At 39.8% G+C, this 72,089-nt stretch overlaps 1 protein-coding gene and 2 non-coding genes across 14 annotated transcripts; all 3 read left to right on the plus strand.

The window, feature by feature from the left end:
* Positions 1–3,277: 3,277 nt before the first annotated feature.
* LOC131251452 (gamma-tubulin complex component 2-like) lies at positions 3,278–54,870 on the plus strand. 12 transcript variants are annotated; one of them, XM_058252154.1, is made up of 24 exons: positions 3,278–3,424; positions 3,533–3,600; positions 4,386–4,434; positions 4,888–5,022; positions 5,097–5,228; positions 9,021–9,104; positions 9,193–9,291; positions 27,611–27,702; positions 27,859–27,927; positions 28,299–28,371; positions 28,450–28,602; positions 28,875–28,994; positions 29,122–29,175; positions 38,004–38,087; positions 38,219–38,293; positions 38,750–38,914; positions 39,006–39,137; positions 40,231–40,338; positions 40,440–40,502; positions 40,822–40,896; positions 43,065–43,261; positions 43,418–43,540; positions 54,134–54,256; positions 54,350–54,682. In XM_058252154.1, exons 1-23 carry the CDS (start codon positions 3,350–3,352, stop codon positions 54,144–54,146), a joined length of 2,238 nt encoding a protein of 745 aa, XP_058108137.1. In that variant the 5' UTR covers positions 3,278–3,349; the 3' UTR covers positions 54,147–54,256; positions 54,350–54,682. The 12 variants fall into 12 exon arrangements, with proteins under 12 accessions (XP_058108137.1, XP_058108154.1, XP_058108163.1 ...); XM_058252171.1 differs by having other exon boundaries at positions 39,006–39,131; XM_058252180.1 differs by lacking the exon at positions 54,350–54,682 and adding an exon at positions 43,764–43,898 and having other exon boundaries at positions 54,134–54,312.
* LOC131223180 (small nucleolar RNA R71) lies at positions 21,161–21,267 on the plus strand. The gene has a single exon (XR_009160321.1). It is a non-coding gene; the product is annotated as a small nucleolar RNA R71 (small nucleolar RNA).
* Positions 54,871–69,984: 15,114 nt separating the features above from the next.
* LOC131222775 (small nucleolar RNA R71) lies at positions 69,985–70,091 on the plus strand. The gene has a single exon (XR_009160183.1). It is a non-coding gene; the product is annotated as a small nucleolar RNA R71 (small nucleolar RNA).
* The last annotated feature ends 1,998 nt before the right edge of the window (positions 70,092–72,089 follow it).

Genomic DNA, 72,089 nt, shown 5'->3' on the forward strand with positions numbered 1-72,089 from the left:
TCCTTGGATCATTTTAGGCGTTGAGCCGAAAAATGAAGTTGATCTGAGCATCTGGTGGGCCATAGCATAGGAAATCGTGGTGGTTACCGTTGAAAAATTGCCTATGGTTTCTATTCACCAAAGTATATTCAATATTAGGCTCGTTTAGTTTGTATTAAGCCATGAGACCCGACGGTTGGGTCGGATTCATCTGATACAGGCCCCACTGAGGAAAAACCTTAGAAATCCCAAAAAAAAATAAAAAATTCATAAGCAGCAGTTGCTGCTGTTTACTGCGTGCGACGGGCAGGCGGATGGGCACCGCCCACGGCTCTTCATGTGGGCCCCACCTTGATGTTTATTTGTCATCCAACCCGTTCACGAGGTGGGCCACTCCCAGCATTGGGCCCCCTCCAAATTTCAGCTCCATCCACAACTAAGGCGGCCCACACTGTAGGAAACAGTAATATTAAATTTCTGCCATTGAAACTGTTTTGTGGGCCACAGAAGTTTTGGATCAAGATGAAATTTGTGTTTTTCCTTTCACTCAGGTCTGTGTGACCTTATCAACAAGTTGGATGGTGGGAAAACATTATGGTGGGCCACACACGTGGAACCCACCATTGTTGTATGTGTTACCACACCGTCCACGGCTGTGGATGGTGGAACCCACCATGATGTATACGTTTTATTCACATCGTCCAGCGGACGGTGGAGCCCACGGTGATGCAGTGTTTTATTCACACTGTCCAAGGACAGTGGGACCCACCATGGTACATGTGTTGCATCCAAACCGTTCAGCTATTTTGAAAGCTCATTTCATGGTATGAGCTAAAGAATGAGCCAGATCCATAGTCCAAGTGGACCCCACCTTGGCATGTTGTGAGGCCATTAGATGTATTTATGGCCCATGGGTTGAGGCCCATTTGAGGTATTAGGGGCCCATGAGTTAAGGCCCATTAAGATGTATTGGGGCCTATGGGTTGAGGCCCATTTGATGTACATATGGGGCCCAATTGGTGTGGCCCATTTGATACACGTAAGACCCATGAGATTATGCCCATTTGATGCATTCTAAGGCCCATGGGCTATGGCCCATTGCAATGTACATAAGGCCCATTGGTGAGGCCCATTAATGCGGCCCATTTGGTGAATATAAGGCTCATGTGATATGACCCATTTGATGTATTGAAGGCCCAATGGGATGTACCTAAGGCCCATTGTAATGTGTGATCCCAACATGGTTTATGTAATGATGTTTACGACGGGCTATGCCTTGGGAGCAATGGTGGTTTGACGTCCACATTGCAAGTATAGTGTTGATTAAATGTCCGCATTATGACTTTCCCTAGGGCCCATTGTTAGGCTCGTACGTGTAATGTGTAGGGCGTCTAGGCCCATCTTCATTATGAACATCATCCATCCCATATAACATGCTTAGTTCCATGATTCATGATCATATGCATTATACGTATGCTTGATATGAGAAATGACTGATCATAGCATATGTCTTCGGGCACATTCTTTAGGGGCTCCCGGATAAGGGGTGTTGCTCTACATGAGCGCACGATACGCGCATGATTGCTGTATGACTGGATAGTGTGATTCATGCCTTCGCATTGTGTGACATAGTTACCGTACGCTCTAGTGACATCAGGGCGGTAGCCTCCACAGGCGTATCGTGGTTGGCAGGATTGGATATCGAAAATCTTGTTCTACATGGGGTGCTATATATATCCCTGGGTGAAAGTTCCTAAACCCTTATGGTACCAAGAGGTTGCTCCAACGTCTAGACCGAGTGGGTGCATGAGCGCCAAGTGCCGATTACCAGACGGTTGCGCTTTCTACTGTGTCGTGGTCGGTTGGAAGGGGGTGCGGCCTTACCCGCCCGAGAGGAGGGGGCAAAGCTAGGTTGAGTCTGACCAGCTCGAGGAATGGATCCGCTATTGATGAGCCGAACTTGATATTGGCAGGCGGATAGTGAGGTCTTTTTCACTCACCTTATTGCGCGCGATGGGGCGGCAATCTGATTTGGAGTGTACTAGACCCCGGTGATATTCCAGATTTGAGCTGTATTGATATGTGGACTTAGATGATGATATTTGTATGCTTGAGTTACATTTCACATTACATGGTCTTGGTATGACCGACATCATTCATGCTTTGCACCGCATGGCCTTGGTACGGCTAATGGCATTCTTGGCTTTCATCAGTATGTTCCGCATTGCTCCGATACTGCATAACCACAGTACCACCTTGAGCATATACTTTCACCACCCTCTAAGCTTTCTATAAGCTTATGCACGACTGTTGCGTGCAGGTGATGTTGGATCGCAGCAGCGCTGAGGCTTGAGCACGTAGCAGATTATTTTGGAGTTTTATTCATCATCATTGTATTTCCTTTTATGCTCATTGTACTTGTAAAGTTTTTGATCATAGTAGAAAGGTGATGGAGTTTTTGGTTGTTGTTTGTGGGTTATGCCTCTAGTTATGCTTAATACGAATCAAACTGGTGTTGAAAATCCTTCTCGTAGCATCCCAGAATCGGAACCTGGCGAATGGGCGCTGGGAGCCGAGAATGGGGTTCTACGGAGGCTGTCGGCGCCGGATTCGGCGATCGAAAATTTTGTGAGCCCGGTTTCCAAGTTTGGGGCGTGACAGAAGTAGGCCATACCACACAAACAATAGATATAGAACATAGGAGGCTTAGATCAAGCTGATATTTGTGTTTTCCTTTCGTACAGTTTTATGTGACCTTATGAAGAGGTTAAATGTCAAATAAATCTTACGGTGGACCCTAGGAAAGTTTCAATGTTAGTCATTTAATTGCAGTTGCTTTTTGTGGTATGGTCCACTTGGACATTGAATGTGCCTCAATTTTGGCCATGCTCCAAAATTTTTATAAACTAATGTAATAACGAAAATGTTAGAATGGGAACCTTGCGTTGAAAATTTTATTTGCGAGATTGGATTGTGTGTACTGGACTGCGTTGGGCTAGGGTTGAACACCAACCCGACCCAATCCGCCCGCCGGACTTTTAGCCCTAATTGATATGCCATCCAAACCTAGCCTGATTAACAAATTCTTTGGATGGACGGTTCGGATCATCACTTGGTTTGCCTATTTTATAGTAGATACCATGTACTCAAAAAGTACAAAAGTGAACCCGCCATACTCCCATCCGAACCCGGGGAGCACTTCGGTGTGAGTTCGCCACGGGCCGTGTACACATCTGGTTCAGCTCATTTGAATCACCCCAGTTAGCTTAAAACAACGTTCTCTTCAAGACCTTCAGTTTCTTTTTGTTTTTTTGGCTAGAGAACTCTCCCTCTCTCTCTCTCTCGCTCTCTCTCTCTCTCCGGCATTTCAATGGAATCGGCTCCATGCCCCACAACTCCAAGATGGAACGTGGATCGTCCATTTCTGACGGGCAGATTCCATCAGGTGTCACCCCCGATCTCTTCAAAAACAGTTTCTCATACCCAAAAGAATTTTCCAATATTATCCATCATAATTTAGCTTACTTCCTATTTTGTCCCTCGTCGGTTTCAGGAGATCAGGCCTTCTTCCAACACTCAAACAGCAGGTGGCGTGAAAGGAATCGCTTCCGATTCCTTCAGGTAAATATCTAACCTTCTTGAATTTCAATTGCTCTTCCTCTTCTTTGATTTTTTTTTTTCCTGGAATTATGTTTTTTGAGAAAATGTGCCATGCTCGGCCCCAATTATAGGCATTTTTATGTTTGGGACCAGCATTTGTACAGGCGGCGGACGTCTGTCAGTGATTCAGACCGTTCATGGGGTGGATCCCACTGTGGATGGATGATCAGACTAGAAATTACCAACTCCATGAACAGTGCCCACTTCCAATTAGTTGATCTTTCTCTGTTGCATATGGACGGTTGGATATAATGTCTTTTTAACTGTCCATTTTCAGGCTGTGAGAGTGTAAAATTGGGGTTTTATTTGGGGAGCATTGCGGTTCCTCAGTTGAATTGTTTTGATAAGACCGGCTCCCATCTGTATAAAGTGCTGTCCTAGATGGATAATCTGGCAATTGCAGCCACGGATTGTGTATTTTGTCTCTTTTATTTCTAATTATTTTGTAGAGACAATAGAGAATGCTCGGATTCAGGCTTTATTTCAGTACAGGTGGGTCCCATGTATTTAGTGATTCATACTGTTAATCTTGTGGGACCCATCCAAGAAATCATCTGGATTGCTGGAAGGTGCGGTGGCTCCTTTTGTATGCAATACTATCCCAAACAAAAAGATGGCGGTAATTTCTGAAGAGCGTTGTCCTTTCCTCATTGTTATAATGGCTATTGGCAAGTATATTGCATATTTGGATTGAATCTTGAGTGAGAGTTCATGAGATTTTTTTTTTTTTTGTTTATTCTTTTCAGAAATCGGGGCTCACAAAATTCAGTTGGTTATTATCATAACTCTGTTCAGGTATGCTTTTCTTCTGAATAATAGGTGAATGCTATCATTCAATTTTTTTTTGTATGTCTGCTTATTTAGCTCGTTTTAGTTGGGTGTTGCCACTTTATGTTACTACTTTGTTGAATATTCAAAAAGGGGACATGCTGGTCATTGTTGATAGTTTGCTGCATATAGAAGATTGAATTATTATTGTTTCATGCAACATTTCTGTTTGTAATTCTCATTCATGGATGTTCAGGTGTTCTTTTCTTCAGTTCACAATTTCAGAGTACCATTAGTTTGTATATATTTTATGCTAATTTAGCTTCTTTTACTTTGCCAGACTGCTTCCTTAATATTAAATTCTTCAGTATTCAAGAACTAGTGCGTTTGTTATAGTTGATGGTCGTTGCTAGTGTTTCATGGCAGTTTTCTGGCTTTGTACTCCTGTGATTTGGGTGTGAGGTTTCTATGATATTTCAGGAGCTGTTAGTAATTGAGGATCTGCTTTCTGCTATGGTTGGAATTGAGGGGCGGTACATTTCAATCAAAAGAGTTCGTGGGAAGGACTGTCAAGTTGCCTTTCAGGTTGATGCATCCATGGACTTGGCGCTGCAGGTGAGTCAGCAAAGCCACTGATATCTGGTGTATTTGGTGATATAAACTGATTTGGATTTATTTAATGCATGCAGGAAATGGCAAAAAGGATATTTCCTCTTTGTGAGAACTTTCTGGCAATTAGTCAGTTCGTTGAATTGAGATCCCAATTCAAAAATGGCTTGGTCAATCATGCCTTTGCTGCTGCACTAAGGGCTCTCCTTCTAGTAGGTGTTTCTGTTATCTGGATTATTGGATTCATGTAAATTAGGTAACAGTTTGTTGGTTGGTTGTGTTCGTTTCCTCGTAAGAGGTGGGGAAGCTTTTATATGGTTTGGGCGTTTCTCTATGAATATACCGTTCTTCTCGTGCATTGTCGTGCGTAAGCATTTGTTTCTTGAAGCACCATTGACCTTCTAATTCATGTGCATAAACAATTTATATAAAAACCACAAAACTTAAGATCTTTTATTTGGGATTTTAGATATTTTCATCAATGGAAACTCCCATTGGAAGTGATGCACCTGCTTCTCCCAGGCCTAGGTAAAGCAGAAGGGTTGATGTCAGGTCGATAGCTGGTCATAGAAGTAGGTCCATCAACAGGTATCCTGATCTACAGGTACTCGACCTGATTCAAAAGCATTTGGATCTGTTTAAAAATCGTGTCAAGTTTGGGTCTACTGTATTAGACCTGCTTATAAGTTGGGCTAGGTTGGTTACCTAATTGGATAGTTGATGGGTACATGGTTAACATCAATATTACATCTCTACCATATATAACGTGAGTAGCGGGGGACAATTTTGTCCATGCAATTAGTTTTTCTAGGGCTGACAACCTTGGATGTTCAATGGACATGGAAGAAATTTCAAATGAAGGTAGGGGCATTTTGGGCACTGAAAAATGTGGCTGTTATTGTCAGTCCTACACTTCAGATTTCACCTGCTAAAAGCTTGCAACAGCTTAGTTAAAAGCAGTGTTTGGACAATTTTACAATTTTACTCTTACAATTAGTTAGGGAAGAGCCTTTTTCATGGGCAATTTTGTCGTTTCTCTCTTCTTGCTGCAAATAGCCATCCCAACCACTCTCCTTCTTTCTGTAAGTAGCTAGCACGTAAGGTGTGTTGTAAGAAGCCTGTGCGACAGTGGTTCCGTGGGCCCACTGTGGTGATTGTGTTAAAGACACTCTGTACATTTGTTGTGCCGGTTCATTTTAGAGTGTCACACCAAAATTTAGGTGGATCGAACACTCAAATGGGGCACAAAGTTGGGAACAGTTTCTATGGGCTGTCCATGTTGTTCAATGCTTTTCTCTTTCTCTCCATGCGTGTATATGCAACTCAGTGTAGCCTCATCCCTTCTCTATGCGAGTATATGCAAAAATTGCCCATTCAATGATCAAGATTGTTGATATGATGGTTCCTGTTGTGGAACGAGTTCTAAAAAGTATAGACCATCTAATGTGGACCATGGGGCCATTAATAAATGATCAGGATCACTAGACCATGGACATCACTTGGAGATGGAGCTTACCCATCTCCAGCTTCAGCCATCACATGAAGGGGCTACAACACCAAAATCACAGTGATTTCTTGTATCTGTCATATTACCATCTTGAAAAATGGACATTAAAAAAATTTGAACCAAAGAGAGCAATGTTCCGCATTCAATGGGTAGAATTGCAGCCATATCAAATGGATATTATTTTACAATCAACATGATATTTGGGTTATGCTGCACTCTTTTGTTGCCCTAGATTTGATGGGTGCCCGAAGGCCCCAAACCCAATTGGATTTAGTTATAATAACTCAAGTATGGTACTTGACCCAAAACACAACAGGACTTGGATCCGATTCCCTTAGGCCAATTTGGACTTGGGTACGTACCCGACCTGAACCCAACCCATTGATCCATTTCAATTCCTTATTTGAACATGATTGGTAGAACATGATTCTTAGGACCAACCCCAAATAGTTGTGACAAGGCGGCTATTATCATAATGATGATCTTTCAGTGTTTCTTCATGCTAGGGCTGATGATTAGGAGCCACAATTATATGAAACAAAATACTACTATGATGAGGACATCACGTCATGTACAATCTTATGTACGTATCAGAGGAGGATGCGGGTTGGATCGGAGGGACGTGACGATCGGGCCATTGGATCGCATGAATCACATGATCGGGCCATTGATTGTTGATCGTCCACATTAGTTTTAGACTTTATTATATTTTAGGATTTAATTTTTGATTATTTTATATTTAGACACATTATGAGTGTTTTAGTTGATTTTATTTAGACTAGGGCTATTTTCGTTAAAGTTCACAAGACGGGGATTTTTGTAATTTTTGAAACTTCTTGGATTTATAAAAAGAGGAGGGCGTGTGACCTCTCCCTCATTGAGTTTTGTGATAAAAAAAGAGAAAAGCTCTTGCTTTCTGCTCCCATCTTCATGCGAGTTGAAGATACTTCCATGCAATTTGGAAGGAAGATTGGTGCGAGGCTAATCTTCATCAACGGAGGTGCGAGGTCTCCATCTATCCCCACACCATCTTATCTTTTCTTCCCCATTCAGGTATTTTCTTCAGATTCTTTATTATTTCCATCATAGATCTTCGTCTTCTCCCAAACCCAACCTTCCCATACCCATCCACAATCCAAACCCTAACCCTAAACCTAAAATTCCCAATTTTCCTACTTTCCAAAATTACCCAAACCCTAATTTTTACCTCGAGTTGTATTAGGTTTCCTATTTTGAAATAGAGTATACCTTATGCTAATTGGATGTCCGTACATCCATTAGATCTTAGTTTCTTTTTATTTAATGTTCGTATGTTACGATGTTGGTAGCTTAGGTGAGGATTATGCATGATTTTCTTTTGATTTTTATGATATTTGTGATGAATATAGCGATGTTTGTGTTTTGTTGTTAAATATCTTAATTCGGTTATTTGATCTTACATGTTACTTAGTTCATGCATCGGTCCTGCATCATATTATCTTTAAGCACCGATACACCCACCCTGTATCGGTTCCGGGCTGGTACGCATACAAGAGGCCATTTTTTATTTTTTTCCTTTTTTCCTTGTCATTTCATTATGAGAGGTAGCTTAGAAACTCATCTCAACTAGATCTAGGCCTATTTGAAGATCAAAACATAGTATTTGAGTGGGATGCAATGAATCAAAGAATATTCTGTTTTGGCAAAAATTAGAAAAAGTGGCAAACCATCACGCATTTTTGTTTTTTCTTCTTGGATTAGTTGGGAATCTACATATAATTCATTGTAGTTCATTTAAGATATTTGTGATTGTTATCTAATCATGGATATTTTCTTTCCAGATAACCTGTGGTGATTCCTGTTATGTTCAATTCAAAACTTAAAAGAATTCATTACAATAAGGATTGACAATCAACCAAAGAACTTCTATATACCAAATGGTTTAACACCAAATTTAGAAGTCAAAGATTCAATGACTCAACTTTCAATATGTCAGGTCAACAAATGTGTTCTAAAAAGCAAATGGTCCAATACACCATTTAATACATCCAAAACTTGAAAAGAAAAGAAAAGAAAAGAAAGGAAATGATAGATTGTTTTGTTTACGTTATTTCCTTGTTTTCATCATCATATACATATAGCTAATGCACACAATGCTCGACTTACACAGATTTAGGATTTGAACATATTTATATTTTCAACCCAAATGCAGCCATACACTGGTAGTCTCCTGCAAGTGATAATGTATTACTTATAATATGCTGTCCATGAACACATGGAAGGGAGGATACAAGGGCAGGAGGGAGGATCTACTTCAACTGATCCTCTTGCTGCTCCCTCTTTAGCAAGGGTATTGGTAGTCTCATTCATTTCCCTAAGAAACGGTTAAAGGAGTTCCAATTTTGGTACAAGACCAGCCTGCATGAGTTATAGCTGTATTCCATCTCAAACAAAAGTTCTTTTTTCATGCTGAGTTTGGGGGAATTGGATCTCTTTTGATAATTTGTTCATATATCAGGATTACCAGGCCATGGTGGCACAACTAGAGCACCAATTCCGACTTGGAAGACTTTCCATTCAAGGATTATGGTTTTTCTGTCAGGTTAAAGTTGTCACCTATCTCCTTTGTCGATGTCAACGGTTCCCTTTATATCCACTCAACCATAAGCATGGTTTTTACTGTCTCCCAGCCTATGATGGGATCAATGCATGCTTTGTCGATTGTGATAGAGAAGGCTTCTGCAAATGATCTTTCAGGTTCAGCAGTTCTTAATCTCTTGCAGAGCCAGGTAAAATGGCATCTCTCATTAATCTAATTATTCTTGGCAGAAATTCTTCCTCGATGTGCTTTTTTATTTTTATTTTTTTTTCTTTTTTCTTTTTTCCTTTGATGTTGCATCTGTTCATATTATTTGCTGCTAAAATATTTAGTTTTGTTTGGAAAATCATTAATTAATATATCTGTTTGTCTGAATGATGTTTCCACTGTTTCTCTTCTGACATCATCAATAATGAACTAGCGGAGATTTCCCAATGTATATTCTCAACATATACCATCATTGTAGATCATCCACCAGCTCACTTGCTTCTGAAGAACAACAGGAAACAGTTGCAGGATCCTTCTAACTAGGTGCCGCTCCCACTTCAAATCATGGTTAAGACTCTCATGCCAGCTCCCGCTCCCACTCCTGCTTCCTACCCATTAATACTTGTTTATATTTTGAAACGGATTCTTCCCCATCATGAACCCGAATCTATTGCCACTTTGCTTCATGCAACCAGTGTTCGAAATATCGGTATCGCACAATGTATCGCACCCTTGGGATACAGATGCGTATCGGTTATCGCATGGGATATATCGTTTGTATCGCATAGTTTATTGCACTTTTTGGGAAACATGGGGAAACATTGGGAAAATGGCTGAATTTTTTAATGAAACTTTGGGGATTGTTAAAAAGGCCCTTAATACACACTTTTAAATCATAACATCTCAAAAAAAAGATGCAAATAATAAATTTCCTTTGTATAGGGTCCTAAGCTATGCGATGTTTAACTGAACTAACGCAACTATATTTAAATTTCCTTTGTATAGGGCCCACCATGATGTGTGTGTTGTATCCACACCGTCCATCCATTTACAGATATCATTTTAGGCCATGAGAAAAAGAATGAGTCAGATCCAAAGCTCGAGTGGACCCCACCATAGAAAATAGTGGAGAGAGTGACGCCCACCATTAAAAATTCGTAAGGGCCACGAAAGTTTTCGATCAAGCTGAAATTTGTTTTTTCCTTTCTTTCATGTCTGTCTCAACTTATAAACTATAAACAGGTTGGATCTCAGATAAACATCATAGTGGACCTTAGGAAGGTTTCAACGGTGGGCGTCCCTCTTCCCACTGTATTCTGTGGTGGGGTCCACTCCACATTTGGATTCGACTCATTCTTTGTCTCATGCCTTAAAATGATATACCCAAATGTATGGACAGTTTAGATACAACACATACATCATGGTGGGCCCCACAGAACTTGGTGCGTCACTTCTGTAGCCAGTCTGGCTACGCAACCCGTCAGTATCTTCCGCGCATGGACGCGGATTGCGTCCTACCCTTGCCCGGACGAATTACCGTCCGGGCAGGCCTTTGTGGGGTCCACTGTGATGTAAGTATTTTATCCACACCTTTCTTCACTTTTCTCAGATCATTTTAAGGTACTACACAAAAAATGAAGTAGATAAATAGCTCCAGTGGACCGCATCAAAGGAAGCTGCGGTGATAATGACACCCACCGTTGAAACCTTTCTAAGGGCCATCGTGATGTTTTTTTTACCACTCAACCTATTAATAAGGTCATTCAGACTTGGATGAAGTGAAAACACAAATTTTAGCTTGATCTGACACTTCTCCAGCTCTTAAGAAGTTTTTAATGGTGTAGGTTCAATCCCCACTTTGTGGTCCATTTAAGCCCTGAAACTACCTCAATTTTTAGTTCATAGCTTAAAATAATCATATAAAAATTATTAACGGTATGGATAAAATACTTACATCATGGTGGGCCCCATAGAGGCGTGCCCGGACGGTACCGTCCAGGCGGGGGTAGGACGCAATACGCGTCCCTTCTGCGCGCGGGGAGACGGATTGGCTACTCCCCCTGACACCGGCCTCATGGCTAGTGGTCGGTGCTCTGTGGGCCCCACCATAATGTATTTGTTTCATCCATTCCGTTCATCCATTTCTACGGATCATTTTATGGATTGATATAAAAAATCATAGGGATATAAATTGCAGGTGGACCACACTAAAGGAAAACAATAATGATTGGATATCCACCATTAAAATCCTCCTAAGGCCCACTGTACTGTTTATTTGACATCCAATCTGTTGATTGGGTCCTAAAGACCTAGATGAAGGGAAAAAATAAATATCAGGTTGATCCAAAGCTTTTATGTCTCCCAAAACATTCTTAATGGTCAACGTTCATTCAACATTGTTTCCTGTAATGTGGTCCACTTGAGTTGTGGATGTGGTTCAATTTTGGGCTCAACACCTAAAATGATCAGTAAAAACGGATGGACGGCGTGGATAAACCACGTGTAATCACGGTGGACCCAACAGAGTTTACTCAGTAAGATAAGAGCGTAACTCAGTATGCATCTATCATATGAACGCTGGTCACTGACGGGGCACAACATGTCACCAAGTTACGTTGGTCCCACCATGATGTATTTTTTCTATCTACACCGTCCGTACATTTGAAGAGATCATTTTATAATATGAGCCAAAAAATGGGTCAGATCCAGAGCTCTGGTGGACCCCACCATATAAAACAATGGACAAAGGTTTCAATGGTGGAAATCAGTATCACCACTGTTTCCTGTGGTATGATCTTAGATTTTTCTAAAATTTGGGATCAACCCTTAAATTAGATGGGAAAACGGATGGACGGCGTGGATGGACCACATACATTAAAGGTGGGCCCAAGTGAGTTTACTGAGTACGATAAGAGCGTACTGAGTAACGCACCATGTCAGTGGTCTTTACCCCATCCGCGGAAGCGGATTGCGCATTGTGTACTGAGTAAACTTTGTGGGGCCTATTGTCATTCATGCATTTTATCAAATCCGTCCATCCGTTTTATCATATAATTTCAGGGCTTTAAACGAAAAATTAATCATATCCAAAGCTCAAGTGGACCACACCACCTGAAACAGTTTGAATTGAAGTCTACCGTTGAAAAGTTCTTGGGGGCCCACAGAAGTTTTAGATCAAGATGATATTTGTTTTTTCCATTCATCCATGTCTTTGTGATATTATGAACAGTTTGGATGACAAATAAACATCATTAGGGACCTTATAAATATTTCAACGGTGGAAATCAATACTTCCACTGTTTCTTTTGGTATGGTCTACTTGAGATTTTGATATACTTTAGTTTTGGGCTCAACACCTAAAATGATTTGGAAAAATGGATGGACGACGTGGATGAACTATATAATGTCACAATGGGCCCTACAGAGTTTACTCAGTATGATAAGAGCGTACTGAGTGACTCAGTATGCAATCCGATTTCCCATCCGCGCCCCTCTTTCACTTTCCCTCTCCTTTTTTACCCCCATCCACGCAGTTCGATCCGTCTTTCATGCAATTCGATTTCCCATCCGTGCCCCTCAAATCTCGTTTCGGAATGAACGTAATTGTCGATCCGACCTGATTCCTCGCCAAAATCTCCGAGAAAGAGAGAAGAAGAAAATGGCAAGAAAATCGCTCTTACCTGTCGAATGGCCCACCTCCGATCAACGCTACAGCCAGGTACTCTCCGATTTTTTTATTTTTTTATTTTTTTCTAATTCAATTTTTTTTTTGATTCTCCACAACCCGGATCCGATTTTTATGGTGTTTGTAGGTGGTTAGGTATAGTGGGACTAGTGAGTCCCTTGCAATCCACCCGTGACTGTCCGTGCGTTTGTCGATGTCCGACAATAATGGAGGAAATCGCGCGATATCGTCGATATATTGTGCGATATCGACGATATATCAGTTGATATCTGGATTTTGGATTTTTTGGTATCTTCCGGGGGTTATCGCGAGTGTATCGTCTCGCAGTGGTGCGATAACGATAATATCGGCCAATAGTATCAATATTTCAATCACTGCATGCAATTATAGGAAATATGGCTTCAATTGGAGAGGTGAAGTTCATAATTTCATTGATAATGGAAGCAGCACCCAATGGCCCAAGAGCCCTTAAGTCCTTGCAGGTGCGTTGGAAGATCTCTCAATTATCAATGGTGCATTCAGGATCTAATAGACCACTTTAAACCTTCCACGAGGGTTCTTAACTCCCCCTAACCGACCAAATTAGGCTGGAGCAAATGTGAATGGTTTCGTTCATGTTGTTCCTAAAGGCACCGCTGTTGCTTGCTGGACTCTATAGAGGGGCATTCCATCTTGGTTTGATTCTTTCCTATTAGAATACCACCCTCCATGACCTCTTTCCTGTTAGCATGGTTTCTATTAAAAAAACATACCTAAAAATCTTTATAGAAAGAGCTGAATGAGTAATGGAAATCGATATTCTCTCCATCATTTGGGTATGCACACCTTTAGAATACAGTTTTTTCTGTTAAGCCATACATCGTAAAGAGCAGCGTGAGGAAGACTTCACCAAAGAATTCTCCCCCTTGCATGGAATGGCCTAGAGCTCCAGCTAAAGAACTGACCTTCCAACATTCATTGGAACACTGAATGAATCCTCAATAGATTGAGACAAAAATCCCATTTATGTCTTTTCAGTGAATGATGAATCCTTTGCACTGCAATTCTAATCTAATGGATTATCGGCGGAATAAAAGAGCAAACATTAGTCTCTCAAGTTCATTTTCCAAAGGAAAGTGCATGAATTGTGGCATCAAAGATTGCAAGCCATTTGGCTTGTAGTGGGTGACAAAAATACCAAGTTTTTTCATGGTATTGCCAATGCTAGTAGAAAAAAATAATCCATAGCTTATAGGTGAATATGAGAATGGAAGAGTGAAAGCAAGAATTTTGTAATGCTGGGGTGGAATTCTATTATGATCTCCTTTCAGTTGATGGTTGGGCATATGTTGGTCTTAACAATTTGGAATTTGATCAAGTTAATGAGGAGAAATGATTTAAATATCAATATTAATGCATGTATCACCCCCTTGGGATATGGTAACATATCAGTATCACATGGAAAATATTGCGAGTATTGAGGCATATATGCTGTTTGAGAAAAATATTTTGAAATGATGGATTTTTTCAATAAAATTTCAGGATATGTTGAAAGAGACATGGTTACTCTCCTAGAACTCAAAAGATCACAAAACAAGTTTCTACGACAAGTTTCCTTTGTGTAGGGTCCTAAACTATGCAGTCTGACAGAAGTGATGTAATTATATAAAAAATGAGTTCATATAATTCATAGATAACACAAAACAAGTATGAAAACATATTCCCCTAAACAAATTGGAGTAAAAATAGATTTTTGTGAGGTTTTTTTTTTTTTAAAATTATTTTATTTATTTTTATTTATTTATTTTAATGATTTTGTTTTTCAAATTTCTATTGGGGGAATGTATCGCTGATATGTATCGCAGTGTGATAATGATGCAAAGGAATTTTATGAAAGTTATGAAAGCAAAAAATTCCATTTGGTCAAGTCAAAAGGGGTTTGCTGTCTGTAGGAATTAGGGGTAATTGGAATCAACTTATCAAGGTTGCAAATCTATGAACTGGGCTCTATTGGGTAAGTGTGGAGGTTTGGTACCGAGAATGATCGTCTTTGGAAACAAATTATCTCTTGGAATTATGGTACATATTGGAGAGGGTGGTTTACTCTTGGGTCTTCCTTGCTTCTTCCCTCGGGTATTTGGAAGACTGTGATGGCACGATTCAATTCACAGAAGGGTTGTCTTAAGATATTAGTGGCAACATACGTGTAGATTCTGAGAGGATACATGGTGCGGCGATAGATCTCTCTCCTGTTTTTGGGAGACTATAGGATCTCTGCCAAGCAGGGTGGTTCGATATCCCAATGCTTCAATTTGGTGGGGAATGTGGCCATCTCTATGCCTCCGTAGAAATCTCACGGATGATGAGATTTGGGATTTTATTAGGTTACTGTTTACACCCCAAGTATAGGGTTGTGATGTAGTAATAATCTCGGTAAGACCGAGGTCGAATCCACATGGACTGAACCTTGTACGTAATCTGTAAATAACTCGCACTAGAACTAGAAGAAGATGTAAACTAATATCAGGAGAATCTAGGAGAATAATGGTGAATTGTTATCTAAAACTTGTAAAATTCAAAGGTGGGAAACTAGGGTTTCCAAGGATCCACTTGTAGCAATTAGGGAGATCTATGCTTGATTCAAGAACACAACTGGAATCAGAGTCCTATCTTCATCCAGTAGGAAGATAATTCATTAAAAGCAACTATGAACTTCCTTTGATCTAGTTATCAATGGATAAGATGTATGAGAATTAGAATTGATTCCATCACAAGGCCATGCCCATGAGACAAAGCAAACAACAAAATTTAACCAATCCACAACCAATCTGAGAGAGTTATGAACGTTAGGAAGGATTCCATCATGCAGCCATGTCCATGAGACAATGGTGAACAACAGGGTTCCTACGACCATAACCTTTATACATGCATGGAAAATACTAAAAGATATCGCAGATCCATTGTAATTTAAGTCACAACAAACCATTAAAAACTACGAATATTCCATATAATCGAACTATAATCAAAGAGAGTTCAACATAGTATGAATCAAAGCCGTAGAAAACACCCCATCACGCTACAAGCTTCACCTCTTAGCCTTAGCTAAGAGGTTTAGCTTGACATGATCATGCGAAAACTAGGAAAAACATGAAAGGAAAAGAAGAAAAAAACAAAGATGAAGGAAGGAAGAAGGAAGAAGCCGACGTCTCCACACTCTCTCTCTCCTTTGCTCCCACGTCCCCACGATGTCTTCTCTCTCTTCTCCTTTATATAGGCACCAGGGGTGGTTTAGAGTGCTGGAAGTCGATGCTGGATCGTGCTTACACAGCACATGCATGTTGCGCAGTGAAAAGGCAACTCAACTTGCGTTTGGAGTGACTTTTCGGCCGGATTTTGGCTCCATGGTCGGGGTAAAGACCCCATTCCCGAGCTGTTGGACGGTTCAGATCAAAGATCCGACCATCATTTGGGCCATACAACGTCCCGCAATGTCCGGGAAAACCAGACGTGTGTATGGTGCGAAAGAACCTATGCCGAGATGCTCGATGGGATCTACAGTGATGTTTTCAGAGAAATCCACCCCGTTCATTGGATTCCTGGCGAAATTTCGGTCGGAAAGGAGTGGTTTTGGTCGAGTTTTGGTATAGTCCACTGTATCAAATCACCTCGCTGTTCATCCTGCGTTTTCCAGCGATCCACGTGTGTACATGTGCATGGGGCCGAAAGGAAACGTTGGCGAGGGTCGTGGCCACCCCCTGGAGTTAATGGACGGTCTGGATCACTGAAATACTCCACGGTGGTGGCCTACTACGGATCACGGCATTCGCAACTTGCGGACTCTATGCGTGAAGACGATGCTGGTCGGGTCTTCGGTCAACAACATTCCTTAGTAGTCCGGTGTAGCTCACGTGCGGACGTGCTGTGTACAAGTACGTCACACGTGGGGTCCACTGTGATGTGTGTGAGAAATACGCTCCGTCCATTCATTTTTCCACCTCATTTAAGGGGTTGAGACCAAAGTTGAAGTATATCCAGATATCAGGTGGGCCCCAGATCAGTGTTTTATGGGCTGATTTGTTCGTTGGGCCGACGTGTACGGTTAATTTAGGGTCCTCAGGCCATATATAACATTTCGAGCCAAACGGATGGTGTGAACCCTGTGATCTTGCATTCAGGACACTTTTCAAGCCTTTTTAACTTCAAACACTTGGTTTTCTTGGATTTTTGGTGTGCGAATTCTTCGATTTTGCTCTCCTAAGATCCGTCCCTTGCCTTGGTGACTCTCGAGTATCAAATCCATGCCTTTAGCACCCTTTTTCAGTCCAAGCTCTTAAATTCACCTTGCAATAAAAACACGATTAAAATAGGACGTTTAAATAGTATCATGTTCGTAAAATCAAGCAAAAGCTGGGGTCTAATATGCAATATTTGACCCTCAACACAATCCCCAACCAGCATTTTGCTAGTCCCGAGCAAAGTATGCGAAAAATATTTTAAGAATTATGGGATAATTTCTATAAACTCGAGTGATTTTTGAAAAGCAATCCATTCAATAGAATTCTAAGGTTCATGAATGTTGGACATTACTTTCTCCTAGACTCGGGTGCACAGTAAATTTCATAGTCAAGTTCAAAGTATTAATCCATCAATTAGAATAATTCTAAACATTGAGTTCGATGGGTGTATAGTATAACCTCGGCTTATTATCATTAAGAGTCCAATCGTCAATTTTTATGATAACATTGATAATTAAATAGAGCATTCTTGGATAACCCAACCTAAACTGAAACTTGCCTTATAGATCAGCCTTTTTATTCTTCTAGCTTTTGATTTTTTCCTTCGATGGCTTCACGCTGTGTCAACCTTTTTAAAGATCTTTAACAGGTAATCGTTTTTGAACACAACTGTTTTTTAGCTGGGTATACTCTCTCTCTGTTTTTTTTTTTTTTTTTTTCAATGAACATGATAGACAAATTCCCCAGGTTGGTTCCTTCCATGCTTAGTGATTACCAGGTTATTAATTCAATATCGAACTGAAACCTTCATGTGTAAGCTAGGTGTGACATATGAAATGATGACTCAATCAATGTTGAAAACTTCTAATCATGGATTACAAATTCGAACTTAACTGGGAAATCTAACAAGCAACTGAATCCAAGAGTCATAAATCACCAACATTAAGTATCTTATACTTCTGAAATCAAGATGACCCTCAAAATCACTTCGAATTCACAAGAATTTTCAGAAAAAATTTCAAAATTTTTTCACAATTTTTGCTCAAGACTAAGAAAACACTGATCAGGTAACCTAATCTCCCATCCCCAACCTAAAATCTACATTATCTTCAATGTAAAAGATATATGCATGCAATGCACATGAGACAACGAAAGTAAAGGAGAAGTGATGTAAAGGTAGTACCTGAGGAAGGACTCAAGAGGCTTTTCCAAAAGATATCGGCGTGAAGGTGGGTCAGCACAAGAGTGAAACTAACAAAAAGCAAACTATCTTAACGGCATAAAGCCGACTATCCTAGAATAACAAAAAGCAAACTACCCTAGTCCTATGAAAGCAGTAAACCTACCTATACCTTCGTTAAACTAGGAGATCAAGGGAAAATCTACTCAGTCATGCCGCAAGGTTCCTCCTCCGGCTAATATTTTGATAAATTTCTTAGAAGGTTTCTCAACAAGATCATCCAAAAGCCATAATAGGCTTGGATGCTCTGGAGCATGAATTTCCAGAGAAATTGATGGACCTCAGCAAAAAATTGTCGTTGAATCGCTTGAGGTATCCAAAGTATATATGATTCACCTGTGATAGAAAAAAATTTCAAAGTTAGTATCCCATGGTGAATCAGAGACTATAAGTAGATAACATTTAGGGTCTGAGGAAGGAGGGGCTTCAGAATAAGGGTTCTCTCGGTCCATGACAACTACCGAGATATTGGCTTGCGAGGCATTCACTATGTCTTTTATCATGGGATCATTTGAATTTGCAAAGTGTGCCAAGCAATCGTCCAAAGAGTTGAAAAATTCAGCTGAGAGTGACTCATTTTCCTCATTGAAACTTGTGATGATCTGCCCAAGGATTCCATCGTCTCTGAAAGTGGATGGACGTATGCTCTCTTGCTCTTGCCTTGGAAGAGATTCTTCCTCCACATTTAAATCAAACATGTCATATGAGTGGAGTAGAGCTTCCTGTGCCTCGTGATCACCTTCCTGGACCAGAATTGAAGTTGATTCTAGTGAATCTTGGGTTGTGCTCTCATGAATCTCACCCCAATACTTATCATCATCTAATTCAGTACAACACACGCGTGGAATGACATCGCTTTCCTCACATTCTGTTTTTAGATTGGGTTGAGGATCAAATAAACTAACCTCTTCCTCATCATTGGAACCAAGGGTGTCATGTGATTGAAGTGTGTCAGTATCATTATATTTGAAAGACACCCACGTCTCTTGATCAAGGTGAGAAGAAATCACCACCGGGTATGTCTCATCTTGACTTAAATAGACATATTTCAAATTAGAGGACAAAGGTTTTAGGTCAAGCTTCGGTGCTTTGAGGTTAGACGGTAGAGACACTACATCAGTTTGGGGCAATTCTTTAAATTGTGGCTTCTACTGGTTAACTTCAAGTACCGGCGCAGTATCAAACATGACACCCGTTTCCCTAATCATATTATCATCAAAGTCATGGGAGTGGGTCAGACACGTCTTTTGAAGGTCAGAGGATAAGGTCATCAAAGTACTATCTTCCACGAAAGAGTCAATCATGTTAATGTCGTGGAAATCGTCATCATCTTCTAACCGTCTGCCTATATTGAAAACGATGTTTAACTCCAATGTCATATTTCCAAAAGACATACTCATGACTTCATTCCTGCAATTAATGATTGCGTTTGAAGTGGCAAAGAATGGGCGACCAAGGATGACAGGAATTTGAGTGCTCATGTTACTGATGGGTTCCGTATCCAGGACGATAAAATCTACAGGGTAGTAGAATCTGTCAACCTGAACCAACACATCCTCAATTATCCCTCTCGATACATGAACTGAGCGATCAACAAGTTGTAATGTGGTTAGGGTGGGTTTTAATTCACCAAAACCTAATTGTTTGTACACCGAGTAGGGAATCAGATTTACGCTCGCTCCTAAATCAAGAAGTGTGTGCTTAATGCGGTAATTCCCAATTACACAAGCGATGGTTGGGCTACCAGGATCTTTGAATTTCTACAGCACATCTTGCTTTAGGATGATACTCACTTTTTCAGTTAAAAAGATTTTTTTTGAATGTTTTGCCGTCTTTTGGTCGTATACAAGTCTTTCAGAAATTTGGCATATGAAGGTATTTGTTTTACGACATCAAGTAGATGAATACTGACCTTCACTTGTTTCAACACCTCTAGAATGTCCTGAGAGTTAGAGAGGTTTTGGTGCAACCAACCATTGGGGGAATGGAGCAATCGGCTTGCCCTGAAGTTCCGGTTCCAACTCTTGTGGAGCAGTGCTAGGTCTATCATCGTTGTCCTCTTCCGGGTCCTTAGACTTTTTCAGCCCTAACCGGAATGGTTTTGTCAATGGTCTTCCTACTCCTAAGAGTGGTGATAGATTTAGCTTGCTCCATCTGATTTGAAGAGTTGGGGTCACTTATTTCATATTGTGGTTTGAGATTGGGGATAGGTTGAGCAGGAAGCATCCCCTTTCCCACAATTGCTAATTGTGACTCCATCCTTTGGACAGACGACGCAAGCGTTCCAATTGCTGATCTGATTTCCTGGATTACTTGTGCCGTATTCTGATTAAGTAGCTCTTGGTCTTGAACGTGTTTTAGAACCGGATCCTCTTGAGGTTTCACTTGATTTGGAATTTGATTAAAGAAACCTTGAGGAGTAGCAGTTTGTTCATTCCTCCAACTGAAGTTTGGATGATTTCTCCAACTAGGATTATATGTATTGGAGGTAGGTCCATTGAAAGGTCTTTGGTAATTGTTTACGGCATTGGATTGCTCATTCAACACCTCTTGAAAGGCAGGTACTGTTGGACAATTTTCAGTTGTGTGAATGTTGCTAGCACAAATACTGTAAACCGTTTCCGTAATCTTATCCTTCTTTAATTCCATGGCCTCGAATTTCCTTATGAGATTAGACACTTTAGTATTGATGTCATCATCCTCTTTCAGAAGGTATACTTTGCCCCTCTCCTTTGATTGAGTGGGCCTAGAAGTGGTACTTGATTTTGGGTATGTGTCTCATGATTGTGCGTTTTTAGCAAGTCTGTCCAAGTAATCCCACACATTATCGACATTTTTGTTCATGAATTCTCCATTATACATTGTCTCAACTAATTGGCGCATGGAAGATGTTAGTCCATCATAGAAAAAGTGTGTAATGCGCCACGTTTCAAAACCGTGTTGTGGGCATGAACTGACAAGATCCTTGAACCTTTCCCAACATTGGAAGAATGTTTCATCCTCCTTTTGGGTGAAGTTCATGATTGACTTTCTAAGGGTGTTCGTTTTATGATGTGGAAAAAATTTCTTTATGAACTCACTTATCATGTCATTCTATGTGCCAATAGATCCGAGACGTAGTGAATGCAACCACGTCTTAGCTTTCTCTTTCAAAGAAAAGGGAAAGAGTTTCAGCCTGACTGTGTCCTCAGACACGTTTGGAAAATATAAAGTGGATATGATCTCATCAAACTTTTTCAAGTGTAAATATGAATTTTCAGATTCAAGCCCATGAAATTTTGGAAGGAGTTGGATCACCCCTGGCTTAATATTCATGTGTCCCGTATTTTCTGGAAAAACTATGCACGAGGGCGTACTCACCCCCGCCGGTTGTAAATAATCTCGTAAAGTATGAGGTGGGGGTGCTTGATGCACCTCATTCTCATCCTGGACTTCCTCAACCCGAAGTTGAGGTTGTATCCCTTGTTGATTTGCAGCCATCACTTCAATTAATTCTGAGGATCTCGAGTAGTGTCTAATCCTATAATGGATAGATAACCCCTCAACCAATCCTCCTTCACTCAAAAGACGTTGAGTGTTGTCACAGACCCACTTGGGCATGAAACACTCTCAGCCCTCAATCTCAGATTCTAACCTAAACCCAAAGAAGAAAAGAAATAAAAATCTAGAAATAAAGAGAAAGAAGAGTTGGAAAGAGGTTACCAAATCAGAAGTTCCTAAATTAAGATCCTGCAAAACAAAACAAAACAAGTCAGTTTCTAAAAATAGAAAGCCTAAAATTAGAAAATTCCTAAAAAAATAGAAAGTAAACTAGTTTCTAAAAAGGGAAAATTCCTAAAAAAATAGAAAGTTTCAAAAAACAAATTAGGAAAGTTCTAAACCTAAATTAGAAAGTAAGTTTCTAAAAATAAAAGAGAACCTAAAAATAGAAAGTTTCTAAAGATAAAAAAAATAAGACCTAATCCTAAAAATAGAAAAATAGAAAGATTAGAAAGATATTACCAATTTAGAAAGCCTATATCAGGGTCCTACAAAACAAAAAAGTTAGGTTAGTTTCTAGAAATCAAATAGAAAAACCTAAACCTAGAATTAAAAACTAGAAAAACCCTAATCTTAACCTAATTCTAAAACTTGTTAATCTTAGAAAAACGTAACCGTCAATCCCCGGCAACGGCGCCAAAAACTTGTTCACACCCCAAGTATAGGGTTGTGATGTAGTAATAATCTCGGTAAGACCAAGGTCGAATCCACAGGGATTGAACCTTGTACGTAATTTGAAAATAACTCGATCTAGAACTAGAAGAAGATGTAAACTAATATCAGGAGAATCTAGGAGAATAATGGTGAATTGTTATCTAAAACTTGTAAAATTCAAAGGTGGGAAGCTAGGGTTTCCAAGGATCCACTTGTAGCAATCAGGGAGATCTATGCTTGATTCAAGAACACAACTGGAATCAGAGTCCTATCTTCATCCAGTAGGAAGATAATTCATTAAAATCAACTATGAACTTCCTTTGATCTAGTTATCAATGGATAAGAGGTATGAGAATTAGAATTGATTCCATCACAAGGCCATGCCCATGAGACAAAGCAAACAATATAATTTAACCAATCCACAACCAATCTGAGGGAGTTATGAACCTTAGGAAGGTTTCCATCATCCAGCCATGTCCATGAGACAATGGTGAACAACAGGGTTCATACGACCATAACCTCTATACATGCATGGAAAATACTCAAAGATATCGCAGATGCATTGTAATTTAAGTCACAACAAACCATTGAAAACTATGAATATTTCATATAATCAAACTATAATCAAAGAGAGTTCAACATAGTATGAATCAAAGCCGTAGAAAACACCCCATCACGCTACAAGCTTCACCTCTTAGCTCTAGCTAAGAGGTTTAGCCTGACATGATCATGCTAAAACCAAGAAAAACATGAAAGGAAAAGAAGAAAAAAAAACAAAGATGAAGGAAGGCCGGCTCCACACACACACACACTCTCTCTCTCTCTCTCTCTCTCTCTCTCTCTCTCTCCTTTGCTCCCACGTCCCCAAGATGTCTTCTCTCTCTTCTCTTCTCCTTTATATAGGCACCAGGGGCGGTTTAGAGGGCTGGAAGTTGGTGTTGGATCGTGCTTACGTAGCTCATGCATGTTGCGCAGCGAAAACGCAACTCAACTTGCGTTTGGAGTGACTTTTCGGCCGGCGGACGGTCCAAGAATCAATTTTGGCGCCATTGTCTGGTAAAGACCCCCTTCCCGAGCTGTTGGACGGTTCAGATCAAAGATCCGACCATCATCTGGGCCATACAACGTCCCACAACATCTAGGAAAATCGGACATGTGTATGGTGCGAAAGAACCTGCGCTGAGATGCTCGGTGGGATCTACAGTGATGTTTTCGGGGAAATCCACACCGTTCATTGGATTCCTGGAGAAATTTCGGTCGGAAAGGAGTGATTTTGGTTGAGTTTTGGTGCGGTCCACTGTATCAATTCACCTCGCCGTTCATCTTGCTTTTTCCAGCGATCCACGTGTGTACGTGTGCATGGGGCCGAAAGGAAACCTTGGCGAGGGTCGTGGCCACCCCCCGCATTAATGGACGGTCTGGATCACTGAAATACTCCACGGTGGTGGCCCACTACTGATCACAGTGTCTGCAACTCGCGGACGCTGGTCGGGTCTTCGGTCAACAACATTCCTTGGCAGTCCAGTGTAGCTCGCATGCGGACGTGCGGTGTACACGCATGTCGCACGTGGGGTCCATTGTGATGCGTGTGAGAAATCCACTCCGTCCATTTGTTTTGCCACCTCATTTAAGGGGTTGTGACCAAAGTTGAAGTATATCCAGATATCAGGTGGTCCCCAGATCAGTGTTTTATGGGTTAATTTGTCTGTTGGGCCACTTCCACAAGGATCCAATGAATGAAATTCAACGTGTACGGTTAATTTAGGGTCCTCAGGCCATATATAAAGTTTAATTTAGGGTCCTCAGGCCATATATAAAGTTTTGAGCCAAACGGATGGTGTGAACCCTGTAATCTTGCATTCAGGACACTTTTTAGGCCTTTTTAACTTCAAACGCTTGGTTTTCTTGGATCTTTGGCGTGTGAATTCTTCGATCTCGGTCCCCTAAGATCCGTCCCTTGCCTTGGTGACTCTTAAGCATCAAATCCATGCCTTTAGCACCATTTTCAGTCCAAGCTCTTAAATTCACTTTGCAATAAAAACATGATTAAAATAGGACGTTTAAACAATATCGTGTTCGTAAAATCAAGGAAAAGATGGGTTCTAATATGCAATATTTGACCCCCAACAGTTACAACATCGACTTTGGAGCCATGCCCTCTCTTCTAAGATTGCTGAGTTGGTGATGGAAGGCTGATGAATTGAGCATTTTCTCTATTAGATTTTGCTAGTTACTTAAAAAATGGTGGCTATGTCGGACAGGTTGACTTGTTGGCTCATTTTGGTATTATCCTAGTTAGGGGTGCACATTTAACTGGTAGAACCGTAGAACCGGACCGGAACCGACCAAACGGTCCGGTTTGTTCCGGTTCTAGAGTGCACCGGTTCCGGTTCCGGTTCCAAAAATCAAAGAACCGGTGATATCGGTTCGGTTCTCGGTTTGGGGGTATGTAGAACCGAACCGAACCGTGAACCGATCCGTAGAACCAAACCGTGGATCCGATCCGTAGAACCGAACTGTGGAACCGAACCGATGTATTTTTGCATACCTTATAATTATTTTCTCTAGAATAATTATTTTCGTAAATGTATTTTTGAACACCTTATACAACATCTAAACCATTCATCAAATGGACCACAACATGGATGGACATGGGCTTGCAATTGGGCTGGATTATAAAAAGCCAAGAACCGTGGAACCGATCCGGAACCGAACCGGTTTTAACGGTTCGGTTCCGGTTCGGTTCTAGGGTGCCAACGGTTCGGTTCCGGTTCCAAATTTCCTAGAACCGTTAGTAATGGTTCGGTTCCGGTTTCACCCCAAAACCGGACCAAACCGAACCGTGTGCACCCCTAATCCTAGCCCCCAGGACTTTGGTTCTAAAAATCAGATATGATACAATGAAACCGGCCATATCTTATCCCTCTCACTCCTGATCCCCAATACAAGATATGGGGTTGAATCGGCCAATTGGGGGAAAAATGGGTTGTATTGATCGTACTGGATCCCATACAGCCTAATACAGCCATAAATGCCGTGTTTAAATCTTTTTTGTTTTGATTTCTCTTTGATTTTATTTTTTTAAATGTCTTTAAAAAAAAAATCAACTATAGAGGAAGCATACAAACTTATTTTTTTACCAATCTAGTCCTACTATGTTGATAAAAAAACAAGAATTGAGTGGTATTTGGCGAATCGTAGTAGAATGGACCATTTCGGGAAAATCGGGAAAATGGCAAACCATCACTTCTTTTTGTTTTGTTTTTTTGTTTTTTAGTTTTTTTTTTCCTTTTTGTTTTTCATCTTCTTTCATTGCATTTCAATGTAATGGAATCTATCAAATCATGCTTGACTTGTGTTGGATTAGTGCATGTTTGTTTGGTTGACTTTCAGCATGTCAAGCAGACACAACATTTCTATATAAGAATAGTCTGACACACCATGGTATACATGTTAAAAACCTAGAAAGAATGATAGATTATAGTGTTTTTCATTTTTTCTTATTTTCTTGATAAATTTTTGAGTTTCGGGTCAGGAAACTTTGGCCAATATGGTCCTAATACTCTCCATTGTTACTGGGCCCAAGAGTGATTGCTGTTGGGTGGCTAGTCACAAATGATAAAGTCTTGATCATTGACAACTTCCGTAAAAGGAAAACACTGATTATGAATGCCTCCTGACGCCTCAAAGGCGTGGAGTCAGTGGATTATCTCTTCATTTGGTACAAATTTGCTTCAGCCATTTGGAGGAAATTCTTAGCTCCTTTTGATTTGCAGTTGGTTATGCCAGGTGCGGTTGTAGCCTTTATTCTTTCTTGGATATAAGGGTCCCAAGGCAAAAGAAAAAAGAGAAAAAGTTATGGTGTTTCTCTATGCTGTCCGATCCTAACCTCTTTGGTGGTGTGTGCATCTATCACTGCATTTCCAGGGATGTGGGATGATTCCCCCTCATTCTTCATCCATTTCTTAACTAAAACCTCACCCGGCAATAACTTTCAACTAAAGCCTCACCTCCACAACTTCTCCTACCTGTAGAGAGCGTGCATGCATTTTGTGCATGTACATGGTTATATTTTGGGCTTGAGTGTAGATGTATTTTGGGGCTCTCACGGTAGCAACCAAATCAAAAGGATGGAGTTCGGGGTCAGATACATTACATACTTCTTATATGATCAAACCATAAAGAGATGCCACAGTTGATAATTGATCCCAAAATAGAGAAATAAGCAACAAATTCTATCAGAAATACAACAACCGATGCTAGGCTTTGGAGCAATCAAATTGGAAGAAAACTGAAGTTGTGATCTCTGATATGTAACTCTTAGATGATCAGACCATAAGGTTGATGATTGAGCCCTTGTAATGAATAAGCAACAACTGCTATGAGAAATAGTGCAGCCAATGCTATACCCGATAACATTTTGAAATAGATGCTTCCCCGCACCTGCATCCGAATCTGTTGCTGCTTCACTTCATGATTCTTGTAACTACTTAGTTACATGGTCATTGTGAAACAGCTAACGAAATCCTATTGGTCCACAAAAAGAGAACTTGTCTAGTGTACTTGCTATAAAAGAGGTCCTCAGTGAGGGACCTAAAAATCAGCAATGAAAAGACTCCAACAGACTCTTCCTCTTAATTATCAACTGTGTTTTGTATTGGCCTGCATCCACCCTATTGTGGTGTAGATTCCCTGAGATATGCATGTGTTTGTTGTCTACAAGCATTTAATATCATTCAATTGATATAAGCACTGAAATAAGATTGCAAACAATACTTTGCTCCCAATGCATCAGCTGTATAAAGCCCTGTATACAACTATATTGCTCTCCTGCTTACGGTTGTACAGATACTAAATATTGCACTTAGATATTCAGGGCTGGAAACACTATCTGATTGAACTCACTGGACCCACAGTCCATTGGATTTCTTGTAAACCAGATAGGTCATATGTATGGTCAAGATTGACCTGACCCTCCATGGATGATGTGTGGCTTGGACATGTGATGGACTTAAATAACTATGGAACTCATGCTTTGACATGAAGTCCTTATTAATCGAGATTTTCATGGACTGTTGATATGATGCATCTTTCTAACTACCAATTATGTGACAATCTTCATATAAAAAAAATCTGATCAGAGATGCGGTTTATTTTTCTAAGACGTATGTCTCTTGGTGAATTTCAGGCCAAGGCAATGGCTGGTGATAATGCAGTGAGGTCATTGCTGGAGAAGATGACTCAATGTGCTAGTGGCGCATATCTCCGCATATTAGAAAGGTGCTTGTTGTTATGAAACCCCTCATCAGCTTAGTTTCCAGTCAAACCTATTCTTGATTGGTCTACTACTTTTGTAACCTGCAAAGTTGGCTATCTATGGTCATGCTGCAATCCTTCTTAATTTTAGGTGCTTGTCATCTGTGTGTGGACGGGCAGGGGTTTGTGTGTGTGGGTGCATGCATGCGCGCGTGCGAATGTCTCGTTTTCATTGCCACTCTTCTACAGGTGTAGCTATGGGATAATTGCAAACATATCCTTTAAATTCATCAAATATTTATACTTATATGATACTTTTGGAAAATGTCAAACCCAAGCATAATATAGATTTAGGTCATATTGAAATAAGTCAGAATGAGGGGTTTATAGTTATCCACTTTTCCCCCAAGATAATATTTGTTTGTTTCAAGTACTAGAAATGAACACAATTATTTTGGTGGAAAAGAATTTTGCTAGAGCCCCTTTTCCAAGTCACTTCCAAATTCTGAATTTTATGCATCCAGAAATCCTGCTGTTTGGGCATGGTTTTCCAAAATTGTTCTTAGTGGTTTTCTTACTGTTATCTTATGTTCCCCTTTTAAATGTCATTACTTTTTTAGGTGGGTCTATGAAGGGGTGATTGATGACCCTTCCGGTGAATTCTTTATTGCTGAGAACAAATTACTGCAAAAGGTATTTGAAATTAACCTGGAAGTGTTATGTCATAGCTCTTTAGCTTAGATTCTGAAGGCTGTCATTTGCATTTTATAGGAGAGTCTCACTCAAGATTATGATGCTAAGTTCTGGCAACAACGTTACAGCCTCAAGGATGGCATTCCGAGCTTCCTCACGAGTGCTGCGGGGACAATTTTGACAACTGGAAAATATTTAAATGTCATGAGAGAATGTGGACGTAATGTTCAGGTTATTTATTTATTTTTTGAGTCCTTTCTTTCTAATAAAATATAAAAGAAATGACATTTCAACCCCCAAAATTTAGTTCCACCCTCATAAGGGTAATTTGGTCATTATAACGTTATAAAAAACACTTACAGAAAGAAGACTTATTACCATGAAACCACCCATTTGGGGATGGAAATATCAATCTTTGGTGCGTGTGGACATGTCATTCCATGACATAATAATGCTTTAAGATAACCCCATGAGTATACACCAGAAATGCTTCCTATGGATAGGTTCCCATATCAGAAAATTCAAAATTGACGAGCTTTGGATCAAACCACCATTATCTTGAGTGTATCAAAGCTGCTTATGATTTTGCAAGTGGCGAGCTCTTGAATCTTATTAAAGAAAAGGTATGACATGGTTTCCTTGGATCACTTCTAGGCACACTAACCTTGCTTCCCCCTTGTGCTCTTTCTTAGAAACAAGTGGCTATTCCAGTAGCAGAATTCTCAATTAATCAATTGTCCATTGGTACAGTATGATCTTATGGGGAAACTAAGGTCGTTGAAGCGGTATCTTCTTCTTGATCAGGTACCTCTATTTAATTTTCCACATTTATTTTCAATTGAAAATTAGGCATTCATATTAGTCAGATACATTGTAGCCACGTGCATTTCTTAGTTGTTCTCAACATCACTCAGCTGGTTGCTTTATAGTTCGTATGACAAACTCTACCCCCTGTACACTACTATGGTACTGTACTATTACCATATCACCAGTATTATAAGTAGGCTTACTCATGTCAGTAGATCTGTCAAAAGGTTGTTTTTGGTTCAGAGACTACTGTACCTGTATCTGGACTTGGGTACCGTGGATTGGAGAGGGTTTCAAATCCCCTGGTTGTTTGGCAGCATAAAGTAACTGGGGGTTTCAAATCTAGAGGGTTTCTAATCCACGGTGAGAGCTTGGATTACACCTAAAATCATTTCAATAGTTGCAGGTATAACATGTGTGTCACTATACACTATCATTCTATTGGGCACATGGCCCACTAATGATGATTAGCACCGTCCAAACATTGTCCATGTAAATCAACGATTAAAAATCATTGGTTAGTCACTCAGACGTGATCTTGTGCTTGTGGCCCATCCGAGACTTGGAATTTCATCATTTTCGGGCAAAGCATATATTTCAGCGGGCTTATCACAACCATTGTGTCAAAAATTACATATCTCACTAATTAGAGTTATTAAAGTTGATTTAGTAATTAAATTCAAACCCCTGTAAATATACCATGGACAGGTACTTTTGGATTAAAGTTGATTCACGCTCTAGGGTGCCAAACACACTGGGAGGATTGCAAATCCAGGGGGTTTCTAATCCTGGGGGTTGCTAATCCAGGGGGTTCCAAATCCATGCTCCCTAACAGGCCCTAAGGGAATCGGATTCAGGTTCAATTGGGATTCGGATACTTGTACCACATATGAGGTACCAGATCTGAATGCAATCTGATTTAGGATCTTATCGGGTCCAGTTCAAGAAGGAATTGGGATTTGGAAAGGGATGTGGATCTGGAATTAGTTATCGAGTCCGGATCTAGGTTTTGCTCCATATTTTGGATCCATACCAGAAGCATGCCTTTTCTAAGGTTCTTAAATAAAAGTGATATAAATGTATTTAACTAGAAAATCATACATTAAGTTACCCAAAGGATACCCAAGTCTGGTACCCAACCCTGCCTGAGTTCTAGTTGAATCCAATTAGTTGGACACAGCCCTCCTGATTATTAATTTAGCCTGGTTTCTGGACCCAAATCTGAATAACTTGGATTGGATACTTCTGGTATCTGCGGATTAGAAGACCCATAGTGAACCCTGTTCAGTGGACATAAGAAACAAACTAGTTACCCTGCTAATATTTTGAACCATACTACTACAATTGTAGAGCTTTATTAATCCAACATTCACCTCTCCACCCACACTTTTACATGTGCCTGGATGGGAAATCCAAGCCATGCATCAGGTAAGCTGCACTATGTACATATACATGACCTGGTCCAAAAATCAGTCCGGTGAACGCATCATCTTGCCGCACATGTTAATAGACAGATGGATGTTTTAAAATTGCCAAACGTTCATTGTACACACTTGTCCCTTTTGATGAATTGACTGGCTTATATTTACGTCAGGTCATTTAAAAGGCTCATGAACAACTTGTTGATTGTAATCAACCCATGTAATAGACTATTAGATCTCACTTGACTGCAATCAACCTATGTAACAGCCTATTGCATTGTGCTTTTAGGAGTTTTGGGCTCTCATTGCTGGTCCCTAGCCTGGATAAAAGAGGGGGGTTGCGTTAGGTTCGCTGGCTGCGTCAATCGTATGCCATAGCTTTCATCATAAATCCAAACAATATGACATTCAAAATTCATGCTAGGGCATCCTCTGTAAGCGATGCGCTACATCAGAACCCGGGCGTAGTGAGTAATGGGCAAGGGTTGGCTAGGGCGTCTCCTGTAACCAATGCACCGCAACAACACCCAGTTGCTGTGATTAGGCGAGGGTTCCCATGCCATTCTGGACGCGTGCTGGTAAAGGAGCTAGTCCAAGAGAATCGGATTCGTTTTGCCACATGGTGTATAGGAACACTGATAGGTAAGAGCATGGAGTTAGTAGATACGATGCAATGTAGGAGTGTTAACATAGCTTGCATTTGGGAGACCAAGTGGAAATGGGCCAAAACTAGAGAAATTGATGGGTATAAACTTTGGTATATAGGAAAGGACAATAATAGAAATGGTGTGGGGATAGAGGTAGATCAAGATTTAAAGGATGAAGCTGTACACGTTAGGAGAGTAAGTAATTGGTTTTTTATTAATAAAGCTTGTGCTAAGAAAGCAAACAATCAAAGTTATTAGTGCATATGCACCTCGGGTTGTCAGGTAGGGTTAGAGAAGAATCAAGTGACAATTTTAGGAGGATGTGGATGTTCCGAATGGAGAGAGAGATTTGTAAGGGAGAGTTAAATGATCATGTTGGAAAAGATGTGGAGGATATGAGAGCATACATAGAGGATATGGATTTAGGAGAAGAAATGAGATGGGGATGCTATCCTTGATATCGTTATAGCATACAATCCAGCTTTAGCAAACACATAATTTAAAAAGAGATGAATATTTAGTAACTTTCAAAAGTCAATCATATACAAGACAACTTTTTTATACTTAGGAAACAAAATGATAAAAAATGTAAGTATTGAGAGGTTATATTAGGAGAGAGTCTGACTGCACAACACGGGTTAATGGTTATGGATGTTTACATTAAGAGATGGAAGAAATGGAGTGAAATTAATAGGTATACAAAAACGAGGTGGTGCAATTTAGAAGGAGAGAAAATAGTGTTATTCAGAAATAAATTGATGGAAGAAGGAAAGTGGGATTTTAAGGAAGAAGTAAATGTTATGTGGAACAAGATGACAGTTAATATATTCAATAACGGTAACAGTGGCTGTAATGGCTACCTCTGTTACTGTTACGATATGGGTTGTAATGGCCATTATGGCCAATTTTTTATCTAAAAAATACCCCCATATCGGCCTCGCAACAGACCGTTATGGGCCATTTTTCTATAATAACCTTTACCGTTCCGTAACATATAAAGGTTCCTACTGTTACTGTTTCGTAACAGCCATGACGTAACTACTTTTGAAAACCTTGGGCTAAGTGCTTTAGGAAAGTGGCAAGGCACTAGAGGGAAAAGCCAATCATATAAAGAAATTCAGTGGCGGAGTGACGATGTACAAAAAGCTATTCACGAGAGACATCCATGTTTTAAAGCCTAACAAGGGACTAGAAACAAAGAAAATTGTGAACAATATAGAAATGCCAAAAGATTGCTCAGAAAGTAGTGAGGTTAAACTTAAGACTTACGATGATCTTTACAATAGACTAGGGATAAGCGAAGGTGAGAAAGATGTCTCCGGACTTGTACAAATGAGAGAGAGGAAGGGTAGGGACCTAGATCATGTTCGATGCATTAAGAGTAATAAGCAAAGGCTATTAGTAAAGGACAATGAGATCATTGAAAGGTGGAGAAGCCATTTTCAGAACTTGTTAAATGACAACCACTTTGGGAGTAGAGGGATAGAAGGAAATCATAAATTCAAATGACGTTGAAGACTATAGATAATTTGGTAAGGTTAGGATATTTGAAGTGAAAGAAGGTTTTAGAAAGATGAAAACCGGAAAGGCCCTTGGACCAATACCAATAGAGGTTTGGAAGTGGATGGGAGATACTGGGTTATTTTGGTTGATAAAGTTGTTCAACAAGATTGTAAAATCTACGAAAATGCCAGAGGAATGGAGGAAAGTACTGAGGTACTTATTTATAGGAATAAAGGAGACATATAGAGCTGCACTAACTATTATGGGATGAAACTTATGAGCCATACCACGAAACTTTGGGAGAGTGATTGAGCACAGACTTAAGGCATGAGACATATCAGTTTGGTTTCATGCCAAGAAGGCCTACCACATAAGCTATTTCCTACTCATAATCGACGGAAAAATATAGGAGGAATGATCTGCATATGGTGTTTATTGACATAGAGAAAGCATACAATGGCAATGTTGTCAAATTGCATACAATCTTATGATTGCATAAGCGATTTCTAAGGCTGATGGCTTATTTATTTTATTTTATTTGAAAAATAAAAAATTGAAAAAATGGAAAAAAAAGGAAAAAAATCACAAAAAATTCTAAAAAATTAAGAAAAACTATGTCTAATTACTACAAGTGATTAGATTGGGTTTCTTTACCTATTTCATTGTAGTTTGACTATTAGACCATTTATAAGTTTAGTTATGTTATATATAACAAACAATCTACAAGTTACACTAAGAGAATCAATTATTAAAAGGTTCAAATATAAAATTTTTATTGGTGACGTGAATCTTGATGAGTTGATTTGTACATACTACATAATACAATAAAAGTTATAAGAAATGTTTGAAATATCGGCATCGCATTATGTACTGCATCCTTGGGATACAGATGTATGTCGGTTATCGCATGGGATATATCGTTTGCATCTCTGGTAATTTATCGCACTTTTTGGGAAACATAGGGAAAATGGTTGAATTTTTCAATGAAACTTCAGGGATTGTAAAAAAAAAAAAAACTTTAATACACTTTTAAATCATAATATCTCAAAAAAGAAGTGCACATAATAGCTTTCCTTTGTATAGGGTCCCAAGCTATACGCTGTCTGACTGAACTAATGCAATTATATTAAAATTGAATGCATAACATTTAGAGTGTATGTGATGATCATTTCATCAAACACTCCTAAAATACTTCGAAATTAGTCTCAATTGACAGTTGGTTGAAGGGAAATTTTGAAAAAAAATTAATATTTTTATAAAATTTTAATTAAAAAATGATTTTTATTTTTCAAAAATTGACAAGGATTTAACAAATCAGTAGATCATCCCTTATACATGCTTGATTTCATGTTTGGAGTGCAACATTGCAAGAACTTTGGGAGAAATTGGGGAAATTTTGAATTTCCTCCAATTTTCCCCAAATTGGACCACTTACACTAAAATTTCAAAATTAGAGTATTTGCGATGATCATTTCATCAAATACTCCTAAATACTTCAAAATTAGTCTCAATTAATAGCTGGTTGAAGGAAAAATTTGAAAAAAAACACATGAAGAACAAGAAGAACCAATGGACATCGAAATCAAAGCTCCAACTCCATGATTTTTCATGTAAAACATGAAGAACTAATGGATTTGTAACCATTTGACATTGATTTAACATAATTTCAACAAAAAAAGGGATCGAAAATTGAAAATGCTCATCGGATCGAACATGTGGGAAATATCGGAACTACATGTGCGTTTCGTATCGCACAGGTGGGATATATCGGCTGATATTGTCGATATTTAAAACATTGGTTATAAGTACACTCTCTACAAGTTACAACCTACAACTTGAAAGAGAATTTGAGAAAGGAGAATAAGAGAATGAGAATAATATCATAAGAGCGAGAGATTAAGAGCAATTAAGAAGTGTCTTAAATTGCAAAAAAAATAAAAAAATAAAATAAAATAAAATAAAAAAAAGGTCCCAATGGTAAAAAGTATGACCGTTGGGAAGTATGCCATCTCATACTCTAGATGCGATGGCGTAACCGCATAAGAAGCCATTGCATACTTATGGCATACAAAAGTATGTCATTGCATAATCCCCAATCGCATATGCCATGATGGCATATGCAATGCACATGGCTCAAACTGCATATGAGATCACATAATTGGTTATGTGATCGCATATGACAACATTGATGATAGGGTCTCCAGAGAATTAATTTGGTGGTTGTTGGGAAAGAAAGGAGTTTCAAGAGGTAATTTTGACATGATTAAGGATATTTATGAGGAAGTAGTAACAAATATGAGGACCACAATGGAGAGATAAGGGTAAGATATTAAAAACGGTTACGTAATGGATGTAACGACCGTTACTTAATGGTAATGGTAGTAACTGTTATGCGTTATGGGGCCATAACAACTGTTACGGAAAAAAATGGCTTATAAGAGGTTCTTCTAAAAAAAGAAAGAAAGAAAAAAAAAGGCCATAATGGCCGTTACAGTCAGTATTGTAATGGTAATGGCAGTGGCCATTACAACCATTGTTATCATTATGGAATACCTTGGATGAGTGAGTTCCCAATTACCACAGGCTTGCACCAAGGGCCGGCATTAAATCCGTACCTTGTTGCGTTGGTTATGGATGAGTTAATGAGCCATATGCAGGAAGAGATCGCATTGTGTATATTGTTTGCGGATAACAGAGTTTTGATTGACAAGATGAGGGAGGGCATAAACAAAGCTAGATTTATGGAGGGGTGCTTTAGAATCTAAAGGATTTAAACTTAGATGTGAAAATGAGGAATTAAGATTATTGACAAAGAAGTTTCACAAAATGACCACTTTCGATATTGGAGGGATTGAGAAGGATGTTGCACATAGAATTCACGTTGGGTGGAAGAAATGGAGATGAACCTCTCGAGTTTTATGTGATTGTAATGTACCACTGAAACTGAAAGGAAATTTTTATAGGATTACTATAAGACCAACCATGTTATATGGGACAAAATGTTGGGTAGTTAAGGAACATATTTATAGGATGAGTGTAGCTGAAATGAGGATGTTGAGATGGAAGAGTGTCAAGACGAGGAAGTATTAGAAATGAATGCATTCGAGGGAACTTGGGAGTAGCACCAATATGTACTAAGATGAGGGAAAGTAGACTTAGATGGTTTGGTGATGTGCAACAGAGACTAATGTTTGAAGTATTAGTATCATTACATGTATCGCTGATTGGGGATACAGAAACTTGTATCGATATCGTCAATACTTGGAACAACATGTATATAGGATGTGTAGATGAAATGAGGACGTTAAGATGGATGAGTGGCAAGATGCGGAAGGATGGAGTTAGAAATGAATGCATTCAAGGGAACTTAGGAGTAGCATCAATAGGTACTATTACTAAGACGAGGGACATTTGATGTAGATGGTTTGGCCATGTGCAACAAAGATCAGTGCTCAAAGTATTAGTATTGTTGCATGTCTCGTTGACAGGGATACGAAAACATGTTTCAATAGTGTTAATACCAGGAAATGTATCACTGACCAAGGGAAACATTGGGGAAACATGGAGAAGGTGTAGTTTTCTAGTAAAACTTTATGAGATGCTAAAAGACACATGTTTACATATTTAGGAATCAAGAAATTGTAAAAAAGAACCATACATAACAAGTTTCCATTTAATAGGGGCCTAAACCTTGTGTTGTCGTTGAAAACTAGTGCGATAGTGAAAAAAAAAGAAGAAAAAAAAAGAGTTCATATCAGACAAATGCAGGGAATAAGAAACAAGGGCTTGTTTGGCATCTCTATTCTAATAAAAAATACGTCATACAACCATATATCCATGATTTTTTTTTTAATTATATATTATAAATAAATGCATTCTTTTTATTTATCACATTTTTGAAATCAGTAAAAAAGTAATATATTTGTCAAAAAGTGGACCCCATCGATCGTCAACATCCAACTATAAATAAAATAAAATAGATATCTAATTTTCCAAATAAAACAGATTTTTAATTAATTTTCAAAACTTTAAATAAATAATAATAATAATTATTTATAAAAAATCGAAAAATTGTATGAATAGATCAACCAACTCTCATCAACATAGATTCTAGGAGAGAAAATGGGGGAAAAATGGATTTTCCTTAATTTTCCCCAATTTTGGCCCCCAAATCTTGAGATTTTCAAATCGAATCCATATCTATGCATCACAATTGTGCATAGACATGGATTAATAGTGAAATCCATGCTAAAAATCTAGAATATGAACCTTTTTTTTTTTTTTCAAAAATTTCTTACCTTTCATGTTTTGGCCCATTGCTGCTTTTGAGTGTTGATTTTTCCTGAAATGAGGGTTTTGATTCAGGAAAATTGAACCCCCCCCCCCGATAAAAAAAGAATTTTTTTTTTCCCCTGATTTTTGATGTATTTACACATGTTTTTCCCCTTCCTGAGCTGTATTGGTGATAATATTGCTGATACAGTTAATACCAGGGAGACTTTATAAAGGGAATGACGATATTTTGGTGATAGAATATGTGAGCGATGCAATGGCGATATATTGCATATACTTGGAACATTGTATCATTAGCCTGGCGATATTGATATTATCTATAATATTGGCAATAACTGGAACATTGTCGGAGATCAAGAACTGCATCGGTTTGGAGTGAGTTCATACAAGTTGAAGGCTTTAAACTATAGGGGAAAGGGGAGGGCCCAAAAAGACGTGGATGGAGGTGGTAAGAAGACCTATGTTCGAATTGAAGGTATGACCCTTGATGGAGAGGAATGGTAGAACAGGATTCATGTAGGATGTAGCCGACCCCAATTAATTGGGATAAGTCTCAGATTATGATGATGATCTAAAAGGCCCATGGGCATGGAGATATGTGCGTGGGCTATCAACTGGATTCAACAAGTGTTACCTGGTGTTAAATTTTATTAAGATTACTGAAATCAAATCTCTTCTATTGGCTCATTTAGTTTTGATGTTGTATTCCGTTTGTTTTTTGTTTTTTGTTTTTTGATAGGTAAACATGAACTCAGAACACCCCTGGCCATGATCATTAGTTTGAATGCTTAACTTTCATTTATTATGTAGAGCATTTTGTGCTCTGAATGCCTTTTCACTTGGGCTGATATTATGAATCAGCATGGGGCATCTTTTTCTTGATTTGAGCGCGCATATGTGGTCTTACGAAGCAGTTGGACTTGTGGTATTTTGACTTCATGAGCTGTCATCTGCTTGACAGGGTGATTTCTTGGTTCATTTTATGGATATAGCTCGAGATGAGCTTCTTAAAAGGCCTGATGATATATCTGTAGAGAAACTGCAGGTTAGGTTCAATTTCACCTTTGCTAAGTGGCTTGATGTCTTCCTATTCTATTCTCTCTTTTTAAAGATTCTTTAAGAGCTGGGGAGCAGCTTCAGATCCATTTTAATGTATGATGCTGTGTAAAAGTACAGTCTCTTCTGGACCTTGCTTTGCGGACCACAGCTGCAGTAGCAGATCCTTGTCACGAGAAACTGACATGTTGTGTGGTAAGTGACTCCTTTTATCAGCTTGCATTAATATAGAGTTGGTGGGAATTGAATGAGTGTTACCTGCAGACACATGCTGCAAATGCTGATTGAAACGATCGATGCAAGCCATTGTGGCTTGTGTTTGACATTAGGTTCATCAATCAAGCAACCCCACTTTGTATGAGTCATAGCTGAAAAATTTGGGTGGCCCACTCATCACGTAGGCCACCCTTGTACAAAGAGTCAGGCAGTTAAAATGGTATAACCAAATGTTCACATTCACTGTACATGTTTGTCCACCTGATGAATGGTCTGGCATGCCTTTCATCATGTGGACAGTGAGATGAATGGGCCTGGTTAGCACAGATGGATACCGCATTGTTACTTGTGGAGCACTAGTGATTGGTGCTTGCAGATGATCTGCAAGTATCATTTCTCAAACCTAATATTTCTGTCCTCCCATTACACACACAGGAAAGATCTTCTTTGCTTAATAGATTGGGGACTCTCAGTGATCTGGAATATGGGATGAAAAATTTACTTTCTACTCCTGAAGTTCAGAAGCCTGTTTCTGATGGTAATGATCAGACAGAGCCAGTAAGTGTCACTGGCCTAGAAACGTTCTCTCTGAGTTACAAGGTATGTCATATTCTTGCATTCCTTTATCATTTTGAATCATAGTATCCTCTGGGGATTATTCTCTAGTAATTAAATTTTGGTACATGAACAGGTGCAATGGCCGTTGTCCCTTGTGATTTCCAGAAAAGCCTTGACAAAGTATCAGTTGATTTTCCGATTCCTGTTTCATTGTAAACACGTCAACCGCCAACTTTGTGGAGCATGGCAAGTCCATCAAGTATGTGTGTGTTTCTTTCATGTAGACATGTTTAGGTGGCAAGGAATGTTACATGCAGCCATGCATCTGTAAGTGCCAAACACAAGTTCCCTAAGCGAAATGCATTTGTAAGATCCAGGATATTCATCAGGCAGGCCCCATGGCGAATGTGCTTAGCCCAAAAATCTTTTTGCTCCACTTATCAGGTGGGCCACACATTTATGCTGAATGTGGACAATTTGCATGTGTTTAGCCTGCAAGTTAGCCTGCTTAGTTTTTGGACTAGGGTATAATTCAAGCATTCCAGTTGCCCCCCATGGCGAATGTGCTTAGCCCAAAATTCTTTGTGGTCCACTTATCAGGTGGGCCACACATTTATGCTGAATGTGGACAATTTGTATATTTTTAACCTGCAAGTTATCCTGCTTAGTTTTTGGACTAGGTGATAATCATCATCAAGCATTCTGGTTCCACCTTCCCCCCAAAGGTTGCGGCCTTCACCTGGCTTGTTGGTAGGAAAAGGGTGCTCACTAATATCTACTTGATGTGTATGGAAGATGCAGAATTGGTGGACCACCAATTCATCCATTGCCTTTTCACTTGGAGAGTGTGGGTTGCTCGTCTTGACTCTTTCAAAGTTTCCCGGGATGTTCCTGTATCCACTTGGCACGAAGGTGGTCCTAGGAAGGAAGGAAATTCTAGGTGGCAGATGGCTTTACTAGCTGGTCTTTGGTCTCTTTGGGAAGAGAGAAATGACCATTGCTTTCGTAATTGCAGTGGCCCCCTCTTGAAAGTCCTTAGGAAGGTTTTTATATGTATCAGGGAGTGGATGTTCTGAGTTTTGGCTAGTGTTTTTTGCTGGCTATTGCTAGCTGTTGTATTCTTTTGCCTGTTGGTTCTTTTAATAAGTTTTTTTGCTTCTCAAAAATAAAAATAAAAAAAAAAGGAAAAAAAGAAAAAAGCCTCCCCTTGATGAATTGTCAGATCTTGTGCATATGCTACTCTTGCAAGTGCAGGCGCTTCTGTTCGTCACTCGCAGAGGGTCATTTGCACTCTGCAAGTACTAATTTCTCTTGGGTGGGTTTTGATTCTGCTTTCTAAATTACTGATATATTTACAGGGGGTTCGTGCTTTTAACAAATTGGGAACAACCATCTCCCGCTCTTCAGTGCTTTGCCGCAGCATGCTTAAATTTATTAATAGCCTTTTACATTATTTGACATTTGAGGTAAGCTTTGTCTTATTTTCAATGGCATATCGTTTTATTGTCATTTTTTGGAACCAAAGTTCTTTTGTTCATTGCAATAATTCCTTGTACATCATTCGTAGGTTCTTGAACCCAATTGGCATGTGATGCACAACAGACTTCTAACTGCAAAGAGCATAGATGAGGTCTTCTCATCATTCTCCTACTTTCCTCTTCTTAAATGTACTTTATTTGCTATATGTAGGGGCTTGTTTGGATGTGACTCCCAGTAATGGTTGGTATGGAGCTTTCGGCCGAAGTTCCCTGCTTTGAGTTGGCATTGGTGCAGAAAACAGAAACTATAAGCTGGATTCCTTCTTCCTAAATTTCTGGTCTGAACTGATAGAGTGAGACAGGAATATCTCAATACATATTTGTGTAGAGTACATCCCATCTGCTGCTGGAAGTGGAACATCCAAACACACCCTAAAAGAATAGACTTTACTCATGGATGATGCATGGCAGGTTATCCAACACCACGATTTTTTCCTAAAAAAATGTCTGAAAGAGTGCCTGCTTCTCTTGCCTCAACTTCTCAAGGTCAGGAATTTGTTCCCTTGTCTAATGGATATGAACAGTGTATCCTACTTCATTACAATTCAATCCTTGTTTCTTGAAATGGAAATCAAATTCAGTTGGATCATCTGAAATTGCGTGTTGCCTTTCAACAGCAACAGTATTTGTTTTGATTAAAGTCCATCTGTTAACTGAATGCCTTAAGACTGGGCTGATTAATATTTTGTTGGCTTCATGGATCCCATTTGCTTCATTCAATTAGCAATTGTATGCTAAACATCTGTTTGCGTGTGCCTTTTGTTTTTTTCCACGGGGTTCTATTGTGGTTCCTGATTCATCCCTCTCATACATGGTATTCATGCAGGGCTATCCAAACCATCCAAGTTGTGCGGCTCATAATGGGTGGTGCAAATCTCTAGAACCACGCCAATCAAGCAATGCTACCCATCTAATATCCAATAGATGGCTATCAAATGGATGATTTAAAAGAAAATAATGGTGGCCGCTCATCCTCTTATACGTGGGATGCATGTATGGCTATCCTAACCTTCCAAATTGTGGTGGTCGAAACTCCAAGGGCAAAATCAGACGCTTATGATCCGCTCTCCTTACTGTAATTTTTGGGTTATCCTCCAGCCATAATTGGATCAGTAAGTTTAGAATGTCTGGATTGTCATATAACTACCCCATGTGCACAATTGAAGAATCACCACCATTTTTAGAAGGTGGTACTATCCCCACCGTGAAACTAGGATGCCCTAAAAACTAGGCCAACCACCATAGAAAACAATGAATAGCCAACCAATGGCTTCCAAATTCATATGGGGTCCCATCTGATGGTTGCTTTGGCTTGATTTTTGAGGTGTCCCCTTTTTATGGCGAAGTGATGACCCTGCTGGACTTGTTGGATGCCATAAACACCACAGCAGGCTCCACGCGCAACTGGTTACATGATTTTTGCATCTACAGCAAGGGTGGGGACCTACTGGATGGATTGATTAGCATAACCACGGTGGGAGGGAGGGAACCTACTGGATAGATTGGATGCCATGCCATGGTGGACCCCACACTGAACTAGTTGCACAAATTTTCTCACCTACAGCCAGTTGCGCGTGGACATCTAGTCATCAAGTAGGCCACACCATGCAAATGAGTGGTCAACTGCCACAACCTTTAACAAGTGTCGCATACCTAATGATTGATTGGCCTAATTTTTGTGGCATGTGATTCATGGCGGGCAAACCTGCTGGTGTTGTTGGATATCATATACACATGATGCAGGCCCCACGAATGAATCGACTATAGATAGACAAATATATAGACACTTATATCTTGCATGGATCTGTTAAACTTCCATTGCGCAGATCAGTTAAATTACCTACAATTTTGTATATTATTGTTTGTCGTGCAAATGCGTGAGTGGTGATAACAAAATCAACTTCAGTGAGCCGTTCAAAACTAATCCAATCTAAGTATCTATGTACAATGCCTGTGATCTTATTTCATTGACCTATCTAACGGGGAAATTTTGTTTTAAAATTTTTTCCCTGCGAAACACTTCTCACATGCTGGAATTACACCCCATTGACACAGCTTCTTGACAAGTGTTTAGCTTAGTGGGGTATTGTTTCTTGGCTAAATTAGATTGTTAGGTCCAAATATGATATATTTAAGTTCATTATCAAGCATTCTGTCTCTGTTCAAATGGCACACATGTAGCAGATTGGGACTGTTAATCTGTTGGGCCCAACCTTGGATGGGGGATGCCACGAATATCATGGGGTTTGGGGTGATCCTAACCACCAATTGGAGGACATTTGAGTGTTGATTGTAAGTCTTCCAACCAGTGGCTACTGTCATCTGACTGGTGTGGTTTTAGGGGCACATTCCATCCTTGTCAGGAGCCAGCAGATGGAACAATCCAGATGTCCTAGATGTGCTCCCACCTTTGCCAACACACACACACACACACACACCCACCCACCCACCTAGATGTGTTCCACATTTTCTAACTAAATGATAAGCAACAACCATTTATAGATTTTCTTTATGTGGTTTGTGTCATCTATTTATTTATTTTTTGTTCAGGCTCATAGAATAACTTTGTTCTCCGTAGTTCATATACTAAGTACTGCCTGCCTTTCACCTTGATTTCTTTTTATGTTCTTATACCTTTAGTTATCTCTATGCAGAAGGTGGAGAAACTGAAATCAATATGCCTTCAATATGCAGCAGCAATTCAATGGTTGATACCATCACTTTACATTCCCAAGCCCGAGACCGTCGAGAGTTCTTCCAGACTGGAAAAATCCAAACCTAGGAGATCAAGGCATAGAATCCAGGAATTAAATTTATCTCCAGAGAACACATCTGTCAGTGATTCTGTTATGTAAGTTGGAGTAAAAACAATAGAAGGCCTTCTGATGAAAACTAAGTTCCCAAGTATTGCTGCTCTTTTATATATATATATATATATATATATATATATATATATATATATATATATATATAAAAAAAATTTTAACTTTAGCTCTGCATACTGCAGGAAATTTGAGAAGGAATTCAATACCGAACTTCAGAGTCTCAGACCCATATTAAGCAGCAGTTCACAAGCTGAGCCGTACTTGACACATCTTGCACAGTGTATTCTGGGCATCGGAAATGATTAGTGAGTCCTGACCATTTGACCCTTTTTTTTTTTTTTTTTCCAGGTTTGTTGTGAAAGCTTTATGCTTTGTTGTGCTCATTGTTTGTACAATGCACGGTTGTCTGCGAGTTTGATATTGTTAGTGCTTAAACCAATTGTGAATACATTTTATTGTAGTTTCAATTTGTCTAATCAAGTTCACTTTGGTGAATCTTTCCTTGAATTTGTCAATTTGTGGTCTCAGAATTCTTCTATGTAGCTTCAAAAGTTATTCTTTGACATGCAAGAAGAGTTCGGCACTAATTCGACCTCATAATGATGTTCAAGATTTCAGAGGAGATGGAGGGAGAGTTTTGTGAGAACAATTGGGCCTTGCTTGGTAAGTGGTGTGGCAGTTCGGCTTTGAGATTCATGCTTTATGGAGATCCGTCATTGCTAACCGATACAGCATTGGAGTAGGTGGGATCAGCTGTTTTATTTTTTCTTTTTCTTTTTTCGTGCGGGGGGGGGGGGGTTCGTGAAATCAAGGTATTCCATAACAGTAATGGTGGTTGTCATGGCTACCGCTGTTACCATTACGATATGGACAGTAACGGTGGTTGTCGTGGCTACCGCTGTTACCATTACGATATGGGCCGTTAGTGCTTCTTCTTCTTTTAGAAACCCTAATTTGGCCATGTAAAGAACCATTATGGGCCAATTTTTCTGTAACGGCCATTACGACCCCGTAATGCATAATGGTTACTGCTGTTTCAGCCGTTACATAATCATTTTGAAATATGTTGCTTGAAATATGGTGCCATCCCCAATATTTTGAAAATAGAATGATATTCTCCCGGTATTTTCAGAATATGATGATTTCCCAACAATATCTTGGTATTGTCAAAATATTCCCAAAATTCGGATGATATGAAGATAGTAACTTCAAACTTTATGTTTATATTCTCATCTGAAACACTGAAAATTTTGTACCTTCTAAAACCTGATATTTTCCTAATCCTTTGTTTCCCACTCATGTTGTCAATATCATTGTTTTTCTCTTGTTATTTATTTATTCGTATTTTAAATTTTCTCTTGGTATATCCCAAGGAAAACCACAAATTTTGGAAAGATCCTGAAAATTTCTATGCTGAAAAATTGTCAACAATGAAAAATTTTCACTTTGGTTAATGTGAGGTTACTGGGTTAGGGCCATCTTAAGAGAGATGGGTAAGGCATTTCCTAAAGAGAGTAGGTTCAATATATGATTTGGTGGTAGCATTAGACTTTGGTAAGGGTTCTATGTGGCGAGGGATTATAGTTCCCCCGGGGGAACTTGACTTACTCATAGTTCCCATAGATTATGCAGTTTGGTCAATAAAATAGGTGTCATAACTTATCGCTTGGTCACTTTTTAGTTTCATCCATAGAGAGGAAGCTATGGAGTCTGTCCGTTTTACCAAAACCTGGAAAATTACTCCCCTTCAAAATGCATCTTTTTAACATATTAAGAAGCTTTTGGCAGATGCCTAAAAATGAGTTCATCTTATTTTAATTAGCAGTAATTATATATTAGAGATCTTGATCTACATAATTATTAGTGACATGAGCTCACTATGCATTAGAGATGAAGATCTCTAATACATAATTAGTATTTAACTAAAAGAAGATGAACTCATTTTTAGGCATCTACAAAACAGAGCCTAAGCATATGAGGCTAGCCAGAGCAATGAGACAGTTATTGGTTGTCAAGATCCTTATGTTGAACTATCTTCGACACTGAAATTAATGCTTCTGAAGCACGCCATATGAATTGGTAAGCAAAGGGGTAGGTAGACCACCACGTAGTCCTCCATAAAGGCGGCTAGGGAAGTTTGAAATTCTTTCTTCATTCTTTTTATTGTGGTAAGTTCTCAAAAATTTGGTAACTGATGTTGCTGAAAGTTGTTCAGAGGAATCTTTTGGAACTAGAGGACAGTTGTGACTGAAAAGCCCCATGTTTGACATCCAACCCATCGAATAGGTTGGCCCAATCATTGGGATTATTTTATGTAAAATTCAGCCACATCCACTTGCCAAGTGGACCACACTTGTATTTTGTTATTATCAATGGTTAAAAGTTGTTTTCTATCGTGTGGCACACCTAAAGAGTGGATGGGGCTGATTTTTCTACAAGGCAATTCTCATGGTGTGTACAACCTATTGGAAGTGTTGGATGTCGAACAAACATGATAGGTTGGAAATTATTCACTTGGTGGACTGTGGATTGTGGTCCAACTATCATTTGCATGATTGCTAATAGATATTTATAATTGTCATAAGAAAGAAAAAAAAGAACTCATAACCCTGATAAGTAGTACAAGATACATAACTAAACAATAGCTCATTGAATGACACATTGGTTAAATTGGTCACACTCTAACCTAGAGGTCAGGGTTTATTGTCTACAAGTCTACAAGTGTTTTTTTGTTGTCTGTCGAGATGTATCTTTGTATCTGTTCTTTCTATTAACTATCTTGATGGATGGTAATTTGTCCCTGTTTTCTTTTTCAAAATCTTAAAAACGTTTTGATTTTTCTACTTTATGCTGTTACACCTTAGGGATTGCCCTCTTTGGGATACTGTTACAGGATTCCTAGGTAAACTAGAATTTCAAATTTGTCTTGAATTTTGGAGGTGACTGAAAGGCCCGCTGCTGTTGATTTTCTGACCACTCCATTCCTTGGCTGATGGGGACATCATGCGCACACGTGCACGCATGCCACCTCCCTACGCATGTACGTACGAAGAAGGATGGCCCCACTGTCGATCTGGCTCGATGACGACGTCCAGGGAGGGTCGTCTAGTTAGAAGACAAAGTTTGGTTCAAAAGAGTGGGCCCGATAATCAAGTAAAGCCCATCATGGGCTCTCATGATCGTGACCCACTAGTCGGATTGATCTCATACTTTAGGTCTTGCTTATTAATATTATTTAGAACATCATGAACGCTTTAGTTTTCTTTGTTTGGTTTTTATTTTAGTTTACTTCATCGCCAAGTAATAGGTTGCGCACATGATGCGAGTTTTGGGGTATAGGGTTTTCCTATAAATAAGCACCTCTTGTAGCTCTTTTGATTCATTGAATATTAATAAAAATTTTGCGTTTTCCTACTCTCTGAGTTGTGAAGCCTAATTGGGTGCGAAACCCTCCTTTCATCGAAGGGTTGACTACCGTGGTGCGAAGCCACATCTATATCCCAATTCGCCCCCATCTATCGCCATCTCTATTACCCATCTTGTACCATCCCTTCTTCTTATTTCACCCCATCATCTACACTTCGAATTAATCATCTATTGCAGCAATTCTCTTCCCCACAACAGAATTTTAGAATCTGGCCCTACAGAAGGGCTGAAACTTCGACAGAGCACCACGCACAAACCGTACATCGGATTGAGCTGAGATTTGAGGGTTTTGGAGTCCATCCCTAGCCGACCAGGGCCAAGGTGACCTTTTTCTGAATAGTACGCCTCACACATGTGCGGCTGAGATCACACGCACGTGCATCTGGGCTATTATTGTTGTCCACGCGTGTAGTACTTCTCTGGTTCGTCTCTCTCCTATCTTTCACTCCGTTTTCACCCAAAATCCATAAACCTAACCCTGAATTACTCAAATCTTCAATTTTATGCCCATTTTCTTACCCTAGGGTTCCCCGAATTGGAATTTCTGAATTTGTTGGATTAGGGACTGATTACTATGCATGTGTGGATGATTATTTCTTATCTTTGAGTATCGTTTGGTTCATAATTTTTATTTATCCAGCCCTATTATGTGTAGGCCTGGACCTGCATAGATTCCCCTTAATTGAATGTTTGGACTTTCATGTGGGATATTGAATTTGTGTAATTGTTTCTGAACTAACATGATCTTAAGCCTGAAATCTCGCATATCATATTTAATTTTCATGTCCTGCATCAAATTTGGTATCAAAGCTTAGGGTTCTTATAGGGGAATACATTACTTGTTTATGGTTAGTTTGTTGAGTCCTTCATGCATGTAGTCCATCGCATGTAGCTTTTAGGAGTCCATAGTCCCTTATCTTGTCAACTATATTGCTGGATTTTAGTAACGCTGCATAGTTCCTTCATATATAGTCTCATAGGGTCATTTAGTTTTTAGACACATATAGTTGCCGTAGCAGGTCTTTAGGTTGAGCAAGTCAGTGTATGCCCACACGTACGGGTTGTGGTTTCGGTTTGCACCCCACACTAAACATGAAGCAACCACAAGAAATGGTGGCCAAGTTAGCCCAACAGGTTGAGTCCTTGAATAAGCACTTGGAACAACGTATAGATAAACACCTTGAAGAAATAGAGGCCTCCTTCAGGGCAAACCCCACCACTGGGGAGGATGCCCAATCTCAGACAGTTGGTTATGAGGTTAGACCAAGGAATGAAGGCGGCCAAGGAGCTGGTCATGGGTGCGTACCTGTGCACCTATCCCGTGAGGGACATTATGATCAATATGACCCAGATGCACAACTCCTCAAGGGAGTTCAGGTAGATGCTCCTACATTTGATGGCCACTTGGACCCTAAAGCCTTTTTAGATTGGCTTGCGGATATGGACCACTATTTTGAGTGGTATGATATGTCGGATGCTCGACGAGTCTGATTCGCCAAGATGAAGCTTGTGGGTCAAGCAAATAGGTTTTGGGCGACGGTTGAGGGAAAGAAAGAAAGAGCGAGGGAATTCCCAATAGTTCATTGGGTAGAGATGAAAGAAATGCTTAAAGAAAAGTACCTCCCTTTCTCTTATCGCTTACGATTGATTGAGGAGTGGTAGTCTCTTCGACAGAGTTCCATGAGTGTTGCAGACTATATCGAGAAGTTTGAAGAATACTCGACAAGCTGTGAGGTTGATGAGGACCCAATACTTACCCTTGCTCGTTTCAAAACGGGCCTTTATCCTAACATCAAGAGAGAATTGCTCGCCAAAGAGATAGACACTATTGAATAATTGTACCAAGTAGTGTTAGATGTCGAGCAATACCTTAAAGCATCTGTGAAAAAACGGTTTGACTTTCGCGAATCCGGTGCTAAGGCCAACCCCTCTGGAGCTAGACATAACACGAGATTCCAAAACAAACCTTCCCCTAATGTTCAGCCCAAACCCAATGATGATAAGGGTAAAGAGATTGTCGGGTCTAACTCGTGTGGAAGCGGGGCCGCTAGGTGTTTTAGGTGTCAGGGGTTTGATCATTTTGCTCACCAGTGCGGCACAAGAGAGGGCACCAAAGTACTCCTTATTGATGGGTAACTAGAAGTAGTGCCTCCAGAGAGTGATGGTGAGGAGGAATATGAGCCAGTCAAAACCCCTAGTGATGAGGAAGAAGGAACGCAAGAGTCTGCAAACCTCGCAATTGTGCGTTGCACTTTGGCTCAAGACAAGAGTACCGATGGCTGATGTTGTAACATGATCTTCTACACTTATGCAAAATGTGGGGAAAAGAGCTGTAAGATGATCGTGGATAGTGGTAGCTGTGCCAACATGACATCGACTAGCACTGTGAGTCATTTGAGTTTGAAGCTGGAAGCCCATCCTCAACCCTACAGTCTCTTGGGTTGATGAAACATCCATTTCAGTCTCGCACCGCTGTCTTGTCCCTATTCAGTTTGGATCATATAAAGACACAATTTGGAATGATGTTGTTCTTATGGATGTGGGCCATATCATTTTGGGTAAGTCGTGGCTCTATGATAGGGACGTCACCATATTTGGTCGTTCAAATGTGCGTACGTTCTGGTTTGAGGACAAGAAAGTCAAGCTAAATCCTTTGCCACCCAAGAATACGACTGGAAAAGAGTCCACTACATAGAGTGGTGTGAGCGGCCCAAAAGAAGTGGAGTCGAAGTCCAAGTCCAAACCGCTCCATATTTTGAATGCCAAAGACTTTGAGCGAGAAACGGAGGCTGACTCGACGATATACGCCCTCGTGGCTAGGAAGAGTGTACGAGAGACCAGCGTATAGTTACCCACTGAGGCAATTCAGGTAGTACATGAGTTTCGTGTTATCTTTTCTGATGATCTACCGAATGAGCTTTCCCCTATGAGGGATATACAACATGCCATTGATTTAATCCCTGGGACGACTCTACCAAACCTCCCACATTACAGAATGAACCCAAAGGAGCACGCTGAGTTGAAGAGGCAGATTGATGAACTCCTAGAGAAGGGTTTCATTCGAGAGAGCATGAGTCCGTGTGCCGTGCTCGCCCTTCTTACACTTAAGAAGGATGGTACATGGAGGATGTGTGTTGATAGTAGGGCCATCAACAAAATCACAGTCAAGTATCGGTTTCCCATACCGCGTCTTGATGACATGCTAGATATGATGGCCAATGCTAATCTTCTCAAAAATTGATCTCAAAAGTGGGTACCACCAAATCCGTATATGCCCTGGTGATGAGTGGAAGACGGTCTTCAAGATGAAGGATGAGTTATATGAGTGGCCAGTTATGCCTTTTGGGTTAACTAATGCTCCAAGCACTTTCATGCGTGTGATGACCCAAGTGTTGAGACCCTTCATGGGGAAGTTCTTGGTCGTATACTTTGATGATATCTTGATTTATAGCATTACTAAGGAGCAACACCTCAATCATTTGAGGCAGGTTTGTGAGATCCTTAGGGCCGAGAAGTTGTATGCCAACCTAAAGAAGTGCGCGTTCTTGTCTAGCAGTGCGATCTTCTTAGGTTTTATTGTGTCAGCTGAGGGCGTATCGGCGGATCCCGAGAAGGTCAAGGCCATCGTTAATTGGCCTGAACCTTGAAATATTCATAAGGTACCAGCTTTCATGGCTTAGCCACCTTTTATAGGCGGTTCATTCGAGGCTTCAGTTCCATCGTGCCTCCCATCACGAACTGCATAAAAAAGGGAGAGTTTCAATGGATAAAGGCCGCCTCGAAGGCCTTCAAGGAGATAAAGGTCAAGATGACAGAAGCTCCAGTCACGCGACTTTCAGATTTTTCAAAAGCTTTTGAAGTCGCATATGATGCGTTAGGAGTCGGCATAGGAGGAGTATTTAATCAGGAAGGGCACCTTGTCGCCTTCTTTAGTGAGAAACTGAATGAGGCGAAACAAAAATATTCTACCTATGATAAGGAATTTTATGCGGTAGTGCAATCACTACGCTATTGGCGTCATTACCTATTACTGCAAGAATTCGTCTTGTTCTCGGATCACGAAGTCTTGAGATACTTGAACTCTCAGAAGAAATTAAGCCTCAGGCTTGCCAAGTGAGTTCAATTCCTTCAAGAGTACACTTTCGTGCTTAAGCACAAGGCCGGTGTCGAGAATAACTCGGCCGACGCATTGAGTCGTCGAGTCGTATTACTCAACTCCATGAGCATATTGAAGTTACGGGCCTTAAGCACATCAAAGAAGAGTATTCTACATGTCCAAATTTCATAGTTGTGTACGAGTCGTTGTTAGAGAGTTCGTCAGGAGCTAATAGTGAATATTTGATTTTGGACGGATATTTGTTTAGGAGTGATCGCTTGTGTATACCACGCACCTCCCTCCGTGATTTTCTTATCTGAGAGTTACATTCAGGAGGGGTCGCAGGTTATTTTGGTGGTGATAAGACCATTGCCCTAGTGGATGATAGGTTTTATTGGCCAAGCCTCAAGCGAGACGTGACCAAAATTATAGGGCAATGCCGTACTTGTCAACTGGTAAAGCAAAAGAAACAGAATACAGGATTATACACACATTTGCTAGTCCCATTCATCCCTTGGCAGGACATCAGTATGGACTTCGTGCTTGGACTTCCTAAGACTATTCGGAAACACGATTCCATATTTGTTGTCGTGGACCGTTTCTCTAAAATGGCTCACTTCATTCCTTATTCTAAGACCTCCGATGCATCTCATGTTGCCAAGCTGTTCTTTAGTGAGGTCGTCAAACTGCATGGGTTACCAAAAACCATAGTGTCTGACCGTGACGTGCATTTTATGAGTTCCTTTTGGAAGACACTATGGCACATGATGAATACTAGGCTCCAATTTTCTTCTGCCTACCACCCTTAGACCGATGGCCAGATTGAGGTAGTTAATAGGAGCTTAGAGAGTTTAATTCGATGTTTAGTGGGGGAGGATACCAGGACATGGGACACTGTACTACGCATAGCCGAGTTTGCATATAATAGTTCTATTAATAGGTCTACAGGTCTACGTCCTTTTGAAGTCGTTACTGGTTACAAGCCTAGGAAGCCTATTAATCTTATCCCCATGTCATTGTCCCATAGGCCATCAGAGTCTGCAGAGTCTTTTGCGCATCACATACATTCATTGCATCAAGAAATTAGGCGAAAGATCACTACTAGTAATGGACATTATAAATTTTTTGCAGACCAACATAGACGTTTCAAAGAGTTTAATATTGGAGACTCTGTGATGGTCCGCATCAGGCCCGAGCGTACCCTCCAGGGGCCGTTCGTAAGTTACACGCGCGTAGCGCTGGGCCCTTCAAAATTATAAAGCGAAACGGTCTCAATGCGTATGAGGTAGATCTTTCACCTTCTATGGGAATTAATTCTACATTCAATGTGGAAGATCTAGTTGCTTTTCAGGGACCCACTGATACTTTGTCCGGCTCTTCGCTCACCCATCCTGATTCCTCAGATTTACCCCTTGATCCATGGCCTTTTTCCGACCTTTCATCTCAGCCTCTGTCTCCCATACCTAGCCTTCACACATCCAAAGAGGAAATAGATGATGTCCTGGACCATGAGACAGTTTCCACGTCAGATGGCGGGTTTTAGAAGTACCTGGTTAAATGGAAGTCACGCCCAGCTTCAGACAGCACGTGACTCACCGAGGAGGAGCTTCAGAGACTTGATCTTTACATCTCGGAGCGGTTCAGTAGTTTTATTTTACCAATGGCGAAATCTTCGCAGCCGGGGACATCATGCGCACATGCGCACCCGCGCCACCTCCTACGTACGTACGTACGAAGGAGGGCCCCACCGTCGATCTGGCTCGATGACGACGTACAGGGAGGGCCTCCTAGTCAGAAGACAAAGTTTGGTTTAAAAGAGTGGACCCGATAGTCAAGTAGAGCCCATCATGGGATATCATGATTGTGGCCCACTAGTCGGATTGATTTTTATTTTAGTTTATTTCATCGCCAAGTAATAGGTTGCGCACATGGCGCGAGTTTTGGGGTATAGGGTTTTCCTATAAATAGGCACCCCTTGTATCTCTTTTGATTAATTGAAGATTAATAAAAATTTTACGTTTTCCTACTCTCTGAGTTGTGAAGCCTAATTGGATGCGAAGCCCTCTCTTCATCGAATGGTTAACTACCGTGGTGTGAAGCCACATCTATCCCAATTCGTCCCCATCCATCGTTATCTCTAGTACCCATATTCTACCATCCCTTCTTCTCATCTCACTCCATCATTTACACTTTGAATTAATCATCTATTGCAGCAATTCTTCTCTCCACAGCAGAATTTCAGAATCTGGCCCTACAGGAGGGTTGAAACTTCGGCGGAGCGCTACGCACAAACCGTACATCGGATCGAGTTGAGATTTGCGGGTTTTAGAGTCCATCCCTGGCCGACTAGGGTCAAGGTGGCATTTTTCTGAATAGTGGGCCCCACATACGTGCGGCCGGGATCACAAGCACCTGCATTTGGGCCATTATTGTTGTCTGCGCGTGCGGTACTTCTCTGGTTCGTTTCTCTTCTCTTTTTCACTCCGCTTTCACCCAAAATCCCTAAACCTAACCCTAAATTACTCAAATCTCTAATTTTATGCCCCCTTTTCTTACCCTAGGGTTCCCTGAATTGGAATTTTTGAATCCCTTGGATTAGGGATTGATTAATATGCATGTGTGGATGATTATTTCTTATCTTTGAGTATTGTTTGGTTCATAATTTTTATTGATCTATAGCCCTATCATGTGTAGGCCTGGACTCGCATAGATTTCCCTTCATTGAATGTTTGGACTTTCATGTGGGATATGAAATTTGTGTAATTATTTCTGAACTAACATGATCTTAAGTTTGAAATCTCGCATATCATATTTAATTTTCATGTCCTGCATCATTGGCTCTTTAGAAACCATAAGAAGAGAAAGAAAACAATAAAATAAAATAAAAGGTACTCCACACGCTTTTAACTTTGCAGCGGTGTAATTCCATTTTTATCTAAGCTACCTTTAGGAATTTGGCCTTGTAATCCGTGAATCCTCTAACCAAGGGAAATGGAATGGTAGCAATGCTAGAAGTGGAATTTGGTAATGCCCACTCTCCATACCTTTAGGAATTTGGCCTTTTAATCCGTGAATCCTCTAACCAAGGTAAATGGAATGGTAGCAATGCTAGAAGTGGAATTTGGTAATGCCCACTCTCCACCAAACATGTGACAGGAAGACATTAATTGAAACCATCCATCTGGTGGGCCCTATTGTGGATGATCTGCGGTTTAAAAATAACACCTATTTAACAGTCCTAGCTATAGCACTTGGGCACTTCTCCCTGCTGAATGTTTATCGTTAACCTTTGTTTTTAACTATTGGATTGAGAACAGCTGTAACACTGCTTTGATCATCTGATCAATCTGGTTTTTGAACCATTTGTCATCTCCAGTATTGGGTACTAGATTCAAGGTCCGGCATAATTTGAAGTGAGGGAATGCTACTATGTTCCGGTCCTACCTTTTCTGCCTTATCTTTTGCCTCATCTGAAAGGCACTGCAACATGGAGAAAAAGGTGATTGATGATTTTCTTCACTATTATTATAATTTTTATTTATTTATTTATTTATTTTTGTTTAAAATTTCCTTCTCTTTCTTGCATTTCAAGGGATGGATTTTCTCTATTAGTTGTCTGCGTGAACTGGATGGATCACTTTCCAAGACTTCCATGAAGCTGACATAGATGTGTCTCCCTATCAAATTTCATATTTTAGCTCATACAGTTTTACTGGTTACAATACGCATGTGGGCCCCCCGAAAGGAAGATTTGTTCCCTTTGATCGGTCTGCATAGGCGGCCAAACAGTTGAAAAAAGGGTATCGTACTTGGATATGTGGGCCCCACAAATGTGCGCGGGTTCAGTGTTCCTCTTATCATCAAGGGATCAATGTAATTGGGAAGTCATTTTCACGCACTATCAATAATTACATCGTTTATTATTGCTTGATGTAGATTGCCATCTTATGACAACTTGCTTTCCTTTCTGTGGATCAATGGATCTGACGGCGGGTTCGCCATAGGAAATCCCATTCCCATAGGGTAATAAATGATAATTCATATTTGTTATCTGAATGATATGCGGCAGCCCGATTGATCTTTGTGCCTCACAGGCTGAATCCTCAATGAAATGCATGATCACACAAGTGGTTCATCTTTGTCATGATGGTTTGTGGTTGGCAGAACTAACGGCTATAAGACAGCGACCCGAATAAATACCATGACGTAGTGTTGGTGATGGAATTCCCCCTCAATCTCTACCGACTAATGATTATGGAAACCGCAATTTTTAATTGACCATTTGTAGCATTGATGGAAATGATCTAGGTGCCCATGCGGCCCACATTCATGTATACGTGTGTGATCAAGGAGATGGAACAGCTCTAGCTGAATAGTAACGTGGCCTCCATTAAAAGCTGCTGTGAGTCCAGGTATTTGCCCGAAAAGCTAGGAGCTTTGGTTTATATGGGGGTATATTCGTCATTTCATTTCCAATTAGGTCGGTAATGGTTGGTGACGATGATGGATTAGAAAGAAAAATAAGTTATATATTTATAAATTAGTCTATTATGGATATTGACAGTGAAAAGATTATTATGTAAAGAGAAAAGCATTAATATTCTAACTTGTGGTGGATGATGCGCAGCACCGGGAAACTACTTCTATATTGCATACATCGATCCCCTACTGCGCCGTAATGGCAGCACTCGGAACATGCCCTCATCCAAAAATGAGGCTTGTAGACTCATCAGTTGGGCCATGTGTATAGAAAAATTGACAGTCTGAGAAGAAGACCCGTCCTACGATCAACTTTCACATGTGGCCCACGTGATGAGTAGACTGACCGGTCTAATTATTTTAGGCCAGGGAATGTTCATGTAGGTCCGAACCTAATGAGCTGTTTGGATTTCTCAAAGTGGGGTCATGGTTGGGGTCATACCAACTGTTGATATCGGGAGTCCCATCTGCTAACAAGGGCCAGTTTGGTAAAATTTATTTTCAGCTATTTTCAGTAATTTTCTGTGATTAAGATCATTTGGCAAATCAAAAAAATTAAATACTTAATTTGAAATTTCACTGAAAAATGGATTTTCCTTATAATCTTTCCCTCCCTTCAGTTAACACAGACTGCAGTAAGTGATTTTGTGTTAAAATCTTGTACCTTTTGATTAAAATATCCTTAAAAACTTATTGTAAATGGCAACTTTACCCTTTTCTATGTGATTTTACTTGCAAGCTTTCAAAACATGGAGGCCACTAAAACCGGATGCTGAAGACTATTTTGATATTTTGTCAGTTTATCATAAGAATAATGGTAATTCTTTAGTCATAATCTTTAGTTGTAATATAAGTTTACGCACATACACTAGATATGTTCTTTATCCAATATCAAGCAGTTTTTTCAAAAGACGCATTATTGCAGTTGCTCCTAGTGATCGATTGCGAGTTTTTCCTTTTGTTTGATTCGCATTGGTATTATGAAAGTCCTTTCTTGTGGAAGGCATAAAGTAATCCATCTTTGAAGGAAGAACTCCACCCTTCAAGTATCGCCTGATCGTTATCAAATTTTGAAAGTGGTTGAGTAAGTGACTGATCTTCTCAGAATCTAGTCATATACATTCGTATTGGGCACATTTGCTTATTTTGGCGCTTGGGGTCAAAGTTGATCAGTTTGGATAAAACCATTGTATCAATTCTAGTACACTCGCACATTTGAAAACAAACCGAGCATCCAACATTTTTTGGCATGCCCAGTGATACTATAAATTACTTAGTTGCCATGACATTTAGTTGACTCAAGTATATTTGCAGGTGCAGTAATCATTCTGAATCATGAACTAAATGAGTGATCGTAATACTTCAACAGCCGCTGTTGCAGCTAATGAGCCTCCTACTCATGAGTAGTTGTAAGTCCAATAAGTGCATGGGCAAGGAAATCCACCACCTAGTTCAGAGCCTATTCCTCCATATCTAGATAGACCATCGGCATCTCAGGTTAAATCTCTTGAGACTATGTCAGCCGAGATGGTTGATATACAAAGGGGGATTCAACAAATTGAAGAACTATCGTGAGTTCAAGAAAAACACTCATGAGTTCAGGACAAAGTTTTTAATAGGTGGATGGTCGGCCACACCAAGATCATGAATCAGTTTTAAACTTAATTGTTAATAAAGTACTTGTTGCACCTCAGCAATAGGCCGATGCAAATTCTGTTGAAAATCAGGCAGTTTTTAATAGGTGGATGGTCGGCCACACCAAGATCATGAATCGGTTTTAAACTTTAATTGTTAATAAAGTACTTGTTGCACCTCAGCAATAGGCTGATGCAAATTCTGTTAAAAATCAGGCAGTTTTTAATAGGTGGATGGTCGGCCACACCAAGATCATGAATCGGTTTTAAACTTTAATTGTTAATAAAGTACTTGTTGCACCTCAGCAATAGGCTGATGCAAATTCTGTTGAAAATTAGGCACCTGTACCACTAGTCCAGGTGATGCCACAGACAATTCCATTACAACGAAACATAACACATGTTCCTATCCTTGGTCCAATTCAGGATGTGTAAAATTCACCGATACCAGTAGATTTCAGACATCCTAAACGTGTTTTGTTCACAACCCTAAGTGTAGGGTCGCGATGTAGTAATAATCTCGGTGAGACCGATGTCGAATTCACAGGGACTAATTTCGTGTGTTTTCTGAAAGCAACTAGAACTAGAAGAAGATGAAAACCTAAATTTGAAATATTTGAGAGAGTAATTGTGAGAGATTTAATGAAAAACTTAAGATATTCAAAGGTGGAAAACTAGGGTTTTCAAGGATCCACTTGTAGAGATCAGGGAGATCTATGCTTAATTCAAGGACACAACTAGAATCAGAACCCCATCTTATCCAATTGGAAGATATCTCACTAAAACCAAATCTGAACTTCATTTGACCTAGTTCTCAATGGATGAGAGGTGTGAGAACTGGAAATGATTCCATCACAAAACCATGCCTAGGAGACAATGACTCACAATAGGATTTACCAATCTCATAATCAATCTGAGAGAATTGTGAAATTTAGGGAGGATTCCATCATTCAACCATGCCCAAGGGACGATGGTGAACAACATGATTTCCTAAATTCACAATCTAAAAAACATGAAAAGAACACACTTAAAGCTATCGCAGATCTATTGTAATTTGAGTCACAACCAACCATTAAAAACTATAAGTATTCCTTACTAATCAAACTAGAATCAAAGAGAGTTCAATATAAACATGAATCAAGGCAATAGAAACATCCCATCATGCTACAAGCTTCACCTCTTAACCCTAGCTAAGAGGTTTAGCCAACCATAGACATGATTGAACTAGAATATCTTAATGAAATCATATAAACAACTAAGGAAAAGGGAAGAAAAACTCTTGGCAATGACTTTTTCATGCTTTTGCTCCACTCCTTAAACCCTAGATGATGCATAAGAATGCCTTAGGAACTCCTATTTATAGTTTTATAGCACCTTCTTTCACACCGACTTAGAAAAGTCTATAAACCGCCTCAAATTTACATAGTTTCGATAATATTTAAGTGTCTTTGATATGTCCTTCCTTCGATATTATCGAGCAGTCTTCGATATATTGAAGATCGGTCCAGAACTGTCCAACGAGTTTGGCCTGAAAATATGAATGTCTTAATAATATTGAAGGGTCTTCGATATGTCCTTCGATATTATCTACAGGTATGACGGTTTTTCAAAACTAGACTTTTCTAGCCCCAAAATCTATTTTCAGGACAATTTTCAAGCTTTTCTTTTCTTCACTTCAAATCTTCAATTCTCTTCCTTCATCATTTGGTTTCCTAGGATCTTTGGCAGGTGAATTCTTCAATCTTGGCCTCCTAAGATCCATCCCATGCCTTGGTGACTTTTGAGCATTAATTCCGCGTTTTTAGCACTTTTTCCAATCTAAGCTCTTAAATTCACCTTACAACACAAACATGTTTAAAATAGAACATTAAGCATTATCATGTTCATAAGACCAAGTAATAAATAGGGTCCAATATGCAATATTTGACCCTCAACACAACCCCTAACCAGCATTTTGCTAGTCCCGAGCAAAGCATGCGAAAAATGAACTTTAATGTGTAGTATTCAAACCTTTTTCAGAAAATAATCTTTTGTGTAATCAAGTATGAATGAGTAGACTCAGGATGAAAAAGTGATATTTTGAAAACCTAGAGTTGACTCACATAAACAATCGATCAATCAAGTTCCTTATCCATTAGATTAGAGCATAGTTCGCATATCAAAATTTTCAAGTGCTCAGTGAAAACACTATCTTTTCATAATGTTAGCCATGCTTATCACTCCCAGATTGGTTAAAAACACAAGTACTGATTCCGAACTTATCCCATTTTCCTTCTTTTTCCAGTTTTTGATTTTATATCGATGATCATTTGTCTTTATTCAATTTTTTTCAGACATTACATCCTTTTCAAAGACTTTTTTCATTCCCTTCAAGGGTGTTGTCCTTCTTCATTCTTTTTCAGACTTTTCACCACACATGACCTTTTTGTCGATCTCCTGTTTTTTAGTTGGTTTTTTTCTTCTTTTAAGGTGGATAAAATTCTCCAGACTCGGTTCTCAATATCCTTCAATGATCATCATACTAACAATTAGAAAATCTAGTACTATTTACCGAAAACAATTTGAATAATCATAATATTCGAACTTAAGCAATTGAATGTAAGAACCATAAGTGGTACGTTACTTAGTTGCTCCAATTCCAATCAATTCAAAATTTGATTTCTATCCTACCATCATACTCAAAACAGTCTTAAATGCACAACTTATCACTTTCCAATAGATAAACATTGAAAAATTTTCAAAGAATTTTGCAAAATTTGCTCAAAACTGAGAAAACACTGATTAGATTACATAATCTCCCACCCCTAACCTAAAATTTACATTGTCCTTAACGTAAAAGAAATAAACATGATTTGCAAAAGAGACAACGTAATTGAAAGAGAAGGAATGGAAAGATAATACCTGATGAAGGAATTTTGAAGCTTTTTTCAAAGGATCTCAGTGTGAAGATAGGTTAGCACAAGAGTTAAACCAACAAAAAGCAAACAATCCTAAAATAAACGGAAAACAAACTATCCTAAATAGCATAAAGCTGACTATCCTAAACATAACATGAAAACAATAAACCTAACTATACCTCCATCGGACTAGGAGATTAATCCTAGTATACAGGATCAGTCAGAGGTATGTGCATGTCCTCTGAATCAAATTTCTTAATAAATGGCTTTAATTGATGTCCATTTACTTTGAATTCTTTGCCATTGTTGGGATCTTGTATCTCGACGGCCCCATGAGGATAGCCATTGGTGACAATGAAAAGACCGTCCAACGAGATCGGAGTTTGCCCGGAAAGAGATGTAACCGAGAATTATACAAGAGGACTTTTTGACCTGGTGTGAATGATTTTCGAAGAATGTGTTGGTCATGAAACACCTTCATCCTATCCTTGTAAATTCTCGAGTTCTCGTACGCATCATTCCGGATTTCTTCGAGTTTATTCAAATGAAGTTTGTGTAGCGAGCCAACGTTGTCCAAATTGAAATTCAGATTTTTAATTGCCCAGTAGGCTCTATGTTCCAACTCCACAGGCAAGTGACAAGCTTTCCCATAGACAAGTCTAAAGGGAGACCTTTTAATAAGGGTCTTAAATGTGGTACGATAAGCCCATAAGGCATCGGTCAATCGGATTGACCAATCCTTATAGTTAGGCTTAACCGTCTTTTCCAGGATGTGTTTAATTTTCCTATTGGAAATCTCAGTTTGCCCACTTATTTGTAGATGGTATGGGTGCTCACCTTGTGAGAGATGCCATATTTCTTCATTAAGTTCGTGAATGACTTATTATAAAAATGTGAGCCCCCATCACTAACGATGGCTCGAGGCGTTCTGAACCGGGAAAGAATGTTCTCTTTTAAGAATTTAATGACCGTTTGATGGTCATTGTTCCGGCATAGAATCGCTTCGACCCATTTAGTGACATAGTCTACGACGAACAAAATGTATAAATTTCCAAAGGATTGGGGGAATGGTCCCATGATATCAATGCCCTAGCAATCAAATGCTTCGATGATCAAAATGGGGTTCAAAGGCATCATATTCTGACGGGACAATGCTCCCAATTTTTTACAATGCTCACGAGCTTTGCAAAAGTCATGAGTGTCCTTGAACATAGTGGGCCAGTAAAAGCCATATTGCAGAATTTTGGTCGTGGTCTTTTTAACAGAAAAGTGACCACCACAGGCCTGAGAGTGACAGAAGGAGATGACACTTTAGTGTTCATTGTCTGGCACACATCTCCTTAAGATTTGTTCTGGGCAATATTTAAACAAGTACAGATCATCCCAGAAGAACTTACGAACTTTAGCGAAGAGTTTTTTCTTATCTTGCGCAGTCTAATGTGTTGGTGTGAAACTTATAGCAAGATAATTAGCAATATCAACAAACCAAGGTGAATGTGAGACTTTGAACAATTGTTCATCAGGGAACATGTCATTTATGTGTGTCGTCTCAATGGAATCAGAGAGATCAAGACAGGAAAGATGGTTAGCCACTATGTTCTCTACTCCCTTTTTATCTTTTATTTCTAAATAAAATTCTTGGAGTAGGAGGATCCATCTAATCAGGTGGGGCTTAACATCATTATTAGAAGATACTTGAGCGCCGCATGATATGTGTAAATGATAATCTTAGATCCGATCAAGTAGGACCTAAATTTGTCCAAAGCGAACATTACGGCTAAGAGTTTCTTTTCCTTAGTAGAGTAGTTCACTTGAGCAGGATATAGAGTTCTGCTTGCGTAATAAATAACGTAGGGCTTCTTTTCTTTTCTCTGGCTTAAGACCGCCCCAAGAGTATAATCAGACGCGTCACACACAAGTTCAAAAGGAAGGCTCCAGTCGGGTGGCTGCATGATAGGTGCAGTGGTTAACATGCCCTTGAGCTTAGTAAAATCTTCCTGGCATTGCTCAATCTACTCGTATGGTGCATCCTTTTGAAGTAGATTACATAGAGGATGAGAGAGGTGACTAAAGTCCTTTATGAATCTTCTGTAAAACCCGGCGTGTCTTAGAAAGGATCGTTGTAACGACCTTGGAATTTTTGTGCTTATCTTTCCTTAAGTAGTTGTTTTGGGGTAATTAGCGCTTTACTCGATTGCTTGTGAAATTCGCATCAATCACTTTAAATTGTATCTGCATGGCTCTAAACGTGTAGATTAGTGAGCGCTACGTTACTCTGAAATCTGGGATCCATCGCTAAATCCAGTTGTTCTGGGGAATTTTTGGAAGATCTGGATCGGACCTAGACCGCGCGTCGAAAGTCCGATAGCGATGATCTTAGGCTGTTGCGGTCACCGAGTTGGGCTTGATCTTCACCTCGAAAATCAAGTCGATCTGATGTTCTGGGTCGATTTGGTTGAGCTCGAAGTGAAGAGTGTGAGAACGGTTGGAATTTATTAAGCTTTTATTGAAATCTGAGTCGTGTGCGCGACGATTTTAAGCATTCGACCGTTGGATTTCGACCCAATTTCACCCTCGATCGGGATAGTTGGCCCAGGCATATCCTAGTGCTTGTGGACTTGATGAGATTTAGTGACCGTTGAATTGAGTGTGGTCCGCCACGATCGATCCGTAAATCCGATCGATGAAAGCTCAGCCTGACCTAGATCCATGGTCAATGAGCTTAAGTCCTACCTTTCGTGGTTATAGGCCCACCAGAAGTGCTTCGTTGGATCGAGAAAGGCGTGCTTTGGTTATAACCTAAATATACCTTGACCCTGGGGTTATTTCCATCATTTTAAGGCCTATATATAGACCTTAAACCCTAGCTCTCATTTCCATACGAATTTTCTCTAACCCTAGCTTGGAAAGAGAGTGGAAAAGAGAGAGTTAGTGAGAGAGATTGGTTGGTGAATCATCTTGATTCTTCCTTGTTCTTCTTCACCTTTGAACCTTTACTTTGAATCGTTCCTCTGACGAATCTGAGTTCTTTTGGGGTAAGTTAACCTAACCCTAACCTGTGTTAGAGCTTAGATTAGACTTGGTGTTGTTGTGTCTCATTTCTATCCTTATTTTAGGGTATTCTAGCGCCGTTGACGAAGACAACTCGTCTAAATCAGTTCGGTGGTTCTTTCTTCGCTTAAGGTGCGGACTTTAAGTGTATAGGTTATGGTTTTCAAGGCTTTCAATCCCAGTTAGTGATTTATTCTTGTTATGGATGAGATTTCACATGTCAAATGTTATGTTTACATTGCTTTCCTGATATGCATGTGCTATATTGAGATTTGTGTATTCTAAGTGTAGTTATAAAGTACCGTATACGTATAAAATACGCACTTGTGTTTGCCATGATTATTTGTCATGTATGTATGCTAGATGCATGTATGACAACTCCTTGATAAAAGGAATTGTCTAAGTGCATGTATTTCAACATGCGTCATGTATGTTGTTCCATGTATGCTAAGTGTTTGTAGAAATGCATGAATGATCTAAGTGTAACTTATTACACTTCTTGCGAGCGTTGAGAAGTGATTCTCAATACTCCTATGGATGCGCATGTTTTCCTTTATGCAGTTATCTTTCAAGTTCTTTAAATTCAAGCATCTCCTATGCTTACATTTATGTTAAGTTGATATTCTTCAGATGAGTATGTACCATGATTTGAGTGGTTGTTCCATTACTGTTTTACATTCCATATGAATATCTGTAGTAGTGTAGGATGTTTGGGACTATGCCTTAGTCCAGGAAATCGGTAATTGACCCTATGAATCGTGGTTGAGATTGCTTTCGCCACGTAGGACGTATTAGACGAACCAGAGCCGTATTAGAGTTGGCGGCAGTGGTTTGGCCACGCGGAGTGTTTGCGCACTCTATGTCGTTCAACTCAACGTGCGCTCGTGCTAGTTGAGTTCGTCAAATAACCCGATTGTCCGATGTATGTTAACCATGTATGGACGCTACTGCTTGAATCTAGGATACCGAACTTACCAGTGGAATCCTAATAACCATGGTACCTGATCCGCTAAGACTCATGAGCCGGACATGGTGGTATGGGACACCGTGGTCGAGTTGTCGGCCTACGCTGGGGTGACGAGCCTCCCCGTAGTGACCAATGAGCAACTAAACTCGTGAGCCGATTATGGTGGTATGGGACACTATATTCGTGCTGTCGGCCTACATTGATTGGTGACGAGCCCTTTGTAGTGACCTCGAGCATACCTGGATACCGCAAGGAGGTGACGAGCCGATCTGTGGTAGTAAGGGCATTAAAGGCGTGCATTGATTGGTGACGAGCCCTTTGCTACGACCTCAAATATAAAATCGTATGAGATGTCTAGGATTGACGACCCTAGTATGGATCACTGTTTGGATGGTGACATGAGGAAGGTATCTTAGCTTCCCAATCCTGTTGTGTGAAATGGACTAATAACAACTTGGTAAGCATATCCATGCACCGCATTTGCATGTGCTTTGTAGATGTGGCGCACTTTGAGGCGATGTCATGCGTAACGTAAGATGAAGACGTTGAGGGTGTACGCGTGAGGGCACGCATCATACCGCATTCATACTTGCATTAACAAGAGTACTTAAGATTTATTTAATTGTCCTGCTTTATCATTACTGTTTGATTGAACTGATAACATGTTAACCAGTGCCTTATTATTCCACTGAGTTGATCACTCACTCCCACGTTTCTGGGGCGGTGTTACACACCCACCAGACTCTGTCTTAGGCCCTGATGTTGCAGATGTGGATGCGACGTCTGAGGCAGAGCGGGAGCTGGATGACGACGAGGCTGCCTTCTCCTACATGCAGTTTTCAGACGGATTCTAGCGAGCCTCGGTCTGATGCGTGGGATCTCTGGGATTACTATTTGGGAACTGAAATGATGTAACTTGTACTTATAATTTTGATAAATAACACTTTTACACGATCTGGTTGTATATGTAATTCAGGGATTTACACTTGTACACATTTTTACTATAAGTCTTCCGCTTGCTTTATTCACTTGTCCCTGAAGCATATCTGTGTTTTGGCTTAATCTATTCCATGTTTTATGCACTAATACAGTCAACATACATTCATCATTAAATATGTTGCATAAGTGATGTTTTGGAACTCGGGAGCTGAGTTATGCTCGACCCCCGAATTTCAGGGCGTTACAATCGTACATCTCGTATGTTCTTAGGTAGAGGTAGGTTAGAGATAAGATCAATTTTAGCCTTATCTACCTCAATTCCCTTGGACGAGATGATGTGTCCAAGGACAATTCCCTTATGTACCATGAAGTGACATTTTTTCCAATTTAGTACCAAGTTCTTTTCATCGCATCGCTTCAGCACATTTTTTAAAATTTCTAAACATTCGCTGAAGGATGGACCAAAGAACCAGAAGTCGTCTATGAAGACCTCTAAATATTGCCCCACCATGTCAGAAAAATACTCAACATGCATCGCAGAAAAGTGGCGGGGGCATTACATATCCCGAATGACATCCTTGGGTAAGCCAAGGTGCCGTAAGGACATGTAAATGTAGTCTTTTCCTGATCTTCAAGGGCTATCTCGATCTAATTGTAGCCCGAATATCTGTCAAGGAAGCAATAGTAGGAGTGACCAGCTAGCCTTTCCAAAATTTGATCTGTAAAGGGCAAAGGAAAGTAGTCCTTCCTTGTGACGGTATTCAACTTCCTATAGTCAATGCACATTCTCCAACTAGTAGTGATCCTAGTTGACACGAGTTCATTATTGGCATTGGCTATGATGGTGATTCCAGACTTCTTGGGAACCACCTGAGTTGGACTCACTCATTGGCTATCGGATATACGGTATATGATACCTACATCCAATAGCTTAAGAACCTCGGCCTTAACCATTTCCTTCATGTTTGGATTTAGTCTACGTTGTGGATGTCGTGAGGTCTTCGTATTATCCTCAAGATGAATGTGGTGAGTACAAATCAAATGGTCAATTCTGTTGAGGTCCGCAATCGACCATCTAAGGGCTCCTTTGTGCTCAATGACAGTTGAAATGAGCATACTCTCCTGTTCTTGCTCAAGGTGGGAAGAAATCACCACCGGGTATGTCTCATCTTGACCGAAATATACATATTTCAAATTAGAGGGCAAAGGTTTTATGTCAAGCTTCGGTGCCTTGAGGTTAGATGGTAGAGGCACCACATCAGTTTGGGGCAATTCTTCAAATTATGGCATCCATCGGTTAACTTCAAATACTGGCATGGTATCCAACATGGTCCCTATCTCCTTAATCATGTCATCATCAAGATCATGAGAGTGGGGCCGGGCACGTCTCTAGAGGGTCAGAGGATAAGGTCAAAAGTGTTTTATCTTCCACGAAAGAGTCAATCATGTTAATGTCGTGAAAATCGTCATCATCCTCTAATTGTCTGCTTGTATTGAAAAAGATGTTTAACTCCAATATCATATTTCCAAAAGACATACTCATGACTCCATTCCTGCAATTAATGATTGTGTTTTAAGTGACAAGGAATGGGTGACCAAGAATGACAGGAATTTGAGTGCTCATGTTACTAATGGGTTGAGTATCCAGGACGATAAAATATACCGAGTAGTAGAATCTGTCAACCTGGACTAACACATCCTCAATTACCCCTCTCGGTACATGAACCGAGCGATCAAGAAGTTGTAATGTGGTTAGGGTGGGTTTCAATTTACCTAAACCTAGCTGTTTGTAGACCGAGTAAGGAATCAAATTTACGCTTTCTCCTAAATCAAGAACTGCGTGCTCAATATGGTAATTCCTAATTATACAAGTGACGGTTGGGCTACCGGGATCTTTGTATTTCTGTGGCACATCTTGCTTTAGGATGACACTCACTTTTTCAGTTAAAAAGATTTTCTTTTGAATATTCTGCCATCTTTTGGTCGTACATAAGTGTTTCAGAAATTTGGCATATGAAGGCATTTGTTTAACCACATCCAGTAGAGGGATGTTGACCTTTACTTGTTTCAACACCTCTACAATGTCCTGAGAATTAGAGAGAGATTTTGGTGCAATCAATCGTTGGGGGAATGGTGCAATTGGTTTGCCTTGAAGTTCCGGTTCTAATTCTTATGGGGCAGTGCTAGGTCTATCATTGTTGTCCTTTTCTGGGTCCTTAGGATTTTCAGCCCTAACCGGAATAGTTTTGTCAATGGTCTTCGCACTCCAAAGAGTGGTTATAGATTTAGCTTGCTCCATCTGATTTGAAGAGCTGTGATCACTTATCTCATATTGCAGTTGGGGATTGGGGAGAGGTTGAGCAGGAAGCATCCTATTTCCCCTAATTACTAAGTGTGACTCTATCCTTTGAACAGACAACGCAAGCGTTCCTATTGCTGATATGATATCCTAAAATGATTGAGCTGAATTCTGATTAAGTAGCTCTTGGTCTTGAATATGTCTTAGAACCGGATCCTCTTGAGGTTTCCCTTGATTTGGAATTTGATTGAAGAAACCTTGAGGGGTAACCATTTGTCCATTTCTTATTGAGGGTCAAATATTGTATATTAGACCCTAGTTATTACCAAATTTTACAAGCATGATACTGTTTAATAGCCTAGCTTAATCGTGTTTATGATGCAGGGTGTACTTAGGAGCTTGGACTGAAAAGGGGTACTAAAAGCATGGACTTGACGCTCTAAAGTCACCAAGGTAAGGGACGGACTCTAGGGGACTGAGATCGATGATTTTACATGGTCGAGATTCAAGAAAATCACATGTGTTACACTAAAGAGGCCTGAAAGTCATGCAAAATGCAAGATCACAGGGTTCCCACCATCCATTCAGCTTGAAACTTCATACATGGACTGAGGACCACAAATTAACTGTACACGTCGAATTTTAAACCCCGGATCCTTGTGGAAGTGGCCCACCGGTCAGATCAGCCACCAAATCCTTGATGTGGGGCCCACTTGCTATCTAGATATGCTTTAAAATTGGTCTTGACAGTTTAAATGAGATGAGAAAAAGGATGGACGGATCAGATCTCTCATTTACATCAAGTTGGACCCCACATTCGTAGGTGTGAGTGCACAGTTGGTGCACAACTGCTATGCATCGAGCAAGTGAAGTCGGTCAACATGGTGTTGACTGACTACAATTCAAAAATGGCAATTGCCATTCTCTGTTTCAAACAGAGCTTACGGTTGAACGTCAGTGGGCCACCATTGTACATCAATGGTCCGATTCGGATCGTCCATGAGATTCACACGGACCTCATCACTCAGGCCTAGGTGGAAAAATTTCACAAGACATTGGAGATCGGTTTTTGATCGTCCAAATAGAAGACAGACGGTGGCTTTATAGATTCCGTGGGCTGCACTAAACCCGAGTAAAAACACCCCCTCGAGACTGAAATTCTGAGAGGAATTCAATGGATGGGTTGGATCTCTCTTTTGATATCATTGATGGCTCCACCAAGCTTCAGCGAAGCTCCCCTGCATATGGATTACGCACGTACGACGCGTCCGAAATTCGCTCAGATTTTTCGGGCTGTTACACGTCTATAGGGAGGATCGGTTCGACGATCTGGACCGTTCAAAAACATCCTAAAGTGGGACCGACCAGAGCTATGCAGCTTGAATGGCTCGGATCCTGCACTTGGAGCTGAAAATCCCCTTTAGATGCGATCCACTGTGTTGCCTTTCCTGCAAAAGGTGCTGCGGATGCTGCAACTGCGTAAACACCCCTATGCAGCGCCTCTTTGTGTGGAAGCTGCCTTCTCTCAACAACCGACCACTCTCTTCGCACTCCTCTCCACCGCCCTTTCACAGTTATAAAAAGAAAAAAAGACAGAGAGTGCAACATTCAATTCCACGGCTAGGAAGTTGGACGTCAGAGAGCGAGAGAGTTTGAGAGAGTTTTGTTTGAGTTTTTAATTGTTTAATTACTATTTTTTTAATGATTATTTTTGAGAGATCTAGTCCCATCATGTTGGGCTAAACCTCTTAGCTATGGCTAAGAGGTGAAGCTTGTGGCGTGATGGGAAGAACTCTACGGCTTTGATTCATGTTTGAACTGATTTTGATGCTAGTTTGATTTTAAGGAATGCCTTTAGTTTTTAATGGTTTGTTGTGACTTACATTACAATAGATCTGCAATAACTTTGAGTATTTCCTTTTCCTTTTTATGATTATGAAGTTAGGAAGCCTTGTTGTTCACCATCACCCCTTGGACATGGTTGGATGATGGAATCCTTCCTAACATTCATACATCTCTCAGATTGGCTGTGGATTGGTTTAATTTTGTTGTTTACCTTGTCTTACAGGCATGGTTTGGTGATGGAATCCATTCTAATTTACATCCATCTTATCTCTTGAAAACTAGATCAACAAAAGTTCGGATTTGATTTTCATGATTATATTTTCCAACTGGATGAAGATGGAACTCGAAGTCCAGTTGAGTTCATGAATCCAGGGTAGATCTCCCTGATCTCTACAAGTGGATCCTTGGCACCCTAGTTTTCTTCCTTTGTTTTTTATAATTTATAGATCAATATTTTCACCATTATTCCCTCATATTCACTTGGTTTAGATTTCATCTCATTATAGTTCTAGTTCTGGTTACTTTCAGATTACGTACAACGTTCAGTCCATGTGGATTCAACCTTGGTCTTACCGAGATTATTACTACATCACAGCCCTATACTTGGGGTGTGAACATTCCTCCAATTGAAATTTGGATGATTTCTCCAACTATGATTGTATGTATTGGAGGTAGGTCCATTGAAAAGTCTTTGGTAATTGTTCACGGCATTAGATTCCTTATTCAACACCTCTTGAAAGGCAAGTATTGTTGGACAATTTTCAGTTGTGTGAATGTTGCAAGCACAAATACCGCAAACAGTTTCCTTAACCTTATTCTTCTTTAGTTTCATGGCCTCAAATTTCTTTATGGGATTAACCACTTTAGTATCGATATCTTCATCCTCTTTCAGAAGGTATAATCCACCCCTCTCCTTTGATTGAGTGGGCCTAGAAGTGGTGCTTGATTTTGGGTAGGTGTCCCATGATTGTGCGTTTTCAGCAAGTCTATCCAAGTAGTCCCACACATCATCAACATTTTTATTCATGAATTCCCCATTGCACATTGTCTCGACCAATTGGCGCATTGAAGATGTCAATCCATTATAGAAAAAAATGTGTAATGCGCCACGTTTCAAAACCATGTTGTGGGCATGAACTGACAAGATCCTTGAACCACTCGCAACATTAGAAGAATGTTTCATCCTCCTTTTGGGCGAAGTTCATGATTGACTTTCTAAGAGTGTTTTTTTATGATGTAGAAAAAATTTCTTTATGAACTTCCTTATCATGTCATTCCATGTGCTAATAGATCGGGGACGTAGTGAATGCAACCACGTCTTAGCTTTCTCTTTCAAAGAAAAAGGAATGAGTTTCAGTCTGATTGTGTCCTCAGACATGTTAGAAAAATATAAAGTGGCTATAATCTTGTCAAACTCTTTCAAGTGTAGATATGGACTTTCAGATTCAAATCCCTGAAATTTTGGAAGGAGTTGGATCACCCCTGGCTTGATATCCATATGCCTCGTATTTTCTGGAAAAACTATGCATGAAGGTGTACTCACCCCCTCTAGTTGTAAATAGTCTCATAAAGTACGAGGCAGGAGTGCTTGATGCACCTCATTCTGATCCCGGACTTCCTCAACCCTAGGTTGAGGTTGTCTTCTCGGTTGATTGGCAGCCATAACCTCAATTAACTTTGAGGATCTCGAGTGGTGTCTAATCCTGTGATGGATAGATAACCCCTCAACTAATCCTCCTTCACTCAAAAAATATTGAGTGTTGTCATGGACCCACTTGGGCATAAAATACTCTTAGCCCTCAATTTTAGATTTTAACATAAACCTAAAAGAAAGAAGGGAAATAAAAATATAGAAATAGAAAGAAGTTACCAAATTAGAAGTTCTAAAATTTAGATCCTGCTAAACAAAACAAAACCAGTCAGTTTCTAAAAACAGAAATTTTAAAATTAGAAAGTTCCTAAAAATAAAAATAGAAAGTAAACTAGTTTCTAAAAAAGAAAAAGGAAAGTTTCTAAAAACAAAAAATAGAAAGTTCCTAAAAATTGATTAGGAAAGTTCTAAACCTAGAATTAGAAAGTAAGTTAATTTTTAAAAGTAAAAAAAATCCTAGAATTAGAAAGTTTCCAAAAACAGAAAACAAACCTTAATCTAAAAATAGAAAATACAAAAACCCTTATCTTAACCTAATTCTGAAACTAGTTAATCTCAAAAAAATGCAACCGTTAATCCCTGACAACGGTGTTAAAAACTTGTTCACAACCCCAAGTGTAGGGTCACGATGTAGTAATAATCTCGGTGAGACCGAGGTCGAATTCACAGGGACTAATCTCGTGTGTTTTCTGAAAGCAACTAGAACTAGAACTAGAAGAAAATTAAAGCCTAAATCTGGAATATTTGAGAGAGTAATTGTGGGAAATTTAATGAAAAACTTAAGATATTCAAAGGTGGGAAACTAGGGTTTCCAAGGATCCACTTGTAGAGATCAGGGAGATCTATGCTTAATTCAAGGACAAAACTGGAATTAAAACCCCATCTTATCCAATTGGAAGATATCTCAGTAAAACCAAATCTAAACTTCCTTTGACCTAGTTCTCAATGGATGAGAGGTGTGAGAATTGGAAGTGATTCCATCACAAAACCATGCCCAGGAGACAATGACTCACAACAGGATTTACCAGTCCCACAATCAATCTGAGAGAATTGTGAAAGTTAGGGAGGATTTCATCATCCAACCATGCCCAATGCTCGGGTAGGTGTCTTGATATTCCTAAACTCCTATAGTTCAAGGGTTTCTCTCTTTGTGCAAGTACTATGTCAAGTATCCCTCTTCTAGCGATCGAATAAATATTGTGGACGTAATGCATTTTTGGTAGCGGCCCTAGGGCAACACGTAATTCCATGTTTCACGAGTGATGGTGCACTACTTGGCGTATGTGAATCGTTATATATATGTGTTACATCAATTTTTTTTTAGGGTTGGTTGTTGCAATTAGTCGCTTCAATCGAGGCTGCGTGATTCACCTGGTCATGTGTTGTGTCTGTATTGAGATAACCACATAAATCCATGTTAAATGTGGGACACGCCGGCGAATCTCCATAGTATGGGATGCGGGGCGAGCTGGATACCTCTTGTAGTTGTGGAGTATGAGACGTATCAGAATCTTTACATTGTTTTATGAACTTCTTGAATGACTGTTAATCTTAAAGGATAACCATCACT

Source organism: Magnolia sinica, chromosome 1 (genome assembly GCF_029962835.1).
Source record: "Magnolia sinica isolate HGM2019 chromosome 1, MsV1, whole genome shotgun sequence".
Lineage (NCBI taxonomy): Eukaryota > Viridiplantae > Streptophyta > Magnoliopsida > Magnoliales > Magnoliaceae > Magnolia > Magnolia sinica.

What these genes read in the sequence shown, in the direction of transcription:
- LOC131251452 (XM_058252154.1), top strand. Translation starts at nt 3,350, where the DNA reads ATGGAATCGGCTCCATGCCCCACAACTCCAAGATGGAACGTGGATCGT. An exon ending in TCATTGCCACTCTTCTACAG is followed by an intron (nt 27,928 to 28,298) that starts GTGTAGCTATGG and finishes TTACTTTTTTAG; the next exon opens with GTGGGTCTATGAAGGGGTGA. An exon ending in TGAATCTTATTAAAGAAAAG is followed by an intron (nt 28,995 to 29,121) that starts GTATGACATGGT and finishes CCATTGGTACAG; the next exon opens with TATGATCTTATGGGGAAACT.